The 70026-nt window shown below is 54.6% G+C and overlaps 2 protein-coding genes across 4 annotated transcripts in view; one reads left to right on the forward strand and one right to left on the reverse strand.

The window, feature by feature from the left end:
* Positions 1-2988: 2988 nt before the first annotated feature.
* RGMA (repulsive guidance molecule BMP co-receptor a) lies at positions 2989-45371 on the forward strand. Its single transcript, XM_040642745.1, has 4 exons — positions 2989-3060; positions 20220-20335; positions 36714-37228; positions 44615-45371. The coding sequence occupies exons 1-4, from the start codon at positions 3047-3049 to the stop codon at positions 45335-45337; spliced, it is 1368 nt and encodes a 455-aa protein (XP_040498679.1). The 5' UTR covers positions 2989-3046; the 3' UTR covers positions 45338-45371.
* Positions 45372-58393: 13022 nt separating this feature from the next.
* The window catches only part of CHD2 (chromodomain helicase DNA binding protein 2), a 120694-nt gene continuing 109061 nt past the window's right edge, over positions 58394-70026 (reverse strand). For all 3 annotated transcript variants that reach the window (XM_040642746.1, XM_040642747.1, XM_008687623.2), the window contains 2 exons: positions 66122-66365; positions 58394-61924 (listed from right to left, as the gene is read on the reverse strand). In XM_040642746.1, the coding sequence (XP_040498680.1) occupies positions 61591-61924; positions 66122-66365 (578 nt within the window). In that variant the 3' untranslated portion in view covers positions 58394-61590. The remainder of the gene's footprint in view (positions 61925-66121; positions 66366-70026) is intronic.

Below are 70026 nucleotides of genomic sequence, written 5' to 3' on the forward strand. Positions count from 1 at the left end.
AGAGGAAGAAGCAGGCTCCCAGCAGAGGTGCCTGATGTGGGGCTCGATCCCAGAATGCTGGGATCACGCCCTGAGCCAAAGGCAGATGCTTAACGACTGAGCCACCCAGGCACCCCAAGAATCCACCATCTGACGGTGCAGCTCGGCCCGCAGCCGCCACCCCTCCTTTGAAGCAGCCTGAGACAGCACAGTGCCCCACACACTGGTAGCACCCGCTTTCCCTGCGCTGGGCGTGGGGCCTCCTTCCACCAGGCGCGAGCCCAGCCGCCCCATGACGCTGCGCCCTTCTCTGCAGGCAAAAGCTCTCCCCCATAAAGTCAGGGCTCCCAGAAGGGGCATGGAGGGGGATCCAGCCACTGCACATTTCCCTGAGCCAAAAAAAAAAGAAAAAGAAAGAAAGAAAGAAAGAAAGAAAGAAAGAAAGAAAGAAAGAAAGAAAGAAAGAGAAAGAGAGAAGGAAACAGTGGCCAAGACAGGGTGGGAACCCCAGCGCTCCCGTTTTCCTATACAAACGTGAGGCCAGATTTGAACCTCTCCCTTGGCAACCCTGCACGTGGGACAAGCGAGAAACTAACACAGACGTGACTCTTGCACTGCCTTAGACATTCACTTCCCCCACCCCTTGTTTCTTCAGGGCCTTACTTTTTCTTTTTTTTTTTTTTTAACACTTGAACCCAGGTTCGCCTATTTCCTGTTGCTATTTTTAAGGAATTCAGGCCCTCTGCAGCAAAGAAAGACAAGCGTTCCCTGGAGCTTTTTATTAGGAATGTTTCTAGATTGCTGGTGGAAAGCATGTACATTTGTTAATTTGGACCCTAAACACACCCCACGGCCTCATTTAACTCTGAGCGCTCACGTGTCTATTGCAACCACCTATGTATCTTCCGACTTAATCAAGTACTTAATGAGCGGCATTAATATTCGTTGTCTTCTCCGTGGGAGCCTATGCTTATCGAGGTAAATAACGGTTGGCTGTCTCCGCAGCCTGTGGTTGAGCTAAGAATTGTATGTCCTCATGCAGACAGTGAACTGTTGGTCCCCCAAGATGGGAAAACCCTGCTGGATGCTTTCCAAAGGCTTCATTTTAAAATGAGATGTTTCCACTTAACAGATCTTTTGCCAACACCAAGCATCTGGGCAGAGCAGTAAGAGATCCAACGGTGATAGGTGTTTAGAGATCCTTGGAGCGCGCTTATTATGGGCCAGAAACTGGGGATCCAATGAGGACCTGCCCTCACGGTGCTTACAGTCTGGTGGGAGAGACCTACACTTACAGAAAGGTCAGCCTAAGGAACACATAACTGCGAAGTGAGATCAGGGTTTGTCAGGAAAAGCAGGGGGTGCCGGGAGCGTTCCCTGAAGAAGAGATACTGGAGATCAGCTGAAATACGAATGTGGGGAGAGATTAATTACTCACCGACTATTAGGTCTAGGGCGCTCACGCACACACAGTATAACTCCTCTATTTATACCTAAAGAAATTGAGGCCCAGCAGAGCTAAATGTCTTGCCCAAGGTCAGAGCTAATTATAGAAACCGGCCATCCCAATAGCTAATCCTTTCCTGCTAAACCACATGGATTTTATTTACATCCCCACCCTAGATTATTTCAATACATTTGGCCAATAAAACACAGAATACTGAGTTAAAACCACATCCCTCAAGACCACAAGCATAAATAACGATCGCGTTTTAATGTGGATGATACCTTTTCATTTTGCGAATCCAAGTTCTCATCCTATCAAAATCCAAGAGAGTTTGTTTTCAGTACGGACGGGAAGGTCATAACCCTGTCTGAAACGCACTGGCAAATCTCTCTAACCATGCAATGCTAATTTGGGCGTGAGCTGTGTGTTTAGGCTGACTCCATGCCCCAGCTGGGGTTTCAGGTTTGCACATTGCGATAGGGTGGCCCTTTGCTGTTGCACTGCAAGGGTCTCTCCCCGGACTCCGGAAGCCTCTGGGGATTTGCCGCTGTCCTCGCCAGTGTGTTCCTGCGCTGCATGGTGAAACATTCTTTTGAAAAGCCCGTGAGTATCCACTTGAAGTCTGCGCGTTTGCATGTAAAAGCAAGGGCTGGAAAGAACCGCAGAGGATCGCACTCTGACCCGAGGTTACCTCTGGGTAGCGGCTGCAATGGGGAGGGGATGTGATACGGTCTTCTTTTTACTCTAGATACGCCTGAGTTGTGTAGCATTGTACACACGAACGTTTTGGTGTATTACGCATTTAATACGTGTGTATAAATTTTTATAAAGAAAAATCTTAAAACTAACATCTCAATAGAACAAAGGTGCGTCTCCGCAGAGAGCAGCAGCGTTTCTTCTGGATGTGACTGTCTATTCCAGAAACCTCAGAGTAACTCCCCTGTTGACCAGGACTGGAGGTGGAAAACGTGCCCTCCCCAACATCCCAGCGGGAAATTTGTAAAGTTGGAGGCACCTCGAGGGTCGCCGCACTTGCGGCCCGCGCCCCCCTCACGGATGCATTTCGGCAAGTCCCGACTTTACCGCGTGCTCACCCCCCCCCGCACCCACCCAACGGGTGCGGGTGCCGGAGGGTGCGGCCGCGGCGGGGCGGGGCCATCCGAGCCCGCTCCCCCACCCCTCTCGTGTCCCCTCCCCGCCAGCCCCGCCCGCGCTCGCCCCCCGCCCGCGCCCGGGGCGCCTGGCCCGCCCCCTCCTCTAGCGCGCAAACGAACCTCGCGACGCGCTCGGCGGCGGCGGGCGGGGGCCGGCCGAGGGAGGGGGCTGGCCCAAGCAGCCCGACTGGGCAGTTGTCTCCCGAGCGCGGGCTGCGCCGCCCGAGCCGCTGGGCTGGAGAAGCACTAGCTGTTGGCTCCCGGGCCGGCTCCTCCAGGCGCTCGCAGGCATGCAGCCCGGGAGCAGGCGGCGTGCCCCCGGCCGCTGCTGAGCCGGCCGGGGCGGCGGGGACCAGCGCCTGCCGAGCCCCTCCCACCTTGCCCCGGGGCCGACGAGCAGCGCCCCGGGCGCCCCCTCTTTGCCCGCAGCCCCGCCAGCGCCACCCCCCGCGGGCCGCAGGGGCTCATGCAGCCGCCAAGGTAAGCGCGGGCCGGGAACCCGGCGGACCCGGCTCTGACATCCCCGAGGCGCCACCCGCACTTGCGGGGGCCACGGCACTGCTCTGGTCCTCCCCAACGCCGCGTCTCATCTTGCTCCCGTCTTGCCCAGATTTGGAGCTTTGCTGAACCTCGATCGCTTTAGCTCTTGGCAGCAGTAAAGTTTTTGTGGTTTAGTATTTGCTCTTTTTTCCTAAAATGCTCTCCCCGGGCAGCCGGCAGCGCGCGTGCTTGGACAGACCCGGCGAGCGTCTCTTCCACCGTGTGCGGGCTGCGAGCTCCCTTTTTCACTCGCCGTCACCTCTTCTCCCGGCAGCCGCACCGCCCGGCCCGCGCAGCCTGGGACGGAGCCGGACAGAGGGTTGTCCCGCCGGGAAGCCCCACTGGCCCGACTCACCCGGGTCCCCTCCTTCTGCTCCGCGCCTGGCTCCCTAGGCCAGCTGCAGAGCCGCGGGACAAGCGCCTGCCCCCGGGGGCGTCGGTGCTACACCGTCTGGGCTCCGGTCCGAGCGGTCCTTTGAACTGGGAGCACCAGCGCGCCGGAAGGTGTGGGACTTGGGTTCAGTGCTAAGAGGTCGGACTCCCCAGTGGCCCCGGCATTCGTTCCTAAGCGGACGGGTGGGCCGGGCGGGCGGGGCACGGAGACGATTCCGCTCGCGGCTGGAGCCGTGGCTCATGCCAGGGAACTAGCTGAAGCAGGGGTACAGGTGTATTTAAGGGGAGGGCCGACGGGGGACGCTCGGTTGCAATTCTTGATTGCACTCTGTTAATGTAATTGCATTAGATTTGCTCGGAGGCAGAATCAATTCCCCCAGATTGAGATTTTTAATGGGAGCCTGCGAGTTGCTATTATGTGGTGTGGTTTCGGAAGGCGTTGAATTGTATTTATTTTATAAATCGGGCGTCTCGCGGACGGAGTAGGGGAAATCGCGCCATCTAGCGGAAATGGTAAGCTGCGCGGTCCTTTAAGGCGAAGAAGTTGGGTGTTCTCAAAGTCGTCTCGAGATTCCAGCGCCAGGTAGAGAAGCGGGATGAGCTCTCCTGGGAGGAGTAGTTATGCGTGTATCTGTAGTCGGACCGAGCGGGAGCGCCCAGACACCCCAAGCTCAAGCGACAGAATTACAGGTTGTACTGCGGGGCAGGCTATCACCTCGAGGAGACCCGTCACCTTCTCCATCTGACTTTAGGGTCCGCTCGTAAAAACAAAATGTTACCTGCCAGTAAGTGGATACCCGTCGTTCCAGCATCTATTGCAGGAAAAAAAAAAGGTGCACGGACCTTACTTTCTTCTCCAGTGCATCAGAGAGGGGGATTTTTTTAGGGGGATCTTGAGCCATGACCCCTAGGAAAGAGATTGGCCGGGAAGGGCAGCTGAAGGACAAGTGGGAGAGGACCTCCTGCCGATCTGTGCAGGGACGGGATAGTATACCAAAATGGCATTTTTTAAACACATGCAGAGGGTTTCCTGATGTTCCACTGCCACAGCCCGTGACAGACAAGCCCCCTTTATAAGGGATGTGATCTCCAGTGAACCACGGAGCTGACTCTGCTGGGTGACAAGCCCAGCGGACAAAGGCTCTGGGTGGGGCACCCACACATCCAGGCGGGATCCACACTCTGTGGCTGGTTTTTGCTGCCACCTTCCAGGCCAGATGATATTAGCAATGAGCCGAGTCCTCCCTATTCTGAAGAATACCTTGGTTCCTTGGAGAGCAGCATGGTGGTCCCCTTGTGCTGAAGACCCTTGCCACCTTGAAATCCTCTTTCCTGTGGTGCTGGGGAGGGAGGTCCCAGATCCCTTTTCACCATAGCCCTGCTCCTACCTTTTCCCTTCCAGGTGACAGACAGGTGCTTACATTCCAAATAGACATGTGGAATGGTGGGGGGAGGGGCCGTATCTGCCTCCCCCATGCTGTCTCTCCCTTTGCAGGTGTTTATTTAACAACCAGAGTTGTGACCAAAAGGATCTTGCAGTCACCTGGCATCTAATTCAAGGAGGGCTTCTCTGACCTTTGCTAAGAAACCCCTTACAAGGCATGACTGCTCTTCCCCCAGTGTGTGTATTTAATAGGACCCTTGACTTGGCCCTTCGGCCACCCCATGTGGGACCAAATACAGGAATTCTTAGATGAGGAGATGCAAAATAAAACGAATAGGTGCTGAGGATCCCTGACATTGGGACAACAAGTTTTTCAAGCCGCCATTCTACTGATGGTCACGAGAAGAGGGGCTGCCGTTTCCATTTCTCTAAAGAAACTGAGGTCCAGACAGGTAGAGCCCAGGTTCTGTGCGTTGAAAGTCCTTTTCCCTTCACCCTTGCTTCCAAACGAATCAAATTCAAGCACTTGCTTTTACCAAGTATGGCCCCCAAATTTAGTCAGGCCTTACTTAGGAGGTATGATCACCGATGTCTTGAGACGTCTGCCATGCAGGGAAGGAGACAGGGATAGACCCGAGTGAAACGGAACAAACACACTGGGATTACCAGACACCAGTGCAGCCTCATCTGAATCTGTTGGCTCTGTGAAATGAACAGGTCCCACTCCATAAAGATCACTGTTCTAGAACTTGACTTATAATATCCCAAAGGAAAGTTCAAATAACTTTGAAGCGTCTGAGGCGTTTCTGTGGCTCTTTAAGGACAATGGTTTGGCTTTTCAAACAACATCCATTGTTTATTCATGCGACAGACTTCACATAAATTTACCTTGAAGAAGGGAGGCTCCAGGCTCTCCCACCTGTCTGGTATCCAGCCCCATTCAAAGGACAGACTCCTGTTTTTCTTATTTTGACCGAATGATAGTTCAATGTCAGCCTCCCTTCTTTTCATAGCAACAGACCTATGAAGGAGCGATGAACAGGGCAGTGGAAAAACTAAGGACTGTCGTACCCAAGTGTGCATGCGTCCAAGGTCGGGCAGAAGTCAGTTTCCTTGGTGACAAATAAACATCCTTTAAAAGGATGCCCAGTTTCTTAGCCAGGTGTGACCCTATGAATAGAAAGCGCAGCATTTCATTAGAGCCTAGGTAGGGGTCGGGAGGCAAGAATGCCTGCTGACGGGTGAAACTTTTTCTAATTCTAAGGGCAGTAAGAAGAAGACATTTTGAAACTTGGGCACAAATTAACAAACCAAATGCAAATATCCTTTATAACGTCATTTAAAGAATTTAAAGTCACTGCTACTTGATGAATATAAAAATGCTCTCTGTACTTATTTGACATCAAATTATAATATCCAGATTACTACAGTGAAGAATTACAGTGTAGCAGACACTGTTTATGCAGGAAAAAATAACAAAGCGACCGGTTGAGATTACTTCTTGTTTTCCAACTGTTTCCTTAAAGCAACACTACAAGATGAGGAACTTTCTGGAATCAAGATACTAGATTTGCCAGAGTCTGAAAAATCTGGCAAAAACTTGAAAACACAAGATTCTGTCCGCTATCCGGTAAATCAAAGCCAGTTCCCATAGATTCTGCGGCGTCCACAGGGCAGAGCAGAGGTCAGCAGAGATGAGCAAAAATGCCCTAAAACTTATTGCTCGGTATCTGTGAGGCATTGTTGAGTGGTTACCGCCCCTCATGGCTGTTATTTATGTTTTATTTTTCCATCTTCGGGGGTTCTCCTACTCAAGGTCTCGGTAGCCGCTTGCCTGGCTGATAGCAACAATTTGTCTTGCTTCGTGATACTGCTCAGTGCGTCTGCCCTTGTGAACAGAGATGCTCTGGCCAAGTCCTCAGTAACAGCCTCAGTACAATCTCTTTATTCTTCGTGCACTGTTCTTCTGAAGATGGGCGCAAACAATTTTTCATCCTCTTTAGGAGCTGTGAGGACCTTTCTCTTGATTGATGACTTTTTGAAACGAGCTTAGGTGGAAACACGCAAACTTACAAAGACTCACCACCGTGGCCTCCTAACCACGCGTGTTATAAGCGTTGGTGGCCCCAATGCAGACCCTCTGCTTCAGAGTTCAGTCTCCTGTTAGTCTTGGGTACATTTCACTCATCCGTGTGTGTGTCTCACTCATGGTGTGTCCCTTCCCAGCTGGTGTTACCTCCCTAAAAACCAGGATACCTCGTTGTTCCAGGTGCTTCCACAAAGTTTTCTGCCCTCTATCAAAGTCTGATCCTCTGTTGCGATCCTAAGATGTTGCTGATTACCTCCTGCCAGGATGCCGCCTTCCTTGGCTCTCCAAGAGGCTTGCTCGGAAAACAGCTGCTGGGCCAAAGTGACTTTGAAATTCGCTGCCAGTGTACATTTTCGGCTTCTGACCCTGGCATCCTGGGGAACAGACTGCTCTCCTAAGAATATATCCCTCAGACTGCTGCGGGTTTAAGCTACTCCATAGTGTGGCTGCCTCTGCCACCATTTCATTTGGCCACTTGGCCTATGGGGGGGTCTTAAATTGATCCTAGCCTCCCTCTCCCCCGAGCAAGTGCATGCCCTAGACAGCAGCCACAGAGTGCCAAGCAGATGGAAGTCCTAATGACTTCCCCAGCGGCCTTTGTGATAGACAGTCTCCCCCACCTCCCAGGGCTGTCCCTTGATGCGCCCCTTGGAAAAGACCCCCGTGGGGCTCACCAAAAGCCCACTCTTTTGGTTTGAACCGACCAATCTGGCCTTAGCACAGAAACCCTCCAACGCTCTACCCATGAACCCTGACAAAGGCTTGCGCCCTGGTCCTGCCTCTCTCTGCACCCTCCATTGACCTCGCCCCACCTGGCCCCTCGAGGTATGCCGTGTGAGTAATAAACTTCTCTATTTCGGTTTCTCCCATGGTTCCCGTTGAACTATGACTCACCAGCCGGCACCCTGGGCTCCACTTAATTTGACAGATGCGTAACAGAAGGACATGTGGAAATGCACATCTCATTCACAGAATCATAAACCCTGTAGGGTTTCCTCAAAACAACTGGTACTTTGGAAACAATAAGAAGGAATGTTTGTTTGGAAATTTGGGTCTAGAATACACTTTCATTTACATTTAATTTAATATCCGGTATGGAAAGAGGTAGAGTATAAATAATGAATAGATTTTGCAACACCATTGCATTTTCTCAGATGGGCTTCCATTTATGCGAGAGAGACTAAGCAACGAGAAATGTCAAGCTTAGAGACCGGGCTTACCTGTAGACTCTGTGAGGGTCACGAGGGCACCCCCTCACAGGTCCGGACCTGCTGGTAACCCCTCCCTGCCAAGTTCGGCAGCTCATTCTGCACCAGAACAAGGGACTCATGGGATATTCATTTATGTCGTTTCATACCCTTCGGCGCAGCTCAAACAGTCTGATATTCACATTTCAGAATACGGATTTCAAAATGCTTACCTTACTATCCGGAAGCACATCGGGCTTTGTATCTTCAACTATCTCAAGAGCATATGGGAAGGAAGAGCCAGATGCCACCCTTTTCTCGGCTGTGAGGGTTTTAGCTTGCTTTTCTTTTTCTCTGCTGAGATCCCTAAACTCCCAAGTGTCTGATTTCTTTAGGAGTAAGTGGATGCCACTGGCAGAATCTGTAGGCCACAGGCCTAGTTAGAAATATATTGCCTCCCCTGAGCCTGGCCAAGAGTCAGCGAGGACAAAGGAAACCTAAGCCAAGATGGCACCCAAGCCTTCCCTTTCCGGGTCAGCGACCAACCTCTAGGGGCAGAAGCCCACCTGGCTTTGAATTTGAGACAAGGTCTGGGTGGCTTACGGTCTGAAGGGACTGCAATGAATAGACACTCTAGATAGGTTTACCTAAACATTCTGTGTAATTTTTACCTTGTCATTCAGAGGCTGCATGCACGTGAACACGCAATGAACACCTGACCTAAAAATACCATTTAGGATCCTAAAGAAAGAAAAGGAATTCTGTTAACTATTTCAACTTCCTAAGACTTTGAGGGGCTGCGGAAGATTGTTCAGGAAAGTTGTTCTTTTCTTAAAACATTTTTAAATTTGTGGTTATTTCTGGAAAGCAGCATATCTCTAAACATCTTCTCATTTCTTGCATTCTTTTTTGGTTTTTAAGGTAGGCTCCACTCCAACGTGGGGCTTGAACTCACAACCCTGAGATCAAGAGTCACATGCTCTACCAACTGAGCCAGCCAGGCACCCCGACCCCCTTCTCTCATTTCTAACACATAATTCACTATTATACAAATGGAACATATTATCGGACTAACAGAAAAAAGTAAGCCCCAGGTGAAAAAGCTGGGAAGCAGCTGTAATTTGGGGGGGAGGGGACACTGAACTTGGCATCCCAAAGCCAAGGTCTGAGGCTCTCCCTGCTCTGATCATCTTAGTGACCTTGGACAAGTCACTTAATCTCCCAGAGTTTCAGTGTCCTCACTTATGAAATGAAGATAGCTGTTCCCATGACACAGTTAAGACAACTCGACAGTTATGTGGGAAACTTTGTATTGTGGTTGTTCAACAGAACTTGAATGTCACTGGTCATGCACTTAGAACCCACCCAGGAGTCAAGGATATCCAGGCATCCTTGGGGAATTCTGCAGATCTCCCCCCAGTTCCCACCCAGACAAAGGCTCTATCAGAGTCGGGTGCACAACCGACCCTCTGTTCTAATCCGAACAATGGTTCTTGTCCGTGATATAAAACTAATATTGTCAGCTACTTACCAACACTCACTGTATGCCAAGCATCTGTTCTCAGTGGTCTCTGTTGTGTTAACTCATCTAATCTCCCCAGTAACCCTCGGAGGGAGCTAAAGTATATCCCCACTTTACAGATGAGATCACTGAGATTTAAGGAGCCGGTGTTCAGACCGCACGTTCTCAGCCAGCATGCTGTGTTGACTCTCTCGTATCAAAGTGGAGCCTCCCACAAATGTAGAAAAGAAAACAATGCTGGGGGAGGAGGATGTCACATAAAGGGACACATTTGTTCTTGTGTCTGCGTTGGCTCTTTTCCCCACCTCCCATACGCCAGCGATCTTTATTTCAGCTTTGCATTAGCCATTCTAAACAGTTTTGAATTTGATGAATAACTTGGTTATCTGTTTCTATTGCTAAATGTCTATGGTATTTGTGCTTGGCACCAAATTGTTCATTAATCCAAATCCTCCAGCCTTCCGCCGGTTGAGAGAGACAGACAGACTCACTGTCAGTTCAAACAGTTGCCATTTGGTGGATAAATGGTTTCAAGCTGGTTCTTCTCCCCAGTACTTACTGGAATGGGGAGAAGTAAACACTGGGTGGTCTGTTCTCCATTACAGGAACCTGGTGTGTCTTGGTATGGGCACCCAAAAGTTTCTTTAAAACAAGAAGTTATTGGGGCGCCTGGGTGGCTCCGTTGGTTAAGCGTCCGACTCTTGGTTCCAGCTCAGGTCATGATCTCAGCGTTGTGAGATCGAGCCCCGTGTGGGGCTCTGCGCTCAGTGGGGAGTCTGCTTAAGATTTTCCCCCCATTCGCGCACTCTCTCTCTCTCTCAAATAAAATAAATAAATCTTAAAAAAAAAAAAGAGAGATTACTAAGTGTTTTTGAGACCTGATTTCAGGTGTACAGTGGTGTTGCTGGGGATTACTGCTGAAGAATTTCATGGTGACCCGAAAACATAAAAATGTCACTCTTCAATAACATTTCCTACTTGCTCGGCCACATTTTTACTTGGGAAACCCAAAAGTGTTATAGATGAGTCCCCAGAATGGCTCCTTGGAGTCAGGTGTGGGCAAGGCCAGTTCATTACAGCGCCAACACGAGTTCACTGGATCCCTAGAGACGCTAGAACACGAGCTGGCAGACCCCTCTGGGGGCAGCCAAGCCATGATTCTGCAGATTGCGAAGCTGAGGGTCCAGAGACAGGATGGACCATGCAGGGGCCTCCCAGCTCGAGGGAGAGCCGCCCCAAATCCTAGGTCTCCCTCTTTCCCCAGATCCACCGCAACGTCCAGAAAGTCTGCACGTCCGCACTGACAGCTAAGCAGTGCGCAAATGCTATCTTTTTCATCCTGGCTCTGTAGGCAGAGGAATTTGCAAGCTGTAGACCAGATAGTAGGTGTGCTCTGACGTCACAGTCCTGAGGCTCAAGAGAAGGAGGAGGGGAGCCTTTCATATATGAAACCTCCAGTGATACACTAGTTTGCAATCCGCGTAGGGAGAGAATGCGAGAAGCATCAAAAGAAAAAGTGTCGGTGCCTCCAAGACTTCACTGCGAAACCCAGAAGTCAAGAAGGAGAGGTGAGAAAAGGCGGGAGGGGGTGCTCAGTTCCAAATACCATGGAAATGTGACCCCAGAAAATGTTAGCAGGGTATCAGGACGGCTCCAGCCCAGGCTGGGTTGTGGGGGGAACACAGAGGGAGTCTGGGCAAGAAGATGAGCATATGAGGTGAAGTAGGATTAGTAGAGGCAGAGGGGAGACCTGACCTCTCTGAGTCTGGGAAGGAGTTGGGGAGCTCATCAGAAGTGGCCTGACAGCTGGGAGTCACCCAGGTCCTGCTCTGCCACCAAGCCAGCCAGGTGACCTCGGGCAGGTTACCTATCTTCTGCAGTGTTATGGGGGGTAACCGTGATCTGTCCGGCTTCCAAACGAGAGGGGACAGAATAAGCATCTTTAAATGGGAATCGAAGTCCAGTTAGAGCAAAAGATGAGGTCTGTCTGTCCGTGCATCTGCAAATCCCTTTTGGCTGGTGAGCCCCGTTCTTCTCTGACTGCTTAGCCCCTTCCATTGTAGAAGAGTTCACAGGAATATTTAACTGAGAGGAAAAATAAAATGGGAAATACCTACGGGAGGGAGCAGTCAGAAGGTTGCTAATCATTTTGGGTGAAATGATAGCTAACGAGCTAGGTCGATTGCTTTTTCATATGTGCTTATATGCCCATGGAAATATCTAGAAAGATGCACATGAAACTGTTAAGAGTTATTGCCTCCAGGGAGAGTCACCTAATTTCACTTGACAGGAAGTTGATTTTTTTAACATGTGCATATATTACTCTTTCCATTTTTTTTTTCAATAAACTTGATGCTGGACCAAAGGACATGGAAAGCCCAGAAAATTGTTTTTCTAGCATTTTCTTTTTTTACAAAATCCCTCTTGTATCTTCCCAGCACAGTGAAAATGTCCATGCCTACCATCAAGGGTGTGTTTCCAGGAGGTTCTGTGGGGGATGGGCAGGGGGAGGGCACTCCATACCAATGTCCCAAAACCAAAGGGCTCACCAGGCTCTGAACATCTCCAGCGTCTGTTCCTGGATTCAGGAGCAGGAATGTTGACCCAGGGGGCGGTCTGATGTAGTGTCCCAACAGGTGAAATTTTGACAGAAGGTGTTCCAGACAGTGTGAGGCTGATGGAATGTAGATGTCCCCAATCTTTGCCATCAGTGGTCCTGTTTGTTAAAGAAGTTACTGACAGAGGGGCGCCTGGGTGGCACAGCAGTTAAGCATCTGCCTTTGGCTCAGGGCGTGATCCCGGCGTTATGTGATCGAGCCCCACGTCAGGCTCCTCCGCTATGAGCCTGCTTCTTCCTCTCCCACTCCCCTGCTGTGTTCCCTCTCTCACTGGCTGTCTCTATCTCTGTCAAATAAATAAATAAAAATCTTTAAAAAATAAAAATAAAATAAATTTAAAAAAAAAGAAGTTACTGACAGAGACTCCCCACCACACCCTGACTCTGAGAGACTCACCAGTTTCACAGAGTCCCAAGCTGATTTGCAGTAACAACAAAGGGGAGAAACTTGGGGCTCCCGAGACACTCCATAAACACCAATCTCAGAGGACTGGCACGTGGTGCAGAAATCACTTGTCTCCACATCTGACTGCTCCCCTGGGCTGCCAGGAGGGGTCCAGGACTGTCTGCTGCTCACCCGAGAACCCCCAACACCCACACTCAGAGCTGAGTCCTCCAGTACTCGGTGAGTGGTCCTTGAATGAGTAAAAACAGAGACACAATAAATAAATACAAAGAATCCGTCTCCCTGGGGGCAAAACAATGTTATTGGTCCGATCACATCCATTTAAAGCCAAGCCCAAGAGCAAATAAAATTTACTAATGTGTCTTAAATCCAGATACTTCTCCAGTTTCTAGAGAGAGCAATTGGAATGCCAGGGGAATCTGTGTTTCAAAACACCATTGAGATACTGGAATAAAATCTCCACGTTTTAATTACTAAGAAGAAGCATTCCTCATGGTGAGGGAGGGAGCACAGAAGCACATGGAACAGTGTGCACAGAGGACAAAGGAAGCCTAGAAAGCCTAGAGCTGAGAAAACAAGATAGGCCAAAGGGGAGGCACGCTAAGGCTTTCTGAAATCTACAGGGAAGGGGTCCTTCATGCCAGAGTAAGGGCAAGACTCCCAAATACTTTGCAAGAAGAGAAGCGGGAGAGGCTCTCTCCTCAATCATCATGGAAACAAACAGGTCAAGAAAACTTTGTGGCCCCCCCTACGCTCCCACCCCCAATCATCTGAAGGGAAGGCAGCAGGGGTAATTAAAGATGGTGGCCACGTCCTGGTGGCCAGTATGGGCACTGACCTTTCACACTGTGCCTGCGCCCAAGGGCATACACCCTGGGCCCCCTGCCCACAAAGGGAGCCCCCACCCCCCATCTAGGAAGGGTCACTCTTAATAGCCACTCTGTGGAATATATACTAAGAAGTAATATCATCAAGCACATTTGGAAGACCCAATTAACTGGACAGAGCACAACACACTTTCTGAAAAGAGAACATGAAACCGGAGAAATCTATTAGCATTCTTGGAGGAGGTAGAAACAGGCCTGGAGACAAGGGAGAAACCCAGGGATGAATTATGTTTAGTCTTTCAAAATTCCTTCTGAGAAAGTTCCACCCCAAGGGTCACTCACAATAGTAAGTTGCTCCAGAATGTGCGGGGAAATCGCCACAGATTGGAACTGTCCTTAGAGACAGGAAGCAAAAGATAGGATAAACAGGTACTTTGCTGGATGAAGAATTATAAACAGTGGGGATCCCCAAGGATCACTGGTGCTCCCAGACTTAGCTTCAGCGTCCATAGATCATCCGAAGGAGCGAGTGCACGGATGCTTCCAGGCCTGCAGATGAAATGAAGGGCCTGGAGACGGAGGGCAGACACATGGCGGACGACCGCAGGGCACGCTTGTGAGTTAGCAAGAAAATGCACATTGAGGCCTCACTGAATGCCTTCAGGAGAACAGCATCCAAATGATAAGAAAATGGACTCTGTCCAGTCTGTTTACAGCCCAAAAGGGGGTCTTGGGGGTCTTTGCAAAACGTTTGTTTGCTAACGGCGGCCGTGCAGGACCACGTGTGTTCAGAAAGTGCCAAAGTGCTTTCAGGAACTGCTTTGGGAGCCAAGCCCCAAAGAGGAATCTCCCCGGGGTATCCCCAAACCTGGCGTTTTTATGACATTCCCCCAGAGAAAAATACCTCAGTCCTGGAGAAAGGTAAGTAAAGTCATCACCCAGGTAAATGACTTGCCTGAGAAGCTGGACTGCTTTGTTCTTTTTTTTTTTTTTTAAGATTTTATTTATTTAGTCGACAGAGATAGAGACAGCCAGCGAGAGAGGGAACACAAGCAGGGGGAGTGGGAGAGGAAGAAGCAGGCTCCCAGCGGAGGAGCCTGATGTGGGGCTCGATCCCGTAACGCCGGGATCACGCCCTGAGCCGAAGGCAGGCGCTTAACCGCTGTGCCACCCTGGACTGCTTTGTTCTTTAGTGTGGAAAGATGAAGCCAAAAAGATGATATGGTCAAAGCCTCTAAAGCCTTGAAAGTTACTGTGATGAAGGGGCACCCGGGGGGCTCAGTTGGCCAAGCGTCTGCCTTCGGCTCAGGTCATGATCCCAGGGTCCTGGGATTGAGTCCCACATCAGTCTCCTTGCTCAGTGGGGAACCTGCTCCTCCCTCTCTCTCTGCCGCTCCCCCTGCTTGTGCTCGCTTTCTCTCTCTCAAATAAATAAATAAAATCTTTTTTTTTTAAAGTTACTATAATGAGAAAAATAACTTCAGTTTTTCCAAGTTGCTGCCTATGCATTTTACAGTAAGAACCCTGCTCACGCCCTGGACGTCTAGATCAGGACTCAGGTTTGGGGTTCCCACCAGAAGCTCCTGCTTTGCTTTTCCCAGGGTCCCGTTTGAATTAACCCTTAGAGTTCAGCCCAAGAAAAGTCAGTGACCTCCACCCCCACCGCCCTGTAAGTAGTAGGAGTTTGCTACCCCCCTCTGTCTCCTGCTCTTTCGAGACCTGGGATGCAGGGCTGGCCCTCGCCTGGCTCACTGTGCACCCCACCAATCCCACTCTTTCTGGGGCCTGTAAGTAATAAATCTTGTGATCCTAGTTCTTTGATGTGCGTTATTGAAACTGCACCTTCAATCTAAACAGCCCTGTGGGTCTCACTTGCCCAAAGTGGGAGCTTGGATGCTGAGAGGGAACCCCCTGCTAACCCCGTGCTGGGGGGCTTGTGCCTCCTCATTGAGCAGGTTATAATCTGCATGCCCTTAATGCAACACAGCAGCTCTGGCTTCTCCACAGTCATGCAGAGAGTGGACAGGGTCTGGTTCATCCAGTCTGAGACAACCAGACCCCACAGGAGCCCTTGAAGTTTGAAAGAGGAACTTGAAGTTAAGTTTTATTTCAATTAAAGAGGACTGGGTCCCACCCTCAGTTGTAAATTGAAGCAACTCAGTTCCTCAAGACATGACACAGGCCAAATGTTTTCAGAGGTGGGGGGGGGAGGGGATGAGAATAGGCTCGAGAAATTTTACCAGTAAATGAATGATGGATTAGGCGCCATTGACAGCATATCTCTGCACTCGTGCGGCTGGTGAAAGGACTTCTTGGGACCCGTGTTGGACCATTAGCTCCCTCCTTGTTAGGACTCTGTGCGCACAAGGGAGGGAATCCTCAATCGAACCAGTTTCAGCACAATAAGGAACTCTGTTGGCTCCCACAGCTGGAACGGATGCTCGCGTAGCTCAGAGGACGTACAGGGAGAATCGCATGCTGGAGTGGCCTGGGGAGTGCTGAAAATCTCCATCAGTCCCAGAAAAGCTCACCAGATAAAATGCAATTTTAGTAAAAACAGTACGCCAACTCGGCCAACACAGCTTCCACCCACCAACACTCATACACACTGGCCTCCCCATCAGGTTGCTACCTGCAGACCCAGCCTATGTAGGAATCCGAGACCAGGACGGGGCTCCCCCATGGAAACAGTCTCAGGACAGACTCTGATTGGTCAGCTTGGGTCACGTGCCAGTCACTGCTTTATTGAAAGTGCTTATTAAGTTATCTGTCTCCCCTCGACTTTAAGTCTAGAGGATAAACTGGTGGACTTAACCTGAGTTTTAACGGGCACCCAGGGTTGACTTACCAACCTAGCAAATCCCTATACCTTAGTCACATGGGAGAGCTCATTAAAAATGCTGATGCCTAGGCTCTACCCGGGGATTCAAATTCGGCTGCTCTGGAATGGTTCCTAGGCAGTATTACTGCTAAATTCCCCACAGTGGTCTCCCCAAAAGGCTAAATCCCTCCTCTTCTTGAGACCTTGGGTGGGGCTCTTAGGTGCTAAAAATAGACATCCTAGCTGAGCCTGTGCTGGTCCTTCACCTACTTTCCCAAATTCCTGCTCTGTCTTCCTGCAGCCTCGTGCCGAAGCTTTTCCAGCTCCTCAGGCAGGCCATGCCGTGGGACATGTTATACACCTTGTTCCTTCTGCCTGGAATTCTTGCCGTGCTCCCCCTCCCTTGCCCACCCTCTCCCCCCCACCCCACCGTGCTCTTCCACACTGGGAAAACTTCCCTCCCCACCCTGCACCCCATTCTGGGCCGAAGGCCCCTGGTGCCTGTGCTGTGTGTCTCCGCTGTCAGAGTCTGTGTTCTGCCTTAGTGAAAGTGATCGTTGAGTGATCTGTCGTCTAGCCTTGACTTAAAGCCCAGTGCGGCCTTGCATCCCTGGAATCGATGGCTATTACAGCGTATCAGGCGTGGGCTTGGTGTGCTCCGCTCTACAGTTTATTAGCCAATCACTGGGTGAATACTTACCTTTACTCAGCCTCATTTTCTCATCTGCAAAATGGGGATGATAGGAGAACCTACCTTAGCTTAAAGCATCTAGAAATGTACTTAGCCTGCACTTGAGATAATGTGAGAGCACATCGAAACATGAGCCATGATTACTGTCATTCTTACTAAAAATGAATCTTTCAAAACACGTCACAGGACACACCACCTTTTCGGTAAAGCCTTTCCCAGATCCTTAGTTCCTCGCCCCTTCTCTTCTTCTAATATCAGTTTCTACCAGCAGTTCAAAGCTAAGGGCTGTCCTATTTCTTTCTTTATCCCCAGGGACTAGCATGCATTAGTCCTGAACACACATTTATTGACTGATGACTCAGGCCCTGGATTTGGGAACACCCTGTGTGTACGCAGAGGCAGGGAAAGCTGGAGCCCCTGACACCCCTCGCCCCGGGGAGGGCTTCAGCCTTATGTAGAAGCTTGCCTTTCTGAAACCCCCCACCCCTCCCCCACACAGCCCCACTGCCTAAACGTGGAAGGTGGGAGGCAAGGGTTCAGCGCTGGGCCCAACACAGCCAGGGTTAGGAGATAGGGAGCAAGAGCCATGCAAGGGAAGATTTCTAACCCAAGGCTCGGAGTACAACCTAGGGGAGAACCCATAAGTGGTCACCCTCTATAATGGGAACTGTTTATATGAAGTCAGCTGCACTTTGAGTTAAGTGAAGTTCTTTGGCGAATAGAGTGCTGAGTTCCATAACCCGGTGTTCCAGGAACTTCTTATTGCAAAGACCTGCAGAGATGTGAATAAGCTGGTTGGTTTGGCCAGTATAGCCAGATTGCTCAAGGCCAACACAATCCCATACTGCTCTTTTGGCGACTGGCTTTCTCTTGATAGTCTAAACTACATAAAGGCCAAATGTCCACTTTTGTGATGTCTAAATTCAGCCTCACACATCTCTCCTCGTGAGGGAAAAAAAAAAAAAGGAAGCCCTCTGCATCCCTTTCCTAAATCATTTGCTTATGTCATAAGAATTGGATCTCCCCACAAAATGGCGGCCAATCTTGTAGCAAGAACTCTGGGGCGTTGCCATGGCCCTGGGCCCCTCCCAAACTGTATTTGGTTGCAGTCTCGGGGCAACAATATTATCAGCCTGCCCTTACAGACAAAGAAATTGAGGTACAGAGGCTCCAAGTTCTCCCTCCAAGAGTCCACCCTCAGACAATGACCGCATCGGAAAGGCTTTCAGGCCTTCCGAAGCTGCACAATTTCCCGGCTGGACCGTCTTCCCCACTGTACATGCCCCCAGTGCTCATAGCCGAGTCACTGTTGGGGCGGTCAGGGATGCTGATGGATCCCCTCTCTCTCATTAGCCAGAAGTTTTAGAACTAGCTGTGAAGGGCACAATCCAGCAAGTGGTGCTAATGCGTGGACCTCAAAGGCTCTGTGCCTGTCTCAGTGGGCCAGGGCTGTCCTAGCATTCTCTAGAATAAACCCTTAGGTCTGGCCCAAGGATGGGCTGTGCTCCAGGGGAATGCCATAGAGCCCTGGATGGCGAGGTGCTGGGCTTTCACCAGACAGAACCGTAGCATTTCGCAAATCAGGGCTTAAAATGAACCCCAGTTTGGGGGAATGATCATTAGAGCCTGTTGGACTGAGGCCTAACCATTTGGGGGAAACACAGTGGCGCAACTTTAAAGGCGAACAATTGCCTTCGTGGCATTTTGCCCCAAGGGAACAACGGCTTCCTTGCCCCATGACACAGCTGGCTGAGACGTGAGCCCCCTTTCCCACCTGTTTTGCAGAAGCCAGATTCAGAAGGATGACTGCTTGGGTTGTGGCTTCACGGAACGTAGGGCTTTCTTCGCTCTTCCCAAAGCTGGCTTCTCCAGAGCTACACTCCCCTCCTGGCAGGCAGAGTCCTAAGTACGGGCGAAGCCTTGCAGCCTGTGTGGCCTTCAGCAAGTGAGGACTGTGATAGTGCTTAAGAGAAACATCAAAATTGGATAAAAATTCAGAATTTTTTTCCAGAGAACCAGATGAGTAGGCTTGGAGGAGAGGTGAGGGGGGCCAAGGGAGGAATTGGTTCGACGCAAAACACTTGCTCTGGCCTATTCGCATTCCATCCAAAAGATGTTTCTCAGGGAAAGTTGCCAGTCTCTTAAATATCCCAACAGCGGCAGAAGTGCCGCAAGTCCTAGGCAACCTTGGGGAGGAGACATTTTTCTCCTGGAAAAATAAGCGACCGAGTCAAGGGAAGTCACCACCCTGATGCCCTCCCAAGAGCGGCTTTGGTGGCCTTGCCCGGGCGGCCCCAGGAGGCCGGGCCCGGCGCACCGCAGAGACCGCTCTATCCACACCTCCTCCGGGGTGGCGGCCGTACTGCCGCCTCCGTCAGGCTCGCAGGCCCCCAACTCGGGAGTGCAGCCAGGGCAAGTACCGGGGAGCAGCGAGGTGCTTGAAGGGGATGCTGGAGGCTGTGAGTCCAGGCGGGGTGGGTGGCCCGGGGTCTCGGCGGGAGAGAGCCTCGAGGTGCGTTGGCCTCCGAGATCCAGCGGGCCGCCCCCGACCCCCTCGGACAGCTCAGAAGCGGATTTTCCAGCCTCTTGCGTGGGGGACACAACTGAGTGAGAGAAATGAACCAGGGGGTGTGGGTGGCGACTTCGGGACGGCAGTCTGGTTGGAAAGGGGTCCTGGGGTTTGTCTCCAAGCGCAGTTTCTACTTGGGTTGGGTATTTACAGGTTGGATTAGGGGGGCGCTCTGCAGGCCGTCCGGGGGCGCTGGACCTCCTCTGCCTGGGCTGCCGCGGGGGTCCGGGAGCCGGAGCGCACCCTGCAACCCCCGGTCCCGGGTTCCCGAGCTCCCCGCGGCCAGCGTCGGAGCCCTGCCGCCTCGGTCCCCGCCCAGCTGGTCCCCCCCACCCCCCGCGGGCCGCGCTGAAACCCGAGCGCGAGGGGGCGGGCCGCGTGGCGGCTGGGGCGGCGGGGCCGCGCCGACATTGGAGGGGACCCGGGGGAGGGAGGGCGAGGGAGGGGCGCGCGGGGAGGGGGGGCGCGCCGGGCGCCCGCGGCCGAGGGGGACCGAGCCTCCCGGCTCGCTGCTCCCGCCGGCGGAGCGAGGCTGCCCTTTCTCCGCAGCGTGATTTATTTTCCTCTTCTTTTCTTCTAAACTCTTCTTCCAGGGAGAGGCTAGTGGTAACAGGCCGAGCTGGATGGATGGGTATGGGGAGAGGGGCAGGACGTTCAGCCCTGGGATTCTGGCCGACCCTCGCCTTCCTTCTCTGCAGCTTCCCGGCAGGTAAGGCACTGCCCCTGGCGCGGGGACGGCCGGCCAGGCCCCCTCCCGGGCCCCGTCGCAGCCCCTCGGCCACACGTCTGCAAGCCAGTCTGAGCTGTAGTTCGCTGGTGTCCCCGGGACCCCCGCCTCCCATTTCCACCAGTCTTTGTTTCTCCCGCGCCCCGCCGAGGGCGCGATGGATGCCCGCGGGGACCGGTGGGGGTGGGGGAGCGGTGGAAGGACCCCGCCCGGCTGCCACGAGAAGGAGCCGGAGCAGGACGGTCGCAGGGGCCGGGGGCGCCTCCCTCCTTCGAGAAAGGGGGTGCCGGGGACGCTCCCCTTAGGGGCCCTGAAGCAGGGTGGAGGAGGAGAGAGCGCGGACTCGCAGCGGGGGGCACTTTCTCCGGCTGCTCGCCCACCGGTGTGCGAACCTGCCGGGTGCACAGGGGTGGAGCCGGGGCCGCCCCTGAGGTCCCAGGCGGGTCCCCGGCCGCCCCCTCCTCCGGGACCCCGTCCCGTCCCGCCCCCACGCGCCTGTCCACGCGGGGAAGCCCACGTACTAGGCTCACGCGAGCCCGGGTTCCTGTTTGATAACATTCCGCGTCGCCCCCTGTTTGTTTTTATTGTGTCAGAAAGGGAGAGAATTTCAGAATTAAAGCTGAAAAAGCCATCTGTTTCCAATGAATCCCCCATAGTTTTTCACAATGTTTTTGGCAGATCGCTGCTTTCAAATTCCTCCGAGCCCGGACCTCTTGTTTTTGTTGGGGGAAGGGAGACCAACTCCACAGAGAAGCATTTGTTCCTTCCCAAACGCTCCAGTTTCTTTACTTTTTTTTTTTCCTTTCGGGGGGAGGGGGAAGGCACGAAACTTAAATCCCTGGTCTGTTTTCTTTATAATGTTTCATAAAACTTTATTTCATTTTGGCCATATGCTACTCACAGCCTGGAAACGCCAGTTAAATCCTTTATACCCATTTTTCTCTTGCTAAAAATACAAATAAACCCAGTGTCACGGGCCAAATGGTGCCGGTTGCAAGGCGGGATCTCCCGGGCGGCTCCATTGTGTTGCGGGGTGCCGAGGTGTCTGCAGAAGTGCGAGCTTGTTTCGCTCTGCGGCCAGACGCAAATCCGCAGCTCCCCGCGCACCACCGAGCTCTTTGCAAGAAAGGATTTCAGTTAGACTGGGATTGGGTTGTTTGGTTTTGCTTCCCAGCCAACTGGGTTTCAGGAACTGGCAGAACTGGGCAGTCCGGGCTCGGCCTGGCTGTAAGTTGGGGCTGCCGGCGGGCGGACCATGCTGGCAGCTGTAAGGGGCAAGGGATCAGTTTACCTTCTCGCCCCAGCCCCGCTCCTGGGCCTCCGGCGCCAGCGGGGTCCAGCGCGCCCAGCTCACTCAGCAGCTGCGTGCCCCAAGGGCGTCCCGGAGAGCCGCAACCTGCTCCCAGCTGTGGATTCCAGTGGGGAGGCCCCGGGCAAGGACAAGATGGGGGGGGGGGTTCAGTGACCCAAAGAGCCCCTGGACCCCCATGCGCGCCCGTCCCGGAATATTAACACCTATATAGTGAGCCCAACAGCGGGGTGGCCTACTCCCGCCCCACCCCCACACCTTTTAAAAGGCTGTTCCACCTTCTGCAGAAGGGTCTGGCTGAAAGGCTGATTTGATTCTCTTCCCCAAACTAAATAAATAAATAAATAAATAGAAATAAATAAATAAAAAGGACAGTCTTCTTTAAAAAAAAAATCCACCTTTTGGAGAAGCAGGACTTTGCCAAGTGTGTGCATCTCGGTTTGGTCTAGATAAAGATCCGGCCCATTGGAAGTTTAATCAGATGGGTTGATAAATAGCTTTTGTCCCTTGGCTGCCTTGGGGGATGTGATCTCAGCTCGGAGCTGAAATTGAGAAGGGGGGCTTAGAGGCCCTTAAAACAACACCTTCCCGCTCTTAAAGGGGCAGCGCTTGTTAACTGCTGGACTTGGGCAGAGGAAAGGGAGGGCCCTCTGGAGGGACGGGGAGGTAGGAGGCAGCTGCCAGCACCCGGTGGTGGTGTTTTCCTGGTTGCTCATTTCATGTCTCCATCTGAAGAACTTTATTTTCAAGTATCCCCCCCCCCCCGTGGTCCCAGGAAAGCTGGTGGGTTATATAATTCTCAACGCACATTCCATCACTTTTGTTTCCTAGAAGCCCATTTCATTTTTGGCTTCAAGGCTGGTAACTAAAACCTGGCAGATAGAACAGATAGCCGCAGCACGGTCATGCCAACTGGCTCGTGTTTCTTCTAATTTGAGGCCTTGACAGCTGCATTTAGTCAAAATTGCCCACCTTACTGAAAACTGAGCTTCCAGTCTCCCCACACCAAATACACCGGGGGCTCCAAAAACTTGCATGCCCAAGGAATCTGGGTCAGAAGACAGTTCCTTAAGTAAGCGATGAAATGGGTCATTTTCGCCACGAAGAGTCGGACAGACTGCCCTCTTCTTTGACCCAGTGGCAGAGGGGCCGCTCTGGACTAAAGTCAGAGAAGCCACGGGTCCGATGGAGAGCAGGGAGGGCCGGGTGGGTGCTGGAGAAACACGAGGCATTGGCAAGTGCAAGGCGTGGAGACCCCCAGGGGCCCTGCATGCCTGGGCCTCTCCCACTGAAGACAGGTGGAATCTGGCTGCAGCAGGCACGTGAAAGAATCAGTTTGTTCAGCGCTGGTTAACTTGAACGGCTGCCAGGAGTAAACCCATAGGAGTGCAAATTAAATTTGACATAGTTATGTGGAGAAAGATGCCTTGACCTCTGCAGACTGAGAGGGTTTGTGTCTTTGGAGAGTGTTTACAAGTACGCGCTCAGTGCCCGTGGCACACTGGCATGCCTACTGTGGTCCCGACTCAGTGGCAGCCCTCGGGGGCCCGGCAGATCCCCAGCCCCCTGGTGGGAAAGGGCTCTGTGGTGTTTCTCAGGCTACAAGGGTGTGTCTTGGACGATGGTGCGCCCACAGTGGATGTGGATGGACCAGTGGCCACGTCTAGTTGCGGGGCAGGTGGGGGGGGGCAGGTAAATAGATACTTCTTAAACTTGGAAACCACTGTGACTTCCTAAAACAGATTTCTAAGAGAAGCCCTTCAAAGGGTTGTAGATACGTTGACATGCTCCTGTCAACTTCGTAAGGATGCTCTCTATACTCCAGCATGGGGGTTCTTCAAATCTGGTCCCTGGACCAGCATACTGAGCCCCCCCTGGGGGCTGGTTAGACGTACCAGTTCTCGGCCCACACCAGACCTACCCAAGCCCATACTCCGGGGTGGGACCCCGCAGGACTCCACCAGGCCCTCTGGGGGCTCTGATACATGCTCCAGTGGGAGGACTGCTCTTCTAAGGATTATTGCCTGTCTTTTCCCCTTGTTTCTTTCCCTTTTAAACCGCACCTGTTACAGAGACGTTAGTCCTCGGGAGGAAAACTAAGGCTTGGGGAGACCAAGGCTCTCTGCGGTGTCCAAGTGCCTCTGTGTCATTACCGAGATGAGAGAAGTTCTCCCAGAGCTGGTATTTAGAAATGTGCGAGCAAGTCAATTTGCTTACCACATTTTTGTCCTCCCAGTGGTACTTGGTGTCCCAAAGGGAGAGAATGAAGTGATGTCTGGTTGCAAGAGCCAGAGGACAGCAGAGCCAGCTAGCAGGTCGGTATGTGACACAGCAGAGCCTTGGCTCCCAGGGAGGGCGGGACATAAGATCCCATGGACGGTTTGCCCCTTAGCACCTGAGGGTGAACTGGGAATAAGGAGAGGATTTCTGGTCTTGTGGTTGAAGGGAAACCTGTCTGCGAGGTTCAGGTCATTGCTAGCAATCACCCCAGAGCTCAAAGGAGAAGTGGGGACAGGTGATCCATGGGCTCAGATAAGGACAATGAATGCGATGGGGAAAAGGGGGTCCCAGGACCCTGTGGAGGTAAGAGGACAAGGTGGGGACCAGTTTATAGGTTGGGGGACACGTGATTCCAACGAAAAATCCTCTCCTCAGTGAAATATGCAAGGCGCTGCACAGAACTGGGCAGAGAACCCCAACTTTATGTTTTGATTGAGTGGTTAGCTACCATGCTGTTCTCATGCTTGGCTGAATTCTACCTGCAGAAAACTGAAGGCTCTGTTTCTTCTAGAGTGAGCAACTCATCCTAGCACACCCCGGACTTTTCTAGTTTTAAAGCTGAAAGTCTGGTATCCTTAGAAACCCTCTCAGTTCTGGGCACACCAAGATGGTGGCTCACCTTGGATTCCCCCCACTCCTGCCTCCCCCCCCGCCCCGGGACTAGCGCCTGCCCTGAGTCTGTCAGCGACTGCCCAGAACCCTGAAGCCCTGAGTGTGACAGGGCCTGGCCATTCAATCCAGGTGCTTGGGGCTGGGCCTCCTTCCTACACCCTTTCCTGCCTGTTGCCATTGTCTCCTTGCTACAAACAGCTGCCCAGCCCTAAGACCCGCCTCTCAGCCCCCCCACCCCCCCCACCTCCCACCCCACCCCACCCCCGTACACATCCCCAAATGAATTGTTCTAAAAGTCCTGCTCCAGAACTCGTGCCTCCTCATAGCCCTCTTCGGAACAGCCAAAAGGGAGGACCCTCTGACTTCCGGCCCCCTGCGTTTTTCCCAAGCTTCATTCCCATGGCTTCTCGTACATCCCCAGGCTCCGGGTCACTCCTGCCTCGCCCCCACACACTGACACCACCCCAAACACCTTCCCTTTGGGCAACCCCCAGACCTACCTTGCTCATGCCACTGCCCAGTTTGGAATGGGAATGCCCCCTCAATCAAAGCCCAAGTTCAGAGCTGTCTGTCAGGGTCCCGTGCCATCATCCCTCCGATGACCTAGACACCTGTCCCCTTGGCTGCAGACACCTGTGCTTTCTCGCAGGTTCATTGCTTCGTGGGTCCTGGGTTTTCATTCTCTCCTAAATCACCAGTTCTGTTTATTAGGGCAGAATCCCATTTTCTGTTTCTTCATACCCTTCTCCTTGCTGCACACCCTGACCACACCCCACGCCATCCTGGGAAATGTAGGGCCCTTGGGTTTTTGGCATTTATGTTTTGGTTTTTTCCTCAAGAGACAGAGACCATGGGGGGGGGTCCCCCAGTTCCCCAATCTTTTTTCTAAAATAACTTTTTTTGGTTATTAAAGCAATACTCATTTTTAAATCTAAAAACCAAAAAGGATAAATAAGTAAATGAAAATAACCCAAATTCCGACCTCCCACAGACAGCCATCACTACTTAAGATTGTGCACATCCCTGGAGACATAATAGCTTATATTGTTCTCTCCAAAGTATGATCATTTGAATGGAGCACAATAATTTTTAAAGCTCTTTTCATTTATTGAGTGGCCGCAGTATACCAGGCACTCTGCCCAAATGCTTTAAATTCAACACCTCATGAGATCACCACACCTTCCTCACGAACGTCTCTCACTCCCACTGTCCTGAAGAGGAGACAGAGGGTCAGAGAGGTTGCCTGTTACACAGCTAGCTAGTGACAGAGCCAGGGGGAGTACACTGACCCCTGCCCTTATCCATATCCCCGATTTTGAATAAACACGCTCATTAAGTTCGTTTCGTGGCATATGAGAGTTTGTGCTATGTAGCATATGAGGCTTCAAGGAGGGGAAAAATAACGAACAAAATTGGGAGATACTCGCTAGCAGAAGGAAGAGTGACCACATTTTCTGCGGCCCTAGCGTTTTTCCTCTTCCCAAGGGCCCTCTCTGCTCCCGCTCCATCCCTGGCTTAGTATTTCAAAGAAGAAGATGCCACCCAGCCATAGGTCAGGAAAACAAGTTGGCAGGGCTGTCATTGTGCAAATTTTCCCAAGTCAGATTTATGTCTTTTGGGTTTTGCTTATTTATTCATTTCATGCACCATTTCACCCAAGCAGTCGGAATACCGAGACGCCTATTAAAGTGATCCGTCTGCACCCAGGTCCCTGCAGAAAGGGGCCCATTATTGCTCCCCATGCTAAGGAATGTCCCATGAACACAGGCTCCCACATGTGTGTGCCAGCCGGGCCGGTGCCCAGCTGGCGTGCCTTTGCCCTCCCACTGCATGAGGAAGGTGGAGGAGGGAGGCCTGCTGCAGACGGCGGTGAGGGCGAAAAAGCCACTTCAAATGAATTTGGACCTGGAGCGGCCAAGCAGATGAGCCCAGGGCTGCCGGAGGCCGAGCCAGGATGGAAAATTATCTTTACGAGATCCAGCCCTAGACTCAGGAAAAGGGGTTATGCCTCAAAGCACCAAGACCAAATTGCTCACCTGAGAGCTTCAATTATATTGGAACAGTGATGTCTTCGCCCGTAACCCCCCTCCTTGTGGAACCCGGGGTGGCTCAGTGCTGTGCCCTAAGACAGGATGCTTTTGGCATGGCATGTCGCTCCCGGCTCAGCCCTTGGCCCACATCGGTTCCTCTTAGGCCTGCGGCACACACAGGTGCTTTCTGAATGTCCTGTGTCCTGTTTGCCCTTGATTGGGCTCCACAGGGCCCCAGGGGGAGCGGGGGAGGGGGAGGGGTGTCCAGTTTGGCAAGCTGAGGTGTGCCCTTTTCCTTGGCACTCGGCGTGTTTTCTTGCAGCAACTTGGCATGCGTGGCTGGGGCGGAGCGGCCCTGGCTGGGTGGGACAAGGGGACAGTGCCTCCTGCCTCAGCTCAGCTTGGTGGGTGGCAGTGGGCCACCTCTTCCCATGGGGGGGCAGTGAGTAAACACCCCCCCCATGCCCCAGCCTCCCCCGACTCCTTCCTCGGTCAGTGGAGATTCTCTGAAATGTCCTCTTGCCTGGCTCCTTCTCCCATAGGCCAGTTCCTGGAGGAAGCTCCAAGAAAGGTCCTCATACCTTCAAGGGTTCAAGGGAGTGGCTGGCTAGGTGGGTTTCCTGGGACGATCTTGGGCTGCGCCGGGGAGGAATGCTTTTTAGGAAAGATGACCACTTCTGGCTTGCTGAGGGTGAAGTCAGGGAGAGGCTGCTGTCCCTGACAGAATACCCAGGCTGTCACCTGGGTGTGTCCCTCGATGCCAGGATGATCTGGTGCAGTTCCTGCGGGAGGAACACAGAGGGGCAGGTTCCGGGCATCTCGGAACTCAAGGAGACTCCAGGACACTGGCCAGGCCACAGTGTGCACATCCTTGCACCAGATCCATGCGCTGCCCCATCCTTGATTCCATGTTGAGGGACAGAAGGCACCACAGCCAGAAGCCCAGCCTGGCCCCCCACCTCCTTCAGGACCCCCGTCACAGCTGGATGATAGGTGGTGAGCCCCCATGCCTCCGCGGCCCAGAGTGGGGGGGGGGCAGGAACAGGAGGTCTCAGGCTTCCATGGCGACCTTTCCTCTTTTAGGCCATTCTGCGAGTGTTCTGCCTGCTTCTACCCCGACTAAAGCCACCACCTCCTAAAAATAGTATTCTGATCATGCCGTGCACCTCCTGAACATTCTCCGGGGGCTCCGCACCATCAGCCACATCTAGTCTGAAATCCTTAGGCTGGGGTCCAGTCGGGAAAACAAAACCACCTGGGGTATTTCCACAGAGGGACCATAGTATTGGGGATTGTTGGGTGCTTGTGCGAGCACCTTCGGAAAGGCCACGAGGGACCACAGAGGCACGCACACTGCAGGAAGGCTATGCCACCCCTGGGGCGTGGGGGACCAAGGGAAGAGATGCCAGGGCCAGGTCTCCTGGGAGGGTACTTTGGGCAGGGTGATAGAAACAGCCTGAGGCCAGCGCCCCCTTGTGGTGGAACCTAATGGAGCTGGGGGACAAGAGGAAAGGGCTTTGGATCCCCTGGCCCCCCACACACAGCAGAGAAAAGCACTTTGGAGCTCGGTGACATTTGCTACCGGCAACCAACCAGCACGTCAGCTCCAGCCAACCTCCGCTGTTCTCGAGGCCCCTGTGCTTCCAGACCTCTGTCCCACATCACCTGCCAAATCCCACTTGCCCTTCCAGACCTGGTTGAAATGCTACTTCCCCATACCCTCTCCCTCCGTCCTTACATCTTTGTTGTGACTTGGGATTCACATGAAAGTGTTTGCTCGGCTTTTCCAGAACTTTGGAGGCTTGTTGCAGGAACAGCATGAAGCACCTGGTAGGGTCCAGAACTTCCAGCAAGTTAAATGAATCCAGGCAGTTGCCGTCTAGCCACCCACCCACCCCCACCCCAGCTGGACAAAACCAATTCGATCCCAGGGCTTGTATTCCAAACAAGCCTTACCCCTTTAAGAGGAGGCAGGTTTTTCCCTCTCCCGGCTCACCCCACCCCTCCTACACAGCCACTGAAACCCGATCTAATCCCTTTGCACGCGGGTAATTTATTGGTCTATTGGGCTTTTCTTGGTGGCAAATTGCATTGTCTTTATTCCTGGGTTCTGGCCGTGGAGCGGCTCGCCGCATTCCTGAGACTCGTTTCTCAGGGCGTTGCTCCACACCCCCTCGGCGCACAGTGAAATAAGTTTTATTGGGCTTCTTTGTTATGCAAACAGGGCGGTAATAATCAGGCTATTATTCCGAAAGATTGGGCTTGATTAACAGTTCAAAGGAGGTCTCCGAAAGCGGCGAATGCCGCGCGGGGGCATAAATATTTCCCTCCTGCCCGGGTGGGTACGGCTGGTGCTCGAGTTCCCTGCCCCCGGCTTGCTGTTTCCGAGAGGCGCTGGGTCGCTATTGAAAGGAATTAAGTCAGGCAGGCTGTGAGGCTCTGATGGCTCTCGCGGGCACGTCTCAGCCCACAAAGGAGGCAGTCTGGAGCCCACCTCCCCCCAGAAGTGAAATGTTACCTATGCGGGGTGCCGGGGCACGTGGACGCCCCCAGCCTCCCCTGCAGACCTAGCAGAGCACGGGGGGGCTTAAAAAAGGCATCAGATCTGCTAAGGTGCTTTGAGTGCAGGGTGGGGAAGATGAGGAGCCCCTGCTCCCGGGTGTTGCGGGCAGGAGGGGACCCCTCAGCTGGGGCGTCGATGGATGACGCAGACCTTTCAGTGAGGCCCACAGCCTCCAGAGGCTGAGGAAGGCGACACGCGAGAGCCGAGGGGTCATCGTCAGTGTTTGCAGGGTGGTCCCATGTGAGTTTTTTCTGTGCAACTCTAGACAAGAGCTGAGGGCCCTGGGATATCCCAGGAGGCAGACGCAGGTCTGCAGCTGGAGCTGTCTGGAGCAGGGGGCCAGCCCTGCCCCCGAAGTCTTCGGGAGGCGGTGGAGGCCGGATGCCCACCTGGCGGGGATGGTACAGGGAAATTTTCTGCCGTGGAGACTGGCTGGAGGTGGAAACCTGTGACCAGTGACCCTTGGCACCCCTCTGACCCCAGGGTTCTAAAGCTCCGTGACGCATCTTGCGAGGCCAACATAGTTTGGTCACAACGTGACCATTAGGTAAAGTGATCTTGATTAAGTCGATGGCACAGAGAGCCCAGGAGTCCCGGCCCCAGTTGCACGAACCAGGAGGAGAGGCCCCAGAGCCGCCCTGCCCAAGAGCGCAGCGACTGAGATGGAGGTGACTTGACCTCCTGGCTCCGTGCGTATTGGCGGTCTTGGATCCCTGCAGAGGTGGCCAGAGGGCCAGAAGGGGCCGCTCTATTGTCCGCAGGAACCAGGCAGGGAGGGGGCAGCCGTCACCTTCGTCCCCCCCGGGAAGCCCCAAGGGCGGCTCGCCCTGAAAAGCCCATCTCCTCTTCCTGCCTGTATGAGTTGCAGTAAGATTGGTTTCAACCTCATACTTTCCTCTCCTTGCTTCCTTCCTTGGACATTCACAACAGAAAAAGTCCAAGGCTTCCTGCCTGGAATTAAGGTCTCGTGCTTTTTTTTTTAAGATACGGTCCGTAAAAATCAGCCCCTCTGTGGTTTCCTTGGCAGGTGACACCGCAGCCGAGAGGTTTTCCTTTTGATGCTGGGCCAGGTTACATTCAGGTTCCTGACCTGGGGTGGCCTCCAGCCCATGATTTAGTGGAGTAGACATGGGGCGGCAGGATGACTCCAACGGGGGATCGAGGGCCCCTCGGCTCTCCACCCGTGGGGACTGTCCAGCCCTGGCATGCCCGAAGCCCTTTCGTGTGACCCCCAGGAAATGCCGGCTCATGCATGACCACTTTAGGCAGCCGGGCCCAGGAGAGCTGCATTACGCCTGGAGAGAAGGGGGGGAGGCCCTCAAGTCTGGCCCCAGTTGGTCCCTGGCCTCTTGGAAGCCATTCCCCACCCTGAGCTCTAGCTCCCCCATCTGTAGTGGGAGTGCTTGGACGGGAACCTTAAACGAGGGCTCACTGTCCATTTAAGGGGTGGTCACTTCCCCGAGAACCGAGGGATGGCAACGGTCATACGTCAGGAACTGGGCGTGGTCAAAGAAAACACATCTCGCTGTTGGGAATTTCAGGACCTGGACCCTTCTCAGCTGGTGTCCCCAGAAAGGTAGGGCACACGCACTTTGAAAAGCATAGAAAAGAGCCCCCCAAAGCCTGTTGGCTGTGTGAGCCAGGCGCATGCGCACGTATCAAATGAAGATAAAAATTCTTGCCCGCCGTTTAGAGTAGCAGCTGGGTCTGCTGTTCAAGCGGTCTGCCGTCTACACAGGCCGGGGAAGATCGGGGCATCACTATTGTCATCATTATTTCTGTTTTGGAGAAGCCCCTATATCCTGTGGGTCCAACCCCTGCCGCACCCCCTGCGCTCCCCACCCCCCCGCACGAATGCGTGCATCGCCCCTGCCCCGCCAGCCCCGTGAAGGGCAGAGCCCCCTCTTCGTTGTCTTTGTCTTTGTGGCCTACAGCATGAGTGTGGAATTACCTAAGGTGAGAGAGGAGGGGAAAGCAGCTTGGGGCCTGAGAGCTGTGGTTTGCCTCCCTCCTCCATCAGGGCACCTGAGTGAAGGGGGCTATGTAATGCCGCCAGGCCTCAGTTTGCCTGTCTGTCGAATGGGCATAGCAGATGACCCTAGGGCTGTCATAGGGTTAAGGGAGATACCTGTACAATGTGTTGTGTATAGTAAGTGCTCAGCACACATTAGCTGTGAGGTAGATCTGAGTCTCCCCCACAGATTACTATTTAAGCAAGCCAAGTTAACACAAAACTGACTTCCACTAAGCTTCCTTCCAATGCTCTCAGGGTTGGCTTACATCAGCTCCCCTGGTCCCTGAAGTACTGAGGAAGGTACTGACGCATCTCCGTGGCACAGAGCGACACTGAGCTCAGAGAGGTTAATGGATCTGCCCATGGCCACACAGCACTGAGCGCCAGAGCTAGCATTGGACCACAAGCCTCTGCCCCTAGAGCGCCTACCTTTAAACCCTCCCCACCAGCACGGCCTCCCAAAGTGGGGTCCCCCGTTCCCGAGAATCTCCCGCATGGCATTGCCCAGTGACACGAAACTTGTCCCCGGCCCCCTTGTTGACACTGAATTCGCCCCGGTGTTCTCTCTGGGTGGGGAACCGGCAAGTGCTCTCATTTCTCTTCGTGTCGCAGAACCAACCCAAGGTCTGTTCCTTTATTCATTAACAAGAGCAAAGGCGAACCTGTGGGAATTGTGCTTCAGGACCCAAAGTTTCTGATTCCTCCATGTCCCAGAAAATGTCTGGGTGGAAGAGGCCACGAGGTGGGGGGAGGGGATGGAGGTGGAAGAGAAGGCTGGCCCTGCCGCGGGAGGAACAGACGGAGTCCTGGGGGCTGGCGTGTGCCAGGGGCACCAAGCAGGCGATGAGAGCTCCCTTAACCGCCCCCTCCATGCCCTCTCCCCCTCACGTGCAGGGAGAGTCGTCCCAGCCCGGGTCCCCCCTCAGTGATCGCAGGTCCTTTCAGGGAGAGGGGACAGTGGAATAGGGGAAGCCGAGTCCACCTGGTCTCCTGGCCCCTGGCCAAGTGAATGTCTCCAGTGATCTGGCTTCTGCAGGGGGGAGTCAGGAGGGCCCGGGAAGGGGAGGAGAGACTTTCCCGAAGCTGAAAGTCAGGGTGCCGGGCGTGGTCGGGTGCTGGCGACAGCATCTAAATGGATTGCAGACGGCCGCCTCCTCCTAGCTGTGTCCTCACGTGGCCGAGTGTGAGGCCGTGCCCTGGTGTCTCTTCCTGTAAGGACACCAGTCCCCTCATGACCTCATCTGAACCTAATCACCTCCCGGAGCCCCCCCCTTCCAAGTACCATCACACTGGGGTTGGGGCTTCAACATAGGACTTTGGGGGGGACACATTCAGTCCATAGCCTCCTCGCTGGTGAAAGACAGCGAGCGAGGTGGTGGGCGAAGTTGTCCCTGGTGCCCTTGGGAGTGTGGCGCCCGGGACCCATCGGGTGGGTGCGGGGCGGGGGGGTGGTCAGTGCCCGGAACAGCTGCACGCACACTGGACGCCTCCACATCCAGGTGGAAGGGCAGAGCCCTGACGTCCTCACGAGGGAGAGGTGGGGGAAGGGACACTCCCGTCCAGTGCCCCTCCTGTCCCCTCCCTGTCCCTGCCTGTGACTGCTAACCTCTTACCTCACAGGGTGGGGGGGGTGTTTATCCCTCTCTGAGACCTTTGTCAGGCCCCCCATTTGTTGAGCACCCATGGGGTCCCAGGCAGACCAAGAGCATCTTCTCGTTTGACCCTCAGCAACGCTGTAAGACGGGCGCTACTTCTAGTTCATAGAGAAGGAAACTGAGGCAGAGCCAGGTTCCTACAGGGACAGAGGGGACAGAGCGGGACTTCGAGCCAGACACTGTCCCTCCAGTGCCCACTGCCCACCACCCCATCTGGCCAGTGTCACCTTCACACCTCTCCAGGTCTGTCCCTAGTCCTGGGTGATAACATTGGGAGCATTCTCCAGATGGCCGAGAAATGGGATCAGCAGGACTTCGGGGAGTGAAGGGCTGGAGGAGTTCACCCCTCTGTGGACCCTGCCTGGGGTGGAAAGCCTACCTCTTGGGTGCAAGGGCAGCCCCAGAATGACCTCGGTCACCCCCTGGGGGTGGTGGGCGGAGCTGCCATCACCACTCTCGGGAGGCTCTGAGAGGGGGAGGGGAGCAAGTGAAAGAGCCCCACTGAGTTGGAACTGAGAGATGAAAGGCCTAGTCTCCAAGGGCTGAGGGCCTGCGGGGGGTTGGGGGGGCAGGACTGCTCAGGGTTGCCAGCTGCATCCCTGCTGGGTTTGCCCCTTGGGAAAGCCGCCTCCCTCTTTACCCCCTCTGCAGCCCCCTCCCACCCCCAAAGGAAATGCCCCATTCACACACTCCAGACTGGTGGGGCTCCAGCAGGTGCTAACTTGGCCCTTTCGAGACTACTGAGCCTAACTCTAAAGAAGTGTGGCTTGTGGGCCAGCAACATGGGCCTCCTTCGGGAGCCTGGCAGAAATGCAGAGCCTCGGCTCACTGAGGCCTGCTGACCCAGCCGGGGCTGTCGGTGTGCACGGGGACGTGTGAAGAGGATTAAGGGCCAGCCACATCTGTGCTGGCAGATCCCACTTGATGACCCCAGAGCAGGGAGGGACCCCCTTTCAGGGCACCTCTGTAGGATTTCAGTCACGAACCCCAGACATACCGGAGAGCTCTGCCGCTGGGACACTGCTCTGAGCCTTTTCAAGGCTGTGAAGACATCAGACTCTATCACCACCTGTGGAGCTGCCCGTGGGTGGGGATAGAGCCATAAATGGGGGTCAGGAGTGAGACACCCTGTATACCCCACATTGTGTGCAGGCTGGTCCTGCCCTAGGCCCCATTCCTGACCCCTGCCTTCGAGCCGCTGCACACCCCGAAAAGCGGCCCCTGGGAACTGGTCTACTGGACCACGGGCCTGCGGGTATGGTGGGGCACTCTTGCAGGAGGGGTCCTCAGGGAGAGGCTGAAGGTCACAGGTGGTGAAGTGTGCCCTTGAACCGCTCAGCGGCTGGCAGGCGGAGGCAATCATGAATGTGCTAATTGTATGATGACGTGGAACTGCCCTCGGCCTGGGCTATTAGGTCCTAACAGGCCAGATGCAAACCCTGCTTCAGCTTCTTCCCGGAGACCTGGGGCCAGAAAAGCAGCCAGCTGAGCCTGGGTGCCCCTCAGGGAGGCGGGCAGGGCAGTGGGGCCTGGCCCTGGGGCCGCCGGGAGGGCCGGCCGAGCCAACACCAGCCCGAGACAGAGTTAGTAACTGTGAGTTCGCTCTCTGCTGTCCTGGGTCTGCTCTGGCAGAGCTGAGGCCAACACAGCTCCTGCTTGGGTTGCCGCCATCTGGTCATAAAGGGACAGGTGGTGGCCTTTCTCCCCTTTGGGCATGCTGAGCTCCAGAGAGGGACCCGAGCCTGGCTGCAGGCAGGGCTCCCGAGGCTGGTGGGCTGGTGGGCGGTGGGCACAGCCCGGGTGGCTGCCACTTGGCACAGGCCCGTGTCCCACTCAGATCAGTTTCTCTGACGTCCTGAACGCCACGATTCTGAGAAAGCAGCATCGCAGGTCAGCACCCCCTGCGCCCAGAATCAGTGAGGCTGCCTGAGCTGGCCGCGCATGGGGGCAGCCGACCAGAGACAGAGAGTTGGTGGCCCCCCAGCCAGTGCCTTTGTACCGTGTTCCTCTGCACAGCACCCCCTCCACTCACACCTCCACCACGAGGGGCGCCTTCACCTTCTCCCACACGGGCCACATTAGCCTTTCGCAGGGTCGCTTGGGCCTTGGGTGTCTTCTATGGGTTTGGTGAAATCTGAAGACAGCAGGGCCAGAGAATCTTCTAGCTGCCTTTCAAGGGACACCTGCCCCCAGGAGCACGCCTCTGTGGGAGGGAGACCATGAGAGGGAGGGGGGTCTCAACAAGTGCCTTTCCCCTGTTCACCCCAGGTGCCTCTAAATGGCAGTTAATTACCCCCTCATATTAACCAAATCTGCTTAAGTCAGCACGCTTCTTCAACTTAAAGCTATGAAAATGGAAAATCTGTACCCCTTATATCAAATTTGCTTTATTTTTCCTAATACACATTGAAGTAAATATGTAACTTCTCAAAAGAAAAAATGTCCACCCAGACCCCCCCTCACCCCGAAACAACCTCGTTTGCCAGCAGTGGAGACAAATACAGGGGAAGTTAGGAAAGGTGCCTGAATTTAAGACAAGCGTGGGCTCCCCGTGCCCAGGTGTGTGACCTGGGCGGGCCAGCTTCAGCTCCACGCAGATGGGAGAAGATCTCTAAGAGATAGGCCATCCAGGTGTCCGGGCACAGAGCAGCTGCTGAGATGATTCTTAGCCTGCCCTTACGTATTTCTGCCCCTGGCTTTATTGGCAACTTGATTTTGGAGGTAAAAAGCCAGCACCAGGGAAGCAAGCTGACTTTTCCAAGGGTTCGCGAGCCAGGCTAGGAGCCCGGTCAGGGGTGCCTGGAGCTATTGCCCCATCCTGCTGTCGATCACTCCAGCATTGGGCTGCAACCCCAGAGGCCAGGCCTCCCAGCTCGTCTGCCAGCCCCTTTGCTCCTGGAGCCTGTGTAGAAATCTTCTTTCCTGCTGCCGGTCTGCATGCCTGGCCACTGAAGTCACTAGGGACTGTGCAAAAGAATCTGGGTGGCTAGGAAAGGGCAGGCTCCACGTGTCCAGGTACAAGATTCGGTGTATTAAAGCCACAGTTTGCAGGCATGGTCATTTGTAGCTCATTGTTACTAAGGTCTCAAAGCTTGCGAGTGACTTTTTTAAAAAACACGAATTAAGGCAGATCTAAGGTTATGGCTCTCAGCTGCTTCCCAGCATGCTCTCCTGAGCAGGACAGAGGAGGGAGGGATGGAGCAATGGAGACCAAGAGGGGAGCTGCCCTTGCTTTGCAGACAAGGTGACCGGAACCAGGCCTTCTGTGACCAGAGCTCATAGAGTAATCATACGAGCCAACGTTCACTGACCTTCTGCTCTAGTCAGTGCCATTCTTGGTCCTTTACCACTCTGACCAACCTCATAAGGCACACACTAGTATGACTCATTTTCTAGGTAAATCTAAGGAGGCACAGAGAAGTCCAGTGATTTGTACAAGGTCACACAGTAGCGGAGCCCAGGACACATCGTGGGGCTTAATTCCCAGCCACATTTCTGTTGATGTTGCCAAAATGCTTGGGGATAGCTTGACAGTGTCAACAGATGTCAAAGGCCCAAGGGTGGCTTGTCAGCTCCCAGAGTCCGGCAGCCCAGAGGCACTGACCGTTCGGCTTTACCGTCTGGGAACCGTGGGAAGGACCCCCACTGGCCCTTGCGGCGAGCAGCTCTGCACGCCTGGCCCCTTGGGGTCACCCCAGGCGGAAGGCTGGGAAGGGCAGTTCCACACCGCACGTGCACCTGAGGGGATTATTTGCCATCGGGGCGCGAACATGCAGCTGGGTGGCGCATCTGGGAGGAGATGTCCTGCGCGTGTGCCTGCGGCGCTGGTTCCCCGGGGTAAGGAGGGCGGAGTCCGCCCTCTGGCCCTGACCACCTGTCCCTTCCTGTGCCCCGCAGCCACGTCCCCGTGCAAGATCCTCAAGTGCAACTCTGAGTTCTGGAGCGCCACGGCGGGCAGCCACTCCCCGGCCTCGGACGACGCCCCCGAGTTTTGCGCGGCGCTGCGCACCTATGCCCTGTGCACGCGGCGCACAGCCCGCACCTGCCGGGGCGACCTGGCCTACCACTCGGCCGTCCATGGCATAGAGGACCTCATGAGCCAGTACAACTGCTCCAAGGATGGCCCCACGTCGCAGCCGCGCCTGCGCACCCTGCCACCGCCGGGCGACAGCCAGGAGCGCTCCGACAGCCCCGAGATCTGCCACTACGAGAAGAGCTTCCACAAGCACTCAGCGGCCCCCAACTACACGCACTGCGGCCTCTTCGGGGACCCGCACCTCAGGACTTTCACAGACCGCTTCCAGACCTGCAAGGTGCAGGGCGCCTGGCCGCTCATCGACAATAATTACCTGAACGTGCAGGTCACCAACACGCCTGTGCTGCCCGGCTCGGCCGCCACCGCCACCAGCAAGGTAAGGGTGAGGCTGAGGCTCGGGCAGCCCCGCTGTCACCAGGGCCCAGACCCCGACACCGCCTGCATCCCGCCCCATAGTCTTATTTCCAGTAAATGGGCTGATTATTTACAAAGGAATGTTCTAGAGGGTCTTTGTTCTGAGATAAACCAACCTTCCCCACCTCTTCACGTTGCAGAGAGTGTGGTATTTCTCAAACTGCTGGATGCTGCCCATGGGGGGTTTGTGAAATTGGTTTTCCGGGGTCAGAAACTGGCATACACGTGTCACGTTTTATTTTCAGCTGGGCGGGGTAGAGCAGGATGGCCTAACCTCGCACCGATGAGAAAGGCAGGTGGCAAATGAGTTGTGCGCGGGAAGGGTACGCATCTTAGGAAGCTTAGTTCCGGTTGTGTGCGTGCGCGCTTGCGTACCTGGGCAAACGCTGGGTCCAGGTAAAGGGGGTTTCTTTCTGGGGTTATTGTCCACAAATTTTAGAAACACTCGCCAGAGCACTTGGTTTCAAGCTTTTGGAATATTCTTTTCTTGCCCCCAAACTGTGTCTTGGTATAACTCCAGTATTAAATCCCGGTAAAAGGGGAGCCTCCCTACAGGTGTGTCTCCATGATCGCCCTCAGGGAGGGCGAACTCTGTTCGCCGTGGACACGTGACCCCAGCACCCCTGGAGGTGACGACGGTCCCACCCAGAGGCTCTCACGTGGCTGCACATTTACAAACTGAACAGATTGTGGAAGATAGTGATTCTGGGCCCCCCTCCAGGCTGGTAGGACACCAGATCTCTGGGTGGGGTCAGGCTCGTGTTTTGTTTTGTTCTGTTTTGTTTGTAAGCCCCCAGTGATTCTGGCTCATGGAGGGGGTTAGGGGCACCGGCTTAGAGGCCAGGGCTGTAGGATGCTGCTGGGGTCAGCAGGGCTGCAGGCTACCGTCCCGCGCTTTCTTTGCCCCATGCCTACAGTGAGAGGCTGCAGTCCCAAGGCGGAACGGCCGTGCTGTCCGGGAACACGGGGAGATGGCCACAAGTAAGGATAGACAAGCAGCTTACTGAGCCTCCCAGGGGCCACCCATGCAGCTTTTCCCTCCTCCCTCAGGCCAGCCCTGTCTGGCTGGGGCAGCTCCCTTTGACACATCCCCAAAGTGGGATGTGCCTCTCCGCCCAGAGTGGCTAGCTTCTGACCCGGGCCTGGTGGCTCTGCAGACGGGCATGTTCTCGTTTGCCGTGAGAGGCAGTCCCCGTCCGGAGCCCCAGAGGCCGCGGAGAGCTGGTCGTCTTCTGACCCCAGAAGGCCTCAGTCTCTGGGTGGCAGGACTCAAGTTCTGCTCACAGGGCCGCAGCCACGGATGTGGCCCGTGGCCCAGGCACTTGGACACCCCCATCTTCTCCCTCCTCTACCTGCTTCCGGGAGGGTCTCTCACGACCTCCTATTCAGACTGAGCCAGAAGGCGCAGCCTCAAGGCCAGGAGGCTGGTGGGCTCTCAGAGTGCAGGGGATGGGGACCCATGTGCCACCTCAGACCCCCCGGGGGGTTCCAGGTTGGCAGTGGGTCTGTTTTCCTAGCAAAAGCACGTTGCAAGGCGGCACGTTGGGCAGCGCCAGGCTGGTCCACAAAGGGCGTTTCTGTTCCTTCCTGTCCCTCCACATCCCACAGGAGGACAGCGAGGTGACCTGGCAGCCAGGAAAATTCCTGCCATCTGCCTCTGCTCTGGTGGCCCCTGCATGCCTCCAGAGGGTCTCTTTCTGGGCCCAGCTGCAGGATAAGAAACAAGAGTGTCTTTGCCCCGTGGACACCCTCGCAGGCCCTTGGCACCAGGCCGTGAAGCCTAGTGAGCGGCAGAATTCTGGCCAGCGCTCTCTCCACCCTGTCCGCCCTCTTAGCCCTCCGCAGAGTGGGGAGGGGGGGCCCACGTCAAGGACCCAGCCGCCTTCCCTGGGGCCCCTCCACCTACCCACCTCCCTCCTTCCCTAGAGCCAAGATAAATGAACGCCGGGAGCCTGAGGCTGCAGCTTCTAAATCCAGCAGCAAACATACTGCGGGAGGGGACCCCGCCTCCCTGTCCCACCCTGGCAGGGGCACACAGGGAAGTCTGAGGGTATGAGAGAGACGTGGACCTTAGAAGCCTGTCCCTCCTAACCCAGGCTGGTGTGAGCACCAGATGTGATAACAGAGCCAAGCACAGACCTGGGAGGAACTGTGGTTTGTGACCTGCGAGGCTGGGCTGCTGCTCCCACAGACTCCGGGGAGGCGGGGGAGGGGACAGGGTGGGGCAAGAGCCTTTAGGCCACATCCCATCGGGTTCCACAGGCTGGGGTGACATGCCCGGGCTTCGAACCTCAGCTCTTCCCTGGCACACCCTGGGACCCTGAGCCCAGAGATGCTGTCCCCAAAACGCATGGAATGATCCAGTCCCTTGAGTGTGTTCTTCAAAGGCTCACTCTGCTCCAGGCTCCCTGCTGGGCCCTGTTGCCAGTGGAAGTGCCCAATCACGGACAGGAGCAGCTCTCTTCCTGTCCCAGCATGGAGCCTCCAGAGAGCATGGGGCTCCCCAGCAGGGCTCGGCCGACTCAGCCCCTTTCTGCTGTGACCTAGGGTCACCTCTGTCTTCCCAGCAGGCCGGAAGCCCAGCGGCCTTCTGTTACCTCCCCACCGGCCAGGAGGCAGCACGAGGCTCGGCCCCCGGAGACCCAGGCGCAACGGGGTCCATGTCTGTGGCCAATTCAGTCTCGGGCCCCCGGGCAGACCGGGTTCCCCGGGTGAGAGACACCAGTGGCGGCTTTCCAGCGCCCTTGGCCTGCCCGCACCTGTTCCTGTAGGCCTCTACTGCGCAGGCGCGTCGGCTGTGCTCATTCATCGATTCTGCAGACATTTACAAAACACCTCTCTAGTGCCAGCCTCTGTGCCCGTGCTTCCTCCCTCCTGGCCACTCCCGTGGAGGGCAAAGGCAGGCAGAGGGGTGCTTGTGTGGGTGCAGGATGCTCTGCCCGGAGCGCCAGGGGCGGGGGGGGGGGCTCCTCCAAGCCCTTCTGCAGAGCTCGCCTCCGAAGGACAGGAGCGGAAGACCAGGGCAGAGACGGGGACGGGAGGGTAGCCTGGAGCCCTGGGGGAAGCAGGAGAAGCCAAGGGGCTCTTATCTCAGGCTTTTGTGCCCCCCCAAAAGAGCCCTCTGCCAGCCTCTTCTACCCAGCTGAACCCATTGCCCTCCATCCTCCCCTTGCCCCAAAGGGCCTTGGCTCGTTTCCCAGGATCCGGGCATTATCCAGTCGTGCCCATCCCTCCGTTCTCATAGGTGATCAAGATGTCGTGTATTCCAGTCCAAGCTGACATTTTAGCCAGCCTCCCGGCTCCGTGGGACTTCCTTCTGTGCCCAGCCCCCAGCTCCACCACCCTCCCTCCAGCTGCACCCAGAGCACCCCATTGTACAGATGAGAAAACCGAGGCTCTGGGAGGAGAGGAACTCGTGCCTCTGCCTTCCCCTGCCCCCTGCTGGTCCCACCCAGAACTTACCATCCATCTGTCCCACCACCTAACTCATCTCCTTGGTCTGTCACCCCCCTGGAGTGTGAGCCCCTTGAGGACAAGGCTCTTGGACTCTCCGGCCCCCTTGTGTGGATACAGCCTCTAGCGCCAGGGGCCTGGTGCGGCGGAGGGGCGTGGGGCCCCCCTGGGGAGGGGGGTGGCAAAGACGGGAGTGGCAGCCGCACCCGCGGCCCAGCTGGCAGCGAGCCGCCCGGCTTTCGACAGGCCCCTTCATGCTGTTACTTGTGGTTGAGTCCTTGGCACTGGTGCTGTCAGCCTTCCAGGAGCCTGTCTCCACAAGAGATGACGGTTAGAGGGAAACCAGCCTTTCCTGTTCCAGGAGACTGATGGCACTTGGAAACCAGCAGCCCCCCCCCGCCCCCCTGCGCCCCAGCACACCAGGCAGGGACACCGGAGCCCCTCATCGCTCACCCCCTCCCCAGTGGCAGGACCACCCACTGCCCAGACCACCCTGGCTGCACCTCCCGGCCCCCCACAGGCAGCCTCCACATCGGGGCGGGCGTTGTGGGATGGGGCAGGAGATGGAGCTAAAAGTGGCCATTTTTGTCGGCCAGGGATGGATGGCAGGGTAGCGGCAGGCCTCTGGGGTCCGACAGGTAGGGCTCCAAGCAGGATGGAGGGGCTGGGGCCACCTGTGATATCCCACAGCAAACCAGGGGTGCACTGCTTCCCAGGACCGGGCAGTGGCCTCACAGGGAGAGATGGGGAAATCGAGTCCAGTGCCCCAGGAGCCGTGCCCACCCCGGGCCTCCCAGGGTAGCACTCCCTGGACTCTGGCAGGCCCCCCGGCCTCCAGCTTCGGAGCACCATTCCCTCCTCGTATCCCGTGTGGACAGCAGAATGTGTCCCCATCTGTCCTGACCAGGCCCCACAGGCACAGGGCCAGGAGCCCCAAGACTTCCAGGGACCCACGAAAAAGCTTTCATTTGTTTTAAAGTCAGAAGGAAACAGCAGCATCATCCAACCTCGACTGTATTAGTCTTGACACCAGTGCGGTCACAAAACGTAATTTTAGTATTTTTGTTGGAGGAGGGGGCCCGCAAAGGCCCAAGAGTTTGGAGTCCCCGAAAGTTCCAACTGTGGCCTCTCATCCTCCGTTCTCTGAGTATCAGGGGGAGTAGGGGGTTTCCCTCTGAAGGTCCAGGCCCCTTGCCTACTCCCGGCCCGGTCACCCCTATGCTTCACCAGTGTGAGCGGTGATGAGACAGGCCTGGACACCGCTGGCCAGGCCCTCGATACCCCATTGGTTTTGCTCAGCATAGAACTTCAGCTTTGCTCCTGAGGCTCCAGGCTGAGACCACTCCCTGCCTGCTTCCCCCTGGACCTCCTGTCTGTGCCCCTAGCCACCCGCGCACCTCCCGAATTGTAGCCACACTGCCTGGCCTGTGGCCGGGACCCAGACCCCATCCTGGGCCCGGGCCTTTCCCGACCCTGGGCCTGAGACGAGGTCCTTCACAGCTCTCCCGCCTCCCCTTGCCTGTAGGACCTGCTTGCTGTTTCTAGCACGCCTGGGCCAGAAACTCCCTTAGCACTTCACGCAGCCGGCCCTCTACCCCAAGGGCTGCCCTAGGCCTTCATTGTGCCCCTCCCACTGCCACATTGCCCGGGGCGCCCAGGCACAAAGTACAGTCACGGCCAAGACATCCATGTCATCAGCAGCCCCCTGCCCGGGCCCCCTCAGCCTGCAGAGCCTCTGAGGAGGTATGGTACCCCTCAGGAATCCCGTTAGATGGCTGGCTAGCCCCCCCCCCCCGCTGGGGGCAGGGGACAAGTTCTAGGAATGATGGCCTAGGGGGGTGAGGGCAATGCACAGGTTAGGGGGTGGGGGCTTAGCAGGGGGCCCCAAAAGGCCTGGGTGCCCTCTTGCCCCATGACCCTAGCTCCCTCCCTGGCCTTAGGCTAGAGTTCAGGTCCCAGCTGCCCTTGGTTGGGGGGCAGTGGCCTTAAAGCCACCAGTGGTAAAAAGCAGGCACCTGGGAAGAGGAACGAAGGAGAGTGGTTGTCTCTCCCCCAGATGTGACTCTCGTCTCCGGCCCGTGCAGTCTTCCTAGTTAGGATTATGGGGGAAAGAGCAGCCCGGCCCTTCACCCAGGATAACAAGGGGAAACACACTCGCTCCCCAGGCTGTTTGTCTCCCATCCTTCTCCCAGGCCTCCCACCCTGTGGGCTTGTGGCCGAAAAGAGCCAGGGGCTGGAAACCAAGAGACTAAACTCCGCTCTACCTCTTGCTGGCTGTGTGACCTTGGGCAAGTCACTTGACCTCTCTGAGCCTGAATTTCTCCACTATAAATGGGAGGTCACGTCATCCTCCCCTGCAGCGCCCCACAGGACTAGAAGAGGCAGCAAGGTTGCCTGCGTCCGTGGTTCTCAGGAGGACGGTTACCAGTGGAGCTGCCCCGCCATCGGCGTCTCCTCCAGCAGCTCAGCCCAGCCCCTCACCCCCGGCTGCAGACACCCACGGACATGAGCCTCCCTGCTCCTTCCCTGGCCAGGGCTGCGTGCTCAGCCTGGAGCCCCCCGTCTTCCTTTCTGACTGGTGCCTTCCTCCTCTCCTTCTTCCCCCTGCTCATCTCGAGGCCTGGCTGGGTGACCCCTCAGGGCAGCCCTGCCACAGTGGCCTCTGCTGGCTTCTGCCTGCTCGTTCGTTCTGTGAGCGGGAGTCTGTCCTTGTCCACCTGCTGCTATGTTCAGCCAGTGGCTTAGAGCCCTTTTAAAGGCATTTGGTGGCAGGTCTGCAGGCGGCTTGAGAGATTGTGTTAGGTGGTTGTGGACCGTATTAGTTTCCTGTTCTGCCGTAACAAATACCACCAACTCCATGTTTCCGACAAGCAGAAATTGACTCTCTTGTAAGCTCTGGGAGCGAGAAATCTGAAATGAGTCTTTCAGGGCTACACGAAGGTGTTAGGAGGGTCGGTCCTTCTAGAAGCTCCCAGGAGAAATCTGTCCAGTACCTCTTCCAGCCTCTGGGTGTGCCCGCATCCCTGGGCTGTGGTCACCCCACTCCAGTCTCTGCCTCTGTGGAAAGAGCCTTCCCGTCTTCGATGACCCCATCTCCCTCTGCCTCCTCTTAGAAGGACACGTGTGATTCTATTTAGGACCCACCCAGCTAATCCAGGATAACTTCTCCATCTGGCGTCCTTACCCTAATCACGTCTTCCAAGTCTCTTTTGCATAGAAGGTAACATTCACAGGTTCCAGGAATTAGGGCCTGATATCTTGGGGGCCATTACTCAGCTTACTACAATAGATAATGAATTTTTATTTTTAATTAGCTGTGCTTTTCTTTTTATGGTCCAGGTCTATATATAGTAAATGAGCTGGTTTTCTATTTAGGGTAGTGATCTAAAGTTCCCCTTCGAAGTCAGTTGTGTTTTTTCTTTTTTTTTAATAAAACAAGTTGGTTTTTTTTTTTAACCGAGTGTTTGATTTTAATTCCAGTGTAGTTCACACAGTGTTATATTAGTTTCAGGTGTGCACTATCGGGATTCAACAATTCCATACATTACTCCGTGCTCGTTCATCCCCATCACCTGTTTCCCCCATCCCCCCACCTCCCCTCGGGGAACCATCAGTTTGTCCTCTATAGTTAAGAGTCTGTCTCTTGGTTTGTCTCTCTCTCCTTTTTCCCCCTGTGTCCTAGAGTAAAACAAATTGTTTTAAAAGAAAAATATTACATGCATAATAATGCAGGTGCCACCCAAAGGGGACCAAAATGGGGAGGGACAGCTCGGGGCATCGTGGGGGCTCCTCCCGTCCGTCCCCAGCATCGCCGGCATGGGCTCGGCCTCCCCCACCACCACCATCTCGGCACCGCTAACCCCCTCTCTCCATCCTCTCCCCCCACCCCCACCAGCTCACCATCATCTTCAAGAACTTCCAGGAGTGCGTGGACCAGAAGGTGTACCAGGCTGAGATGGACGAACTCCCTGCCGCCTTCGCCGACGGCTCCAAGAACGGCGGGGACAAGCACGGGGCCAACAGCCTGAAGATCACGGAGAAGGTGTCGGGCCAGCACGTGGAGATCCAGGCCAAGTACATCGGCACCACCATCGTGGTGCGCCAGGTGGGCCGCTACCTGACTTTCGCGGTCCGCATGCCCGAGGAGGTGGTCAACGCCGTGGAGGACCGGGACAGCCAGGGCCTCTACCTCTGCCTGAGGGGCTGTCCCCTCAACCAACAGATCGACTTCCAGGCCTTCCGCGCCAACGCCGAGGGCCCCGGCCCCCGCAGGCCAGCGGCCGCCAGCCCTGCGCCCGCGGCCCCGGACACTTTCCCGTACGAGACGGCAGTGGCCAAGTGCAAGGAGAAGCTGCCCGTGGAGGACCTCTACTACCAGGCCTGTGTCTTTGACCTGCTCACCACGGGCGACGTGAACTTCACGCTGGCCGCGTACTACGCCCTGGAGGACGTCAAGATGCTGCACTCCAACAAAGACAGGCTGCACCTGTACGAGAGGACTCGGGAGCCACCGGGCCGGGCGGCCGCCACGGGGCTGCCCCCCGCCCCCCGGCCCCTGCTGGGCAGCCTGCTGCTCCTCGCCCTGCTCCCCGCCTTCCTGGAGGCTGTGGCCGCCTAGGGCAGAGGAGGGCTGCTGCCTATCCCCCAGCCGGTGGGCGCCGTGGGAGGGCTGGGGCCGTGGAGGGGGGAGGGAGGCGGTCAGGGGGGCCCTGCAGTGTCTGCAGGGGTCAGGAGCGGAGGCAGCTGCTGGCCAGCGGGCTGTGGACGGTTACCTCAGAGCTGCCCTGGGCTGTCCGCTGGCAAGGGCTGGGGCAGGGGGTGGCCTTCCCCCCCACCCCGCCCCCTCCTTTGGGGGGGTGTGAGAGGTCGTGGTGATTGGTGCTGTGATGTTTGTGACAGTTGAGCTGTGTGAGACAGGGAGCCGCTCCCCTCCACCCGCCCCGCAGTGTGAATGTGCAAAACAGAGCCCCTCAGGCCGAAGCCCCCCACCCCACCCCACCAGAGACACTGGGATTGATCAGAGTCGAGCTCCTCCCCCCCCACCCCTGCAATGCACTGAAACAGGCCCAGCTGACTGCTGCCCGCGCCCGCCACACGCACACACACTCACAGGAACACACTCGCACACACTAAGCTGAGGGGCTGAGGCATCCGCGAGGCCGCACCCCCCCAGGCAGGGCCTCCTCTCCCCTTGGGCCTTAGGACGACTGGGGGGGGGGCTGCTCAGCATCTTCAGCAAATTGTCATCCTTTGACCCAAAGGTGGTGCCCGCCTGGTGCCTTCCTGCCCGAGAGCCGAGGTGAGACTCCCACGTGCAGCCTGGCTGCCCTGTCCCTGCTCAGGTGACCCTGCTCAGGCCCCTGCCTCGGAGCCCACAGCTGGGGCAGCGGTGCTGAGTACAGGTTGGAGTGCGCCACTCACGGGCTCTGATGCTCTTCTCTGGCTCCTTCCCTCCCCGCTCCCCGTTCTCCACTGTGCTTAGGAGCTCACGTCCTCATTTCTAAATGTCTAAACAGAACGACCCCTTGATTTCTGTCCCCTTCTCTCCAGCAGGTGGCAAGAGCCCCTGGGCAGGGGAGCTTGGGCCGTAGGGCGTGGGCAGGAGGCGCCGTGGACAGGGCCAGCTGGCCTGCCCTGAGCCCCTCCGTTCTCCTCGCCTGCCCCCGGACCCCCACTCCCCACCCATCCGCCCACGTCTGCAGGCTGGGGACAGGAGCAGGGTCTGCAAGCTTCTCAGCCCTGAGTGTCCCTGGCTGGTCTCGTCCCTCTAGTCCCCCCCCTTAAGCCCATGGCCACACAGCCAGGAGAGGCTCGCCGCCGCCGAGAGCCCTGGCGCCCACCTCCCGTCAGCCCCGGCTGCCCATCCGAGGAGCCCCGAACCAGTCCCGCCTCTGCTGCTGTCCCAGAGAACCCAGGGACCAACACCAGGCTCGGCTCCACTCCCGAGAAGGGGCAGGAGGGCGGTTCCCACAGCCCCGCACTGTCCTGGCCCTTCAGTCTCCAGGCAGCCCTTCTGCTGTTCCCCAGGGACCTCTCATACACTGGCCCCGGAGGCTCCCCGCCTCCCCTCCGAGAGGTCCCCTCTCTCTGCCCAACCCAGGGCAGGAAGGTGGAAGGCCCGGCCCAGCCCGCCCTGCTGGTTTTTAGATGGTCCCTATGTTGGAAGTAAAAAGTGAAGCACTTTATTTTGGTTGTGTTTGATCGCGTTCTGCTTGGAAGTGGGGACCCCTCACTGCGTCCTTGTGTCTGTGACCTGTGTGGAGTGTCACCGCATGTACATACTGTAAATTATTTATTAACGGCTAAATGCAAGTAAAGTTTGGGTTTTTTTCGTTTTGTTATTTTCTTTCGGACTGCGTGTTGGAATTTGCTTTCTGAACAGACTGGCTCCTTTGGAGGGGTAGAGTGGTGGAGGGGAGGAGGGGTGGCCTCAGCGGGGCGGCCGCTTCGGCTGCATGCGCCTGGACGCAGCTGGCCCACGTGCGCGTGCAAGGGGATTTGCGGATGCTTGTGGAAGGTGAAGCCATTTAACACAAGCTCTCTACTTCCCTAAATTACTTTTTCTCCTTAGGGGGCTTGAGGGCTTCAAGTGTTCTTGCCCCTGTGAGGCTGGAATAGTTTTGGGGACAGATGATGGCCGAAGGGGGTGGGGGCCGCAAGATTGGGGGGGCTAGCCTCAGACCATGTCGGCTGCCCCCCGTCAGTCTAGGAGCCCTAGAGCTGGGACTGTGGCTGCCGCCCTCCCCGCAGGTCCCCTGCTCGCACAGCCCAGGGCCAGAGTGATGGCTCTGCAGAGAGGACCAAGACTTACATGGGGCCAGGTTCCCGCCAGCTGTCATCACATTTCACCTCTTAAAGCGATGCAGTGAGTCAGAAACAAATGCATGCCCATTTTACAAAGAAACAGAGGCTCAGAGATGAATTGATCAGCCTAGGGTCCTTAGCAGGGCAGGGCCAAGATGCACGCCCAGGTCCATTTTGCCCTGTCTGGGCCTGCTCTTAACACCAAGTGTCATGAGGCAGAAAAGCAGCACCATTAAGCCAGGCCACACCCCGGGGTTCTCCCCTTTCCTAGCCCTGTGACCTTGAGCAAGTCACTTACCCTCTCTGAGCCTCTGATTCCTCCTCTCTAAGGTGGGGAGATCCCACAGGGTTGTCTGGAGATTCGGCGAGTTAATTCCTATAAAGGACATAGGACGGGGCCTGGCACACGGGGAGTGTATACCAGGGCTCGTATCCCTGCTTTCTCAGAGCAGGAGGGGTTGAGTGAGGCGGTGGGTGGGCGGAGAAGGGAGAGGGCCACGCAGACCCTGGGAGCTTGAGAGGAGGGTAAGCTGAAAGGCTAGCGAGGGGAGGAATCCAGAGAGGGAGCATGTAACCAGTCCAAGCTGAAGGAGAAGGTCAAAGGAGGAGGGAGAACTTTCTAGAACCCAGCTCTTACACAGGCTCCCAGAGGGAGCGCGGGATTCCCGGCATTGGCAGGAAGAACCAGACTGGAAGGGACAAAACGAGTCCGAACATACACGCACATCTTATCCCGTGGCTCAAACTGTGAGGACCCGTAGGCCTCTCTCTCTCTGTCTCTCTCTCTCTCTCTCTCTCTCTCTCTCTCGATCTGTCGCAGTCGTAGCTGGGGTTGGAATAACTCAGAGGGGAGGCGCCGTGGAGGCAGCGGGGCCCGCTGGCACCCGACCAGCGCACAAGAACCGATTATGCAGAAGCCAGGGCACACAGGATTGAAAATTTAAAAATCCCGTTCACCATCAGATGAAAATGCTAGGGCGCTTGGCCAGAGAATATTCTGGGTTTGGAATTTGTTCAGGACCCTCAGCTTCACCAGCTGGAACTCTTGCCCAGTACCCTGCTGCTGGTCGCCCGTGAGCATGGAAATTTGCATTTCATCATGAATATGGAACACAGAGCCTTGAGCTGCATGATCCTGAGAAGCGCTTCATCCTGCACTGCGGGGCCGGGTTGGAGCGGCCGCCTCTGCGCCAGCGAGATGGGGGCCAGCCAGCCTGGAGGTAAACGCATTAGCAGACGGAGGTGTGCGTCCTCTCGCTGTACCCCAACACACCGACACGTGGCAAAAACTCTTGGCGGTTCAGTGTGGCCAACCAGAATTCGAGAGAAAGGGCTACTCGATGCGCGTGCGTGAGGGTCATTCATAACGAAGGGGGCAGATTCTGGGCTGAAAACCCTCCCCGGGACCCCTGGGCAGTGATGCACAGGAGCCAGGCGTGACCGGGGCTCCTCGGCAAGGCCGGGGAGCCGCGTGGAGCGGGGGGTGGCCCTTGGTCTCGGCTGCGGGCCCACTTGGCGTCCTAACGGCTCTCCCCTCGCTAGTTGTGTGGTCTCCCTTGGGGTTTTGGAGCCTTGGATTCCTTATCTGTAAAACGGAATCAGGAGTCCCGACGTCCCGAGGTCGTTAGAGATCCAACGAGCTGACGCTCAGAAATCGCCTCGCGCCTGGGCCCCCGAGCAGCACCGGGAGGCCGCCGAAAATGACGGTGCCCCCGCTTTGCAGGGGCGCGTGCTCGTGCATTCACCCGATGATTCCTTCGTGGTCCCTTGTGCCCAGGGCGGACAGCGGGGTCCACACAGACTGCTGTGCATTCTCGCTGGAGAGACCTGGCACGATCAGATGTCCCAGGGTGACAAGCACCACAAGGGAAAGGGACGCGGGTTCCTCTGACAGAGACCCACGGGCACTGGAGGAGGGTGGGGAGGAGCCTTCATCGGGCGGGGCCGGGAGGCCTCCGCCCAATCCCCTGCGTGGATTTGGGGGACGCCGGGCAAGGAACTGGGGAGACCCTTCCATGCAGAGAGACCGGTGAGCGCAGAGGGCCTGGGCCCACAGCGGCAGACTTGGAGGGGCAGCAGGAAGCCATGGGACTGGGCGCCCTGAGCGGACGGCCCGGGTGAGGCTGCCGAGCGGCCAGAGGGAGCACCGCAGGCCCACCAACTAGGGAGGGGGTTCGGATGTTTTGTTCCAGCTGCCTCTTTGAGCCAGGGCAGGATGTGTCCAGCTGGGGTTTTAAAGGAATCCTTCCGGACATGGTGAGGTGGGGGAGAAAGGGGGGCCTCCGGCACGAGCCAGTCAGACGTGGGATGCAGGGGGTGGTGCGGGAGGTGCCACGAATGACCCACTTCCGGGCATAACACGGGGGTGCTGCAGGTGGGGTTTAGCGAGTGGGAGAACGGGGCTGGGGAGGGGCTGGTGCTGAGCACTTGGGTAAACTGTGGCGTCACTTACTGAGCCAGGGAAGGAGTGTGTTTGGGATGCTAAAATCAAAATTTTACTTTGGGACACATTGGAAACCATGTGCAGCTAAGTTGTCTTTAATTTTTTTTTTAAGATTTTATTTATTTATTTAGAGGGTAGGGAGGGGCAGAGGGAGAGAGCGAATCTCAGGCAGACTCCCCACTAAGCATGGAGCCCGACGCGGGGCTCGATCCCATGATTCTGACATCATGACCTGAGCTTAAACCAAGAGTTGGAGGCTCAACTGACTGAGCCACCCAAGGCGCCCCGGATTGTCTTTAATTTTTAAATTAAATGATGCCCACTTCCCAGGAGCCAATGTTTACAGAGCACAGAGCTCATAAAAGGAACCTACGGAACGAAGGGAAGGTGTTGTCCTTGAACGAGCTGGTTGCAAAGCTGTGGTTGGTAAGATTGGCAGATGTCGCTTGGTGGCTAGTCCCAAGGCCACACTCCAGCAGGGAATCTCAGGAGCCCCACGCCTTGCGGGGGGCCCAGACCATATGCTTGGAAAAGGACAGCTGGGCTCCCCAAGATGGGGCCTGACCCCAAATACCAAATTATGCAGGGACCAAAGTTCTCATCCTGATGGGGAAAATGGTGTTAAAATCGTAAAACGGAAAATTCGAAGAATAGCTAGGAACCCTGGGAGGGGCGTTATCGACTCCCCACAGCTCCTGGCTGGTGTGCGGGAGACTCCGTGGGCTAGAAGGAGGCCCGTCCCACTCCTGGACTTGGCCACTTGCTGGCTGTGTGACCTGGGACTTCAATATTCTGTCTGCCCCAGGAAGGCGGTGGCCGGCCCGCAGGGATGCCTGGGATATAGGGAGCACGCCCGGAGCAAGCCGTACCTGCCGACAAGCATCCACTCCCTCCCCTTCTCATCCCACCGGGTCACACCGCCTTCTGGGCTCACTGCCTGAGCCAGCGTCTGGGGGGACGGTCCAGCACACCAGGCAGGCCCCTGGCCCTGCTTGCTCCTGAGATCTGCAGAGTCCCACCCTCCAGCCTCACACGCAGGTGTCCCCCACCAGCCACTAAGGGTGGGACCCTACTTCATGCCACGGGGTCATCTCCTAGGTATGGTCCAAAATCATGTCTCTTTGGTCTGATTAGTCTTACTTGTCCAAGTCTTGAGACAACTGAAGAGCTCTGTGTCCAGTTCCCACCTGGGCTGGAGAAGCTTGCTGTTCTGGCCTGGGGTCGGTGGGAACACCGCATGCCCAAAGCAGGAGTCTAAGGACCTCTAATTCCATGGAGGCACCCGCTGTCCCTGGGGAGCTGCCCGCAGCCCCCTGAATCTGTGGCCCAAGGACCCCTGCTACCTGTTTCAACAGCTTCCCCTCAGCTACCTTCCCCATCCTTCTGGACTTTCTGCACTTTTGACCATTTGGTCACTTCCTTCCTGTGACCCGGGTCTACGCCCTGAAGGACAGGAACAGAAAGGAACACTCTAGGGTTGTCCCCCAGCAGCACGGATTTAATGAAGAGATGGCAGGAGCGTACATACGAGGCGTGGCGTGGTCGGGGCGGGGGTGTTTCTGGAATCAGGGGACGCCATCGCAGGCAGCCTAGATCCCAAGGCCAAGGCCAGCGCATCACCCTGCCTGACTCCGCCCTGACCCAGAGGAACCCTGGGACCGCTCACGGACTCTTCCACATTCGAACCCATTCGTGCTCACCTCCTCCCTCTGGCCCGCAGGAACCAGAGCCCGCCTCAGGCCTGACGTGTTTGCTTTGTCTAAAGTGGTGGTCAAACCTACCACCCGTGTGGCAGGGGTGAGAAGCAACCTCATTCTGGCAGTTACCTCCACCAGAAGGGAACAAGGACAGCCCCTCCCCCACATTGTCGTCCTGCAGAGCAAACACCTACTTACGACCTTGACCTTGAGCTTTGCATTTGCTTTGGCGATTTTCACAACACCCTTGCAGGTAGATGCCATGGCCTAGTTTCCAGACGGACACCCACACCCGTGCCACCTATCTGCTCTTCCCTTGAGGACAGAGAAGTGGCTCGGTGGAGTCAATCCAGGGTTCTGGTCTTGGGTTAGCAGGGAGTGAGACCAGACCCCGCCGGGAAGCCAGGTGGGTAGAGGGACTTCAAACCTGGACCCTGAAGAGAAGAAGGGTGGGAGAGAGGGTCCCTCAGATCTGAAGTTTGAGAGGCTTAGGGTTCCAGAAGGAGATGGCTCAAGGGTGCCAGTGGATTCTCGGCCAGGTCAGCATGGCCCCAGGGTGGTCATCAGCTTCCCCAGGTGGGAAACAAGCCTTCTCAGCAGTCCCAGACATGATCCAGCTGCTGCTAGAGACCCCACCCCCATTTACATGGAGACTGGAGTCACCCCAGCATGACAGCTACATTTCTTGGCCACCTGCCATGTGTCGGACAGCCTGCCAAGTATCTGATCCAAGTGCTGATTTATCATGGGAGCCCCCGTCCAGCCACCTCCCTCCTGGAGTTCAGGTGGCTTGAAGCCCAGGCTCCATCCAAGAGAGGGGCTTGGTGAGCAGGGCTCCTGGGTGGCCTTCAGGTCAAGACTGGGGGCCTAGACCACCAGAAACCAAATGCCAAGGTAAGGGCCGGGGCCGCTCTCCCCCAGGCGTTACAGGACAATGGCAGCATCCGCCACATTGACTTAACTCACCTTTTCCTTTGCGAAAGATCAGAGATGAATCCTTAAGGCAGGTGTCCACAGCCTCCTCCCTTTGGGGTCCACTCTGCTGGTCTAACACCACAGCGGAGTCATTTCTCCTTTCCTTTCTCTCCCCCCTCCGCTTCCTTCCTTGCACAAACATTCTTAGGAGCAGCCCCTCTGTGTCCCATCACAGTCCAGGTTTGGGGGATCCGTTCATTTATTCCGGAGGCCCTGTGAGGGGTCAGGCACCGTGCTCAGTGCTGCGGATAGAGCAGTGACCCCTGCAGATGAATGTACCCGCCCTCCCGGGACCGGCTTCTTGGAGTGCGAGGCAGACAACGCACAGGTTAGTTTGCTGTGATCAGAGCAGGGAAGGGGGTGCAGAACGGGGAGGCGGACGGCGTGCTGGCTGTCCCCACTTGCCAGTTCTCTGTCCTTGAGCCGGTCCCACGTGGCTCCTAGCCTGTTCATCTACCACAAGGGGAGGGATTAGGACTGAATCACAGGGCCTGCGGATTCGGGAATCCGATGAGTCTGGTGCAAAGGTACTTGGGTGAGAGTAGAGAAGCCATTGAAGTGACAAGCTCGCCTTGCGAGGTGGGAGGACCTGGGGTGGAGTGTAAATTCCAGCGCTTCCCCTAAGATGCGTGACCTGAAGTCTTGGGGCCTCACAATCCAGATAAATCCTACCTCCTAGCACTTTCACGAAGACGGGATTATTAACATACAATAAAGCAAGCGGCCCAGACCTTGACCCCCAGGAGCAGCCGGTGGGCTCTGCTCACAAGTACATCCCGTGGGCGGCTTCACTTACTCCCAAGTCCAGGCCACAAACAGCTCGGAGTTCCCAAACATACCTGACGTCCGTTCGGACCCCTTCGAGGAGCCAATATTCCTCCAGGCCCTCCCTCCACAGCTGGAGTTTTTATAATTCATGAGGCTAGGCATAAATTCTTAATTGTCATAAATTGTAATTACAGCTCCTTTCAACCATAAAACCCAGACACATTTACGAATTAAGCCCAAACAAAACTACAAAACCGTGTGATGAAGGTGGGATTGTCCAAGCCCCTGTCATTGGTGCCAAGGAGTGACTCCGGTCTCCTCTACTTTTCACTCTTCAGACCCGTGAAACCTGTCACCATGCGTCTGTCCCCCTGTTCCCCTGGGTAAGGAGAACTGACGCCTTGGCTCCAATACAACCCTAGAGTCCTGGGTTCTTTTCTCCTTCCTACTCTTCCAAATGATCCAGGATTTGCAGAGGTCACTTCTTTAAAATGTTCATCGAAATGAAAACAGAAACATTTTAAATTCTTCCAGATATCTCCAAGAACTATCGTCCCCATCAGACATCTGAAGGCCCCAAGTTCAGGAAACACTGGGCCAGCACACCGTCGGGTGGGCATGAGCTCTTCTGGTGACAATTTGCACCCGCTGTCACAGGAGGCCTCAGAGAGGACGGGTGGGAAGCAGCGAGCATTCTAGAGCAGTGGGGACAGGGTGACATGTGGGATGGAGTTCAGAGGAGACAAACAGGTCCAGTGGTGGGGGATGGGGCAGCAGGGGCCCTCAGGGGCAGGGAGGGGCAGGGTGTGGACTTGACCTCAGGACAGGTCACCAGGCTTAGGTCTGGCCACACCCAGGACCAGTAGCTTTGAAGAGTCGGCCACAGTAATGGTGGTTCACCTGGCCTTGTCTTCAGCATGTCCCAGGCACAGCGCCCCCACCAGGTGTGGGCAGTACTATTTCCCCCTGGAGGTTAACACCTGGACAGGTCACAGCAGGCAGGGGTGCACCCGACTTGGGGGTGGATGGTCTCCCCAGAGCCCATGCTCTCAGCTCAGCCGCTGTGAGAGCCCTGGGTCTCCTTGCTGGGACCGAGGTCCCTCTTGTGTGAGCCCAATCGGCTTTGCACCTGCTGCCGCCACCTTCACACCTTCTTGCCTCCTCACCCCTCTGCCTGGTCCAGGGAGTCCGGGGCCAGCCCCAGGGCTAAGGCAGCTGGGGCAGCGAAGCCAGCCGCCCGCCCCAGCACAGCCATCCCAGACAACATTGGAACAGGACCATAATGGCTAGTGAGCCGCCGCTGCGTACTGCCTGCCCGGGGCCTCTGCAGCCCATCACCCGGCCGGTCGGCTCCCTGAGGTCCCCGGACCTTCCCTCAATTTGGCAAATCAAGGGTTATCCTCTGGCACGCCAGGAGCATTTGGGAAGGTGTTCCAGAAGATGGAACTGGCTCCTAACTGCTTGAGACATCCCCCTGGTCTGGAAGGCCTGCCTGCTGTGACCTGAACTCTGGTTTGAGCCCCCCCCCCCAGGCCCCAGGGCTCCAAACCCAGCACCCACACAGCCCATGCGGAGGCCAGACTCGTGGGAGGAGACAGCTATGACAATGTGGAGACCCCAGAGTGGGCCAGGGCTCTGATGGTGTCTGGGGGCACAGAGAAGGGACAGACGGGAACAGAAACGGGAACAGCAGGGGCCAAGAAGGCTGCTCAGAGGCAACCAAGCTTGAATTGCATCCTGAAGATGAACGCGATTCATCAGGCAGCTGGAGGTGATGCAGGGGAGGAGGGACCGCAGCCTGGAGGCCAAGCTCTGCCTCGAATACATGCAAGAGGCGGCAAGAGCAGTCTGATGGCTGGCTGCAGTTAGAGGGCTCCAAGGGACTGGCCAGCGAGGGCAGGTCCCGGGGGGCTTCACACCCTAGCCAGGGAGCTTAGCTCTAAGGTTGAGCTCTAAGGTTCCGGGGAAGCCACAGTGATGCCTGGGCCTTGTGGCTCAGGACGTCCCTCTGGCAGCCACCTGGAGGGGGGAGGGAAGAGAGGCTGCCCCCAGCGATTGTGTCAGTGAAGCAGGGGCTGCCTGTACGGAGAGAGCCTCCTGCTGGCTGAGGCCCCTCAGAGGCTGGCCTGTGCGGGTCAGCACTGCCCCTGGGCCTCCCTGAGCAGGTGAGGCTGGCTTCTTCCTGCAGCCTCTCCTCTCCCCTCCCCTGTCACACTTCCTGCAGGGATGAGGTGGCTGCACTTCTCGGGCTCCAGCGTGGGCTCTGCGGCCAAGGGAGGCGGCCTGCCCGGGGCAGAGGAATGACGCTGAGCCTCACCAGGGGGTTCTGTAAATTTACGTGCTGGCCGCGAGGCAGGCTGTTTGTGGAAATCTGCTGCCCCCTGCAGCAAGGTGCTAGAAACGCAGTCACTCAGGACCCTCCGTCGGCGAATGAATGGGAACTGCCCCTCGGCAGGCCCAGCTCTGGGGGCAGGAGCGGTCTCCAAGGAGCCCGCCGATGTCTCAACACCGCCCTCCGAGTGTGACGACAGGGGCCAAGCCCGTCTCACCCACCCTCAGCGGCCTCACCCCACCACGGCCTGGCAAACTCAGGGTATCCACATTCTGCCGGAGGCTCGCAGAGGGAGAGAAGCAGCCCGAGTAGGCCAGCGGGTTCAAACCCAGCTCTGTCCCCTTCCGAGGCCCACGCCTTCCACGACTGCCTCCCCAAGGGCTCAGTTGCCAGCACCCCTGTCCCCATGCCCATCTCCTCTTTTCTCCCTGGCACCTGTGACGTTTTGTCCTTCAATTGTTGGTCTAGGTGTGCCCTGCCAAAGGAGTGTGCGTCCCCAGCTTCTAGAACGGGGCCTGGCCCACAGGAGGTGCTCAAGATCTTGGCCAAGGGAAAAACTTTCTCTCTCGTGACTGTCCGGTCCCCAGGGTACTGTGAGCTCCCTGGGGTTTAAACTCTTCCCAGACAAAGCCCTCATCCCGGGCCCCTCCAGTGAGCTGGGATCCAAGAACAGCAGCCCTGCTGGTCTCAGAAGGTTCTGGGCTGATGGCTGCTGGGGGCGAATGCTAAGCCAGGCCTGCCCTCCTCAGTGTCCCCACCCTCACCCCTCCCAGTAGGAACTGGTGAACACTGTCTCCCTCAGGGTAGCCCTTGGGGGGGTTTACAAACCTTTCCCTTTAACACTGAGCTCTCACAATAAAACCACATGAACCCTAGAAGCTGCCTCCATGTGCAAATGAAGATGCCCAGGCCAGCTGCCCAACTGCACGCAGGGAGAGGCCAAATGGCGACAACACAGTCCTTCCTGCCAGCCCCCTGTAGACCCCCGGGCCCCCCAAGGCCACCATGGTGCACGTGGTCAGCAAGGACCGCACTGCACCAATGACAATCCCCTCTTGGATCACAAAAACACTGAAGAAGATACCAAGGGCGAACCTTCCATGGGCCAGCTGGCCCCAAGCAGTAGATATTCTGTTTTTGAGCCTGCAGGTCACAGACTCGTCCGTGGTCTCGCACGAAACCAGATCACACAGCCACAGAACGGACCGGGAAACACCCAGACCTCAAGCCTGGTGGGGGGTGAGGGGGCGGTCCCCAGCAACACGAGGGGCCTGATTTCTACAGGACCGAGAGCCTTTATTCAGTCGGGCTCTTGTGTCTTTCCCAAGGCAGAGAACAGAACGAATACCACAGGCAGGTTGGGAGGCGAGGGGCCGAGCAGGATTCCAGCCTGTGGCTGCCGGGGCCAGAGGTAAGACGGGGCCTCTACGGCCGAGCCGGTCCTGCTCCTTTAAGAGCCACAGGTTGGAATCCCCAGTCCAGACCGGTCTGGCGAACTGCAGGGCCTTGCGTTTCAATAAGTGACCTTTCTGTTGGTGCTAATTGAGGAGGACTTGCTTTGATGCCAGACATGCGAGGCCCCGCCAGGGAGCAGGGAGGGGGCCTGGGCCTGCTTCTTCCAGTAAAAGGCAGGCTTCTTGGCAGCGGTCGGTTTAGAGGCCGCGTTGCTATTGTAAATCATAAACTGATTATTGCCGCGCTTTAAAGTTTCCCAAAGAGGTTCCAGCCGAGCTGTGAGTTGCAACACGATTGTGAGTTGTTTATCGGCAGGAAGAACCCTCAACTCTTCTGAGTCTTTGACTCAAGAACTCTAGGTGCTAAAAACCCCAGCCTCTCCTTCCCGCCCAGGCCAGGGCGAGCGAGGCCCCCTGCCGCCAAGTCTCCTGGGTTGACAGTCAGGGGAGTTAACAGAAAGAACATACGGGTTTATCTGGTATCGAGGATTAAATAGGCTTCTCGAAGATCGGAGTTTGGTTTTGCAGTCCCCTAAGTATTAGCAAAACCCCTTGGGTCTGGCAAACTCCTCCAACTCCTCAGACGGGATCTCCACCCGCGGGCTGTGCCACGCTTCCTCCGTCTGGGCCTCGCAGGAGCTGGGCCTGCCCCTGTGCCAAATTGCTAGAGTTAACATTTGTGTCAGTGTTTCCATTATAAAATGCCTTTTTCCCCCTTCATGAATATATAACCCAACTGTTAAATTACCCTCAAGGCTGTGGGCTGGCAGATACCATGCTTTCACTTCCTCTGGATGGAGGGGGCCGTGCAGGACCCCCATCTGGACGACACGGGGTCTCCGAAGGCACCTTCCCCAACACCACCACTGTGGGGAAACTAAAGGGAGCTCTGCCCCCCCCGCCCCCCCCAGCAGCTGCAGGCTCCTCCAGCTCATGCCACCCAGTGTGGACGAGAGCTGCTCGGCCAGGGGCCGTCACCCCCGGCAGCGGCTGCTCGGGGAACATCTCCAGAACCTGCAGTGGTCAGGTCCCGGACCCAACACAACTGGTGCCGGAAGGAAAAACAATAAGACTTTAAAAGGCTCCATTTCACAAGCCGGCAAGCGGCCTGACCCAGCGACCAAGGGAAGGGAGGGAGCCAGAGCTGTGCCCAGAGTTCACACCAACGCAACGTAACAGTGTTCGCCCAATTCTAAAAATCCTTAGTAACACTTTTTAATATACAAGAATCAAAAGTACAGCAGTTTTACAATGTAGGAAAATTTAATACATACTATATAAACAACAGTATTTACATCAGAAATCACTAGGACAGTGGCATTTTTCACAAATATAAATTAATTACTGTTTAGTCAACAGGTTTTAAAAGTCCACAATTTTACAATAAAGAAAAACCATCTGTCCCCAGACGCGTGGGGTACGGATGGACTAAAGCAGCCTGGACCCTTGGCCTGGCTCTCCTCGCCCAACACGGCAGCCCTCAGACAAGCCAGAAGACCACTGGTGCTGGGCCCCGGGCCACCGCTCCTGCTGACGAGTGGATTTTGGTCTGTAGGACTCCAGTGTCCCTGTGTGAATCTGTAACTGAATCGCGTGTGCACCGCACGGCCTGATGCAGCTCTCGGGCATCAGGCTAGAATGTCTGCAGCACGATGTGAGAAGTGTTCTGGTTTCCCGTGGAAGGGCTAAAGGAATGACTAGAAGGAGAGAGGGGGGCCCAGGGGCCATCAGGTCGAGCTCTGCAGAGGGCCGGGCTGTTTCTCTCCAGCCATCTCTGAAAGGACCACAGTCTGGACCTGGGCCTTCACAGCATCCTTCTCCAGGGCTGTGGTGGACCACGTGAATCCTTGTTTATAGTCAGACCTCAGGTGATGCTGACTCCCCTCTTCCTCGGCCCCTGCCGCTTCTACCCAATTATTACATCCACAGAGCTAGGCTCCGTGGAACACCGCCCGCGCAGATTCCTGGGGCAGCTGATCCCGTCCGCAAGGGAGAGAATTCCTACCTGTGCAAACTGGTTTTTGATAAAAGCATACAGCATTGATACTGATTTAGGTCAAGGAGGAAACGCCTTTTTCCCAACCCACTCTTCAAACATACTTGAACACCTAAAATAGACGCTTTTATGGGGATACTGTAATTTTATAATCAATTTAACACTGATCTGGCGAATGTTGCCTTTTGCTACATCGTATGGCACTAAAAGTCCTGAATGTAAACAAAAGGGAGTTCCTTTTTCTTCATGATGAGACATCTGTGGGAATGACTCACACCTCCTATCAACTTCAGAGAAAATCACCCTTGCTACTGAAATTCAGGGCCGCCTCTAAGGGAAGGGGATGCCGTGCCTCCCAGAGGACACAGCCTGACTTCCCACAGGGAGAGACATGCTGGGGCTCATCCCCCCACTCCCCTACCCCAAAGCCAACCTAGCCTTCCTCTTTGGCCTGGGCAAGACCACCACAGGGTAGTGTCAGTACTGTCAGCAAGAGGCTAAGCCGGTAGTGGCCAAAGCAGACACATTCTCTCACCAAGCAGTCACAGTGGGATGACCGTGGCCAGGGGGCTCCTACGCGTTCCTTTGGGCTGTGCTCTGGGGCATGGGGACCCCCTACAAGTCCACGCTGAACAACCTAGTACCATGAGGAGATAAGTAAGGATGGGGCAGGCCCACTAAGCTCCCAACACAAGCTGTGAGGACCCAGATTCTGCTCTGGAACGCACGCCTGGCCAGCCCCAGGACGCTGCGTAGAGCAAGCGGCAATGACCCACCAAAGCCACACCTGCCTCACGAGGGTGCTAGGACTTGGGGATTTCTTTGTAAAGGCATTCATGGTGCTGCCCAGGGTACCGGCAAGCAAGTGATGATCATTTTATGAAGTCCTCACAGGTTAGTTCAGGGAGTTTAACGCTGTGTGTGCCCAATGGGAAGGTTTTCACCAGCTCTGAGCCTGGACAGTTAGGCACAGTGTAGGTTCAAGTCAGTTGTTCCACCTAGAAAGGCCTTTGGACACTCAAACAATACTGGCAAGCGATATTTAAAATGAGTAAAACGGAAGGCCCCGTATCAGAATGACAGGAGCCTGATGAAATGGTGCAACCAACTTGCCTTCCCACTTCTGACTCTGTCGGCGCAAGCCCGTCCTTGGAGGCTTTCTAGTTCGCAAAAACTTTAACTTAGGGTTATACTTTATTTGATCTCATTCTAAAAAAAAAAAAAAAGAAAAGAAAAACCCAGAGCTCCAGTCTACTGATGTCCTACTAGCCGTGGGAGCCTGTTCCCCACAGGTCCCTGAGCTTCGCCTGTCCACCCGCCACACGGGTCAGTGCACGCGTGCTCTGCGCCGTCTACTTCCTCACGCTGTGCAAAGGGAACTAAAGGAACTACAAGGCGGCTGCAGAGGCTGACCGGGCACAAGCCCCCCCTTCCCCAGGAAACCCACGCACCACCTGCACCTGCACCCCCACCTTGGCACCAGCCAGCAGCAAGCTTCCCCCTCCGCCCCCAGCCCTGAACTAACACTTCTCGTCACAGGATCAGAAATCCACCGGGGATTCCGGGTCCCTGGCCACACTGCCCCCACCCTAGCCCCGCTTTCAGCCCACTCCCAACCAAGGAAGACCCACGCCCACGCCAGTGCTGCCCCGCTCACAGTACTCAGAAGTCACCCACACGGGCCCCCGCTTCCCAGGCACCAGGGCGAAGGAGGCCCCTTGGGAGACCAAGCCTTTGAAATGTACAGATAGTGTGGGAAAAATTAGTGTTGGTCGGGAAGGGGCCGCTGCGCAAGCTATTTCTCTCTGTCCCCCTGGGCCACAGGTGTCATGCTGAGGCCCGAGTGTACGGTCTCTCCCAAGAACACGTCTGAGGAGTGCACCTGCTCCCCTTCAAGTCCCAAGAGGCGAGCCCCAAGCCCCCTCCCCGTCAGCAGCATCTGTCACGTCACAGTGAAGCAAATCGTGTGCTGTCCAGCAGGTCCCGGCAGCCTGCACACACACGCTCCGACCCAGCCCACCGCGCCCCGGCTCAGGGCGCACGGACCCCGGCAACAAAATACTCGTGACTCTAAGATCCCGTCTTCCTTCACTGGGGAAACACAGCCCACAAAGCTGGTACACAAACGTCACGTCCTCCTCCTAGCACCCATCGCGGTGATAGGCCAGAACCAGGCTGGAATGGGATGGGGTGTCAAAGTGCAGGAGTGGCGACCCAAACCCAACCTGGACCGAGTGAAAGGCCCCCCACTCCTTGAGGTGCTCCTTCCGCCGGCAAGCTGACAGCAGCAGCATGTCCAGAAACTCCACTCACTGGTCTAGATAACTGGCTCCTACTGGATCAGACCAAAAATATCCAGGTGCTTAATGATTCTTGCTCTCCCCTTCTTTCCCAGCTGTCCTTTATGTTTTCCGAACATTCCAGTTATAATCTGGGTTGTTTTTCTGTTCTAGCGATCTCTCCAAAGGAGACCTGTGATCCAGGGGTGACTTGGAATCGTGGGGAGACTTCTGAGAAGGGGGCGAGCGAGGGTCTGAGACTGCAGGGTGCAGGGGGGGCAGGGGCTGTTTATACTCCCCCAATTTGTCTGTGTGGAAAGAGCGGTAATGGTCCGAGGGTCCTTGGCCATGGTAGCCCATAGGGGGGCGGTGGTCAGACATTCGTCGAAAATCCTGCTGGTGGTAATTTTGAGGCCGAAATTCATCGGATCTCCTCCGCTTAGAGTCATGATGGTGCCTGAAATGGAGATGCAAGGATTAGCTGAAAGACCGAACCCATCCCCTTCTTCCTCGTCCACTGGCTCTTCCTCATGCACTCATATTCAAGGACACTTCCAAAGGACTCAGAGTTTGCAAATACTTACATTACTAGGAATCGAAAAAAAAAAAAAAAAACCACAAAAGTAATAACAAAGGGCTATTTTATACTTATTGGCAAAACACATCCTATGAAATGACATAAGCCTCAAGTCTGCAATGAAACAAGTACACACTTGAATCACTGGTGGCTTTGTAAAGCTGTACTCCCTTCAGGAAAACTGGCAAGATCTACAAACATTTTCATATTCTTTGACCTGGCCCAGGAGAAAAAGAGCCACAGAAATTATTTGAGAAGTTATTAGTAACAGTAAAAGCCACAATCAACCCAACCAGTCAACAATAAATGAAGGGTTAATTAAATTATTTTAAAAAATGACTCAATGTGAAGAATATTAAAATTTTTAATTAGCACCACAGTAAACTGTTTGTTATCCTATTAGAAGAAAATTGGCACAAGTCAACAACAAAAAGACAAACAATCCAATTCAAAAATGGGCAAAGGACACAAACATTTCTCCAAAGAATATCTACAAATAGCCACCTAAGCACATGAAAAGACGTTCAACATCTTTAACGAACATTAATCATCACGGAAACGCAAATCAAAATCACAGTGAGCTACCCCTGATTCACACCCCCCAGACTGGCCACGTTAAAAACACACACGTACACACACAGAAGGTATGTGTTGGCAAAGATGTGGGAAAATGGAAACTGTCGTATATTGCTAGCAGAGGGGTAAAACGTTTCAGCCACCGTGGAAAACAGGTGGCTTCTAAGAAGTCAAACACAGAACTCCCATATAACTAAACAATTCCCTCCTAGGTATATACCCAAAATAATTGAAAACAGGTATTCAAATGAATACTTTTACACCTGTCTTCGTACAGCACTATTTACAAGAGCCAAAGGTGGAAACAACTGGGAGTGTCCATCAATAAATGGATGGATAAACAATACAGGAGTACTGGAGTATTATTCAGTATTATTCAGCCACGAAAACAAAGTACCAGCACGTGCTACAGTGTGGATGAGACTCAAACTGACACTATGTGTTCAAAGAAGCCAGTCCCAAAAGGCCACATCATGTATGATTCCATTTATACAAACTGTCTAAGGGAAGTAAATCCATAAAAACAAAACGCAGGCTGGCGGTGATCAGGAGCCGGGGAGACAGAACAGGGTGACTGCGTAAAGGCTACGGGGTTTTCTTTGGGGTGATCAGTGTTTGGAACTTAAGCTAGTGATGGCAGCACAACATTGTGGATGTGTAAATGTCACTGAACTGTTCACTTTAAAATAGTTAACTTGGGGCGCCTGGGTGGCACAGCGGTTAAGCGTCTGCCTTCGGCTCAGGGCGTGATCCCGGCGTTCTGGGATCGAGCCCCCATCAGGCTCCTCCGCTAGGAGCCCGCTTCTTCCTCTCCCACTCCTCCTGCTTGTGTTCCCTCTCTCGCTGGCTGTCTCTATCTCTGTCAAATAAATAAATAAAATCTTTAAAAAAAAATAAAAATAAAAATAAATAAAATAGTTAACTTATGTGAATTTCCCCTTATTAAACAAGAGAGAGGAGAGAGGACACAAAATGTATAGAACAATGGTTCTCAAGACACCAGATGTCAGGTAACAAAGAACAGTGACTCCCTGAGGGATGGAAAGCAAATGAGATGAAGCTGGTAATAAACCCCCTCAGTGCCTTGAGACAGTTTCCAGTCCTCAGCGCAGGGAACAGTTTCCAGTCCTCAGCGCAGGGAACAGTTTCCAGTCCTCAGCGCAGGGAACAGTTTCCAGTCCTCAACTCAGACTTCAGAGTTGAGTGGCGGAGGCAGAACCAAGGCAGCCGGAGTTCAGAGGATGGAATGCAGAAGAGAAGTCTGCACACAGAAAGTAGCTCAAAGACCTGCAAAGGGTTCCCCTTGGGGATTCAATGAACAGTGTTCAGGGTGTGCACGTGAAGAAACTACCCAAGGCCAGGAAATAACCACCCCCAAAGTTAGAGGTGCAAGTGCCCTGTTCTCACCAGCTATACCGAAAAACCTCAAGCTTCAAGGGACACCAGTAGAGTACAATGAAGCGTTCTTGCCTCAGTGGTGGCAACACGCAGCCCTTGCCAGAGCACTGCTCCCATTCTGCCCAAAGAATCTTAACAGCAAGACCTGAAAGGATCGGACTGTTTGCCAGTAACCAGTGTCTCACAACAAAGCTCCAGAATATTTATAGGAACACAAAATATCCAGCACTCAGTGAGGCAGCTAATCAAAAATTACTAGGCATAGAGAAAACCAGGAAACTAAGACCATAATGAGGAAATAAGCTATTCAACTGAAACTAACCCAAATGATGGAATTAGCCAACAAGGATATAAAAACTATTTATAAGCTGTATTCCAGATTTCAAAAGGTTAGAGAAAGATTTAAAATGGGGGGGAGGAAAAAAAAGCCCAAATACAACTTCTAGAAATAGAACTCCAATGTGTGAAATGCAAAATATATTGGAAGGGCCTCAAGGCAGGTTAGACATTGAAAAATAAATCTCAGTGAACTTGTAGACATAGTGATAGAAACTATCCAAAGGAGACAGAGAGAAAACAAAATTTAAAAAAATAAACAGAGCATCAGTGAGCTGGGAGACCAACACAAACAGCCTAATTATAGGTGTAATTAGAATCTCCAAAGGAGGTGAGAGGGAGGACAGAAGAAATAACGGTAAAAAAAAATTCCTAATTTGATAAGAAAGAGAAACGCACAGATCCAAGAAGCTCAACACTTTCCAAGCACAACAAAATGAAGAAAAATACACCGAGTTCCACTATAATCAAACTGCTTAAGACTAGTAATAAAGGAAAAAACACACGTTATATAAAGAGAAACTAAGATAAAGATGCAGATTTTTTCATCAGAAACAGTTCACGCTGACAGAAGAACATCATCTTTTAAGTGCTGAAAGTGTTCATCTAAAATTTATACCCAGCAAAGGTATCTTTCATACACGAAGGGAAACTAAAGACTTTCTCAGGCACGGAAATGCTGAAAGAATCTGTCACCAGCAGACCCATACTAAAATGGAAGTTCTTCAGGCAGGAAAAAAAGTGATACTGAATGGAAATACAGACCTAGACAAAGACGTACAGGGCAGATGCCCACTGGAGCCTGACGAGACGAGACCATAGGGAAGGGTGGGGGGTGAGGGGGACAGAGACCCCTCTAAAGGAGACAGCTGCTGCCTGGCTACAGCGCTGTGCTAACGTGTTATCAGATCCTCCAAAATAAAAGGAGACATTTATACAAAACTTCCAAATTTAAATGCAAGTCCAAACAAAGCATGTTGTTAGCCTGATGAAAACCAAAGCTGCTGTGAGGTTAACACAGAGTCAAGCCTAAAATTAGGAAGAATAAGAAAACCTCCTCAGCCCTTGCTGTGTTGCTACCTCTCACAGGCTACAGTCCTGTGCACGACGCTACGACTTCCCAAGCCCTCCACCCTAACTGCGGGCTCGCGGCAGACGAGGACCACAGGCTGGGGCCCATCTCAGGAGCCGGCCGCCTCGTGTATCTGAGAGCCTGCACCAAGCTAACAATCTGGATGCAGACTCTAATATTTTAAGGCTACCTCTTCTCTATGTTTCCTCAGAGGAAGGCAGAAAACTCTTCCCATATAAGCGGAATGATGAACTCCCTATGACCCAAAGAATACAACTTAAGACCTGTAACTTGGCATCAACCCCTTACTAGCCCAAGTGTTCATCTTCCGGGCTCCCCTCTCTGGGTGCCAACTCCTGCCCTGGGCCGGTGATACCTATGCCATTTCTCTCTGCTTGGCAGGCTCTCCAGGGCGCAAAGCCAAGGAGAATTAGCAACCTCTATTCTTCCTCAGCCCCCGGGAAAAAATACTCAAAGACCTCTACTTTCAACCATCCACTCAGCACACGGTGTCAGCTGCCTACACCGGGATTCCTCCCCAACACCCTGAGGATGCCCTGACGGCAAAAACATCAGCTCAGACTAGGGACCATGCCTGGCACAGGATGAAAGGTTCAATGAACATTTAGTAAGTACGTGAATGTGTATGTCACTTGTCTCAGTCAGCGCTTGGTGTCTCAGGACCTTCGACCTACCTGTCATAGTAATCTCTGTGTCCCCTGTGGTCTCGGTCACTGCTGTACTGGTCGTAAGGTCTCTTTCTGGACAGGCTGTTGGGTCTGTAGCTCCCGGAACGGTGGGCGTCCATGTGTCGCCGGTCCCCGTAATGGTGGTCCTTATACCAGTGCTGCTCGTACTGGTGGTGCCTGTCACTGCCCCACGGAGGGTTGTTGCCACCACCATAGTTGAACTTCCTTTCCCTCTGCCAGTCTCCTCGATCTGCAGGACAAGAAAGAACACTTTCACGACTGCAACAAATGGCTGAATTTCACTGAAGTTTAAACTCAAAGGCTGGCACGCGTTAGAGAAACAGACATTAAATTTCCTCCTTCATAGCCTTTTTCCTGCTGGTAAACATACCAGTAGTGAGTCCCAACATTCTCTCCCTCAAATTTTAAGACAAAAGAAAATTCATGGCCTTTCTCTTGGGAAATCCTAAGAACTATGTATGGCTTTTTATTTTCCAAGCCTTTTTACCTTCCAATCTAATCTCGGGCAGACCCTTAAAATGAGATTTCACTCAAAAAAACAAAACCAAACATTCAAAAAACAGAACCTGCTGGGTTTCACAGCCGCGAGCTAGTATCTGCTGTTTACGTGGCGAAAGTTTATTCCCCTGCTAGTACCGTAAGCTGTGCCTGGTCTCTGAAAGTATTTCCAGATCCTACATACTGATTCTATTACTCCCTCCCAGCCCACACCGCAGAGCTGAACCTCCTGCTGTAACAAGTAATTCCTCTAACTCTGGACCTGGATCGTGTGCTACCTCGCAAGGACAGGGCCAAACGGAAATGTTTTGCTTCTTCAGCTTCCTTTCCCCTGAGAAGCATCACACTTATTTGACTCAGAAAAGGTAGTGAACACACACAAGTGCAGGAAGGTGCGACCCCAAAATATATGTCCACTCAGAACCTGTAAGTATGACTTGACTTGGAAATAGGGTCTTTGCGGATGTAATTGAGGATTTCGGGATGAGATCATCTTGGATTTAGACTGGGCCCTCGAGCCAAGATACTCTTCTGAGAGGATGGCAGAGGGAGGTCTGAGATAGAGAGACACAGGGAAGAAGGCCATGCAGCGATGGGGACAGAGACGGGGACGATACAGCCACCAGTCAAGGAGCACGGAGGACCGCTGGCAGGCACGACACCAGGCGAAAGGCTGGGAACAGATCCTCCCTCAGGTCTCCCAGGAAGAAACAACCCGACTGACACCCTGACTTCGGACTTCTGGCCTCCAGAAGCGTGAAGAACACATTTCTGTTGTTCTAAGCCACCCAGTCTGTGGTCCTTTGTTACGGGCAGCCTTAGGCTTAGCCAGAGAGAACCATGTGGCCTCACGAGAAATCCGTTCTATCTACAACTACGCTAACACCAAACACAAGCCACCAGATAGATGTCTCTACTCATTCTGCTGGTCTTCTAAGCATTTTTGTACCGAGCCAAAGAATAACCCGTGCAGCTTAGAATCTGACACCATTAAAGTAACATACAGTCCACCAGTAGCTTCACGTCACTGCTGGTCCAGGGTGGGTCAGGCCAGAGGACCAACAAGTAAAACGCGGACTATTCAGCCTAATAACTTAATGGACAACAAAAAAGAGACACCTTCACAACATGAAAACAAATCACTTGAAGACGGCTTCAAACCAAATGGAAAGTAATATTTCAAACAGGCTGTCAGTGTCTGCGGTATAGTGGAGATGCTTACAACTCGAGCCAAGCCATTTATTTCCACAGAAACCAAACAGTGCTTTTCTTTCTTCCTGAACCGCCATGAGGCAGGTCGCTGGTTAGGAAGTACTGAGCTATTTATTAAGGAGATGAGTGAAGAATCCAAGGCTTAAATAAAAGACCACAGTGAGTGGACTAAGAAGAGTTCTTTCAAAGCATCAGAATATAAAATCAGTGACGTCACACGAACAACACAAAATCAGTCTGAGCCCAGGAAGAAGTCAGGACAAGTAATACAACTAGATCTACAAGCATGGAAACACTGCCCAATCATCCTGTGCAGTAATTACCTTTTTCCTCCTCAATCAAACAGGGATCAATTAATTCTGAACTACTTAGATTTTTATTTTTTTTTTTTTAAAGATTTTATTTATTTATTCGACAGAGATAGAGACAGCCAGCGAGAGAGGGAACACAAGCAGGGGGAGTGGGAGAGGAAGAAGCAGGCTCATAGCGGAGGAGCCTGATGTGGGGCTCGATCCCACAATGCCAGGATCACGCCCTGGGCCGAAGGCAGACGCCTAACCGTTGTGCCACCCAGGCGCCCCATGAACTACTTAGATTTTTAAGACTAGAAGACACGCACTTCTGCTTCCAGGTAGTTTAGAGCAGCTTGCAGCAGAAATACACTCCGCCAAGAACAGTAAGAAAGGCCAGGTAAACAAAAATTACCTGTCTGAAGACATCAAAGAGCAGCCAGAGCCATCAGGACTAGAAAGAATAAGACTCAAAGAGCAGAAAAGCTCACAGAGGTTAGAGGCGACTGCCGTAGCCACTGCAGGCAAGGGGCTGTGATTCTGAGCGCAAGTGACAGGCTGAATATCTGAGCTGCTCCCAGCACAGGACCAGAGACACCAGGAGAGCCTTTGGAGGTCCTTCTAGGCTAGAGGGGCATGGCAGAGCCGAGGGGCTCAAACGCACAACCTGCCTTCCCTTAGGACATGTGCTGAACGGCAGGGAGCAGAAGGCTAAAAACCTAAACTGGAGTGCTCGAAGAGCAGGGCAGTCTGGGGTGGTCTAAGGGTGCTGAGAAAACCAAGCCTGGAGTTTCGGGCACGCATGAGAGGAGGGGCAGAGAATGCTACTACAGGCCCTCCGCTGAGCACTCTGAAGAGCTAAGTCCCAGGAACAGGGGGACCAGAGGAAGATGACATCAGAATGATCACCTCACAGTCCATGTGCCCAGGGAAGGAAAGAATGAATCCTCTCCGGGGAAAGCACATCATCTGGAGCTTGCAGAATTTCTAAAACGTAGGTTCCCCCCATATATTATTTTTTAAAGATTTTATTTTTTTATTTGTGAGAGCGTGACAGAGCAAGAGAGAGCACAAACGGGGGGAGGGGTAAAAGGAGAGGGGCTCAATCCCAGGACCCTGAGATCATGACCTGAGCCGAAGGCAGATGCTTAAGCAACAGCCATCCAAGCATGCCGTAGGATCCCCCATTTAATCAAAAATAACTAGGCATGCCGAAAGACAGGACTGTAGGACTGAAAACCAAGAGAAATAAAACATACAACAGAAACTGATGCATAATAATTCAGATACTGGAGTTTGCAGGTTAAGATTTTTTAATAAACATAATTCATAAGTTCAAAAAAAGAGAAAAACCAAGAATTTTCCCAGAAGACCGAAATGTATTTTTCAAAAGAATCAAATGGAAATCCTAAAACTGAAGTTTAGAAATATACACTTCATTCTCATTATTATGGAATACGTGACCCCTTGTAAAATCCTACACTCTGACTTCTATGTATTCTCTATACTTTTAGCTTTGATTCTGTATGCTTTTTTCCCTTTCTTCTTACTTGTATCTTTAAAATCCATGCTCAGTATAACCAGTGAAGCAACAGAGAAATTATTAACTTCCTGCAATCAGCCCTCCATTCTCCCAGCATCCTGAAGTCACTGGTACTGGGTGTGTTTTCACATCTTTCTCTATGTTTATTCAAACATATACTATGGAAAAGTTTGGTGGTTCCTCAAAAAATTAAATCAGAATTACCATATAACCCAGCAATTCCACTGCCAGGTATATACCCAAAGAGTTGAAAACAGGTCCTCAAGTAAGTATTACACAGACTTTTCACAGCAACACTATTCACGACAGCCAAAAAGTAGAAACAACCCAAATGTCCATCAACCGAC

The sequence above is a fragment of the Ursus maritimus genome, unplaced genomic scaffold (assembly GCF_017311325.1).
Source record: "Ursus maritimus isolate PB19 unplaced genomic scaffold, ASM1731132v1 scaffold_27, whole genome shotgun sequence".
Lineage (NCBI taxonomy): Eukaryota > Metazoa > Chordata > Mammalia > Carnivora > Ursidae > Ursus > Ursus maritimus.

Coding starts and splice junctions, on each gene's coding strand:
- RGMA (XM_040642745.1), top strand. Junction 20,336..36,713: donor TCTCTGCAGCTTCCCGGCAG/GTAAGGCACTGC, acceptor TGTGCCCCGCAG/CCACGTCCCCGTGCAAGATC. Junction 37,229..44,614: donor CCGCCACCGCCACCAGCAAG/GTAAGGGTGAGG, acceptor CACCCCCACCAG/CTCACCATCATCTTCAAGAA.